The sequence below is a fragment of the Podarcis muralis genome, chromosome 16 (genome assembly GCF_964188315.1).
Source record: "Podarcis muralis chromosome 16, rPodMur119.hap1.1, whole genome shotgun sequence".
NCBI classification, from domain to species: Eukaryota; Metazoa; Chordata; class Lepidosauria; order Squamata; family Lacertidae; genus Podarcis; species Podarcis muralis.
Window position 1 is genome coordinate 25,928,994 of NC_135670.1, and position 69,805 is coordinate 25,998,798.

Consider the following 69,805-nt stretch of genomic DNA (forward strand, 5'->3'; position numbering starts at 1 on the left):
CCGAGCTGCGGCTTTCCTCATTCTGCAAGGGCGCCCCCAGCAGCACCGCCTCCTTTGCCCGTCTGGCTGACCAGGCCCCGTCGCCACGGCAACGGACGCCGGCGCGGTGCATGCCGGCCCGCAACAAAATGCAACAATAAAACTCTACGGGAGGCTCAAGAGAGGCGGCCAATAGTCTCAGAGGAGTATTGTTGTCGTGGCCAATGGCAGCTGGCGGCGAGCTGGGCTGGGCGTGGCCGCTGCCGGCGGGCGGAGGGCGTGGCCGGGGCATCCAGGCGGCACTCGAGGCTTGTTCGCGGGCGAAGGCAGAGGCGAGGCGCGCGCGGGTTTCCTCAGCTCGTTGCGCGACGGGGGCAGCCTCCGGAGGAGCGCCGAGGTGACAACTTGCTCGTCCGCTCCACCAACGTCCCTGCCCGCCGCCGCCGTCGTTCTCGGAGGAGGAAGCAGCCGCAGGAGCCGCCGCCAACCAGAAGCACACGGTGAGGGGCGGCGGCGAGGTTTTTAAGCGGGGAAATTATAATGGCGTCGGCAGAGGTGATGGGAGGGGGCGGTTGGGGACATTATTAATATGAGGAGGGTTATAGCGTGATTCCGGCCATGTGTCGGTTGGGTTCTGTGGGACCGTCCAGAGGCCGTTAGAAAATGATATATATAGTGACAGTACGGTTACTTGAACTGTCGAGGAGGAGACGATGGGGTTGTGAGGGGGAGACGACATTATTATTATCATTAGTAATACAATAGTAGTTTGGTATGTAATTCTGGCCTTTAAAAAGTTGGGTTCTGCGAGCTGCCCAGAAGCCGTTTGAAAATACAGATTACTATTAGTGCGGTACAAGGATTGTTGAGGTGGAGGAGGTGATGGGAGTGTGAGGGGCGTGGGGGGGGGAAAGAAACTGTATTATTAGTATAGCTTGCAATTCTGATCCTATAAAAGTTGGGTTCTCTGGAATGTTCACAGGCCGTTTGAATAATTCTAATACGGTACAAAATTTAAATGGCGTTTTAAAAACCCATTAAAGCAGGTCATGATTAATGTGGGATTATTATCAGTTGGTTATTTGATTTATTGAACGCGTTTGTGTTCTGCTTATATATAAGTTGGGCTCTCGGAATATGTAAAATGTAAACTAAAATTTTTGGTGGGGGGGAGAAACCCCTTGGGGGGAGTTATAAATAAATCTGCGCAACTGAATCTGAATCATGGGTAATTGTTGTTCCTCCATTTCATTTATTATAGATTTTGTTTTCTCGTAAAGTTGGGTTCTCTGGGCAGTTTTACAGACCATTAAAAAACATAATAATGCAAAACTTTAAAAAAGTTTTAAAATAAATGAATTCCTTAAGTTTGTGAAATCTAAATTAGAGGGGGAGGGTGGCATTAAATAGTTCTGTGCCATGTGGGGTCCAACTATTGAGATAAAAGAGAAACCACAGCCAGCTCCTATTTGGTTTGCAATGAATAACTAGGGAAGGGAATAAATAGGAGGTGAAGTAACAGGAGTACGTTTTCTGAATACGTTGTTGGGCGTATATTTTTCAAGATGGGTAGGATTTGTGGTGGATTGCACTGTATTGCTGTATTATCTAGTGTGCTAGGTATTGTGTAATTCCTACTCTCTCTAGACACTGACACTTAAGTCTGTAGTGTGTGTATGGGAGACACAAGGCTTACTTAAAAGGCATTGTGGGTGTGGCAAGGAATCTCTGAGGCCTTGTGGGTAAAATGGGCAAATGAGGGAGGGTGCTAAATGTCTAATGATATGCAAATGTTGTTGGGAGGGGTGATGGTGGGAAAGCTTCTGATGAAGACATTATCAAATTGTAACTTTGCAAAGCATTGTACAACTTCTTTAAACTAGTCCCCCTGTCCATCCCTGCAATTTTGTATTTTTTAAAAATAGAACAATTAAGTTCCTTAATTGCATCATTTAATCTCTAAAATAACCTTAAAATAATATACTAGATTATTATTGTGTGACTTGAAGCAATACAGAAAAAGAGTTTGGAGAAGAAAGGAATCAAAATAATGTAGGAGGAGTTGGGAATCCTGTTTGATGGGAGGGAGTCCTCTTGCAAGCTGTACAAAGGGTATCTTGTGGGCAAATAGTTCTAGGATGTAAGAAAATATGGAATTCCTGCTTGAGGGTGAAGACAGTTAAGTCTGGGTATAGTGATGAGAAAACCTTGGTCTGCATTCCCGGAGGTGGGTGGGGCAACTCAGACATCTGTGGCCAATTAGGTCCTCCTATAATAAGCCAAGCTCAGCAAAAGGTGTCTGCAACACACTGCATTTGTTCAGTCTAATTTAAGTAGTGTGTAGGTTGTTCAGCTCAACCCCCAAGGTGGGGTCTGTGTTTTACTGAAGTACATCTGGCACACAAAGTGTTGAGCATATTGGTCTCTTCTTGCAGAAATAATTTATATGTTTGATCTTACATGCTTGATTTGTTAAAACAGTGGGAGGAGATAAACTGCATGTATATTCATTAGCTCATCAGAAATATGAACAGATGGTTCAACTTTTTGACTCCAGAACAAATTCTGGAGTGTGTTTATGAGAGTGGCTGAATGGTTCTGGAAATTAAGCCATTATACAGTGCAGACTTTTAGCTGGTGTAGTGTACGGATCTACCAGCACAGGTTAACATTTTGAATTCTTGTCCATTGTGCTTTGTAGGTAACCATGAGTGATCGAAAGGCCGTGATAAAGAATGCAGATATGTCTGAGGAGATGCAGCAGGACTCCGTGGAGTGTGCTACACAGGCCTTGGAAAAATACAACATTGAGAAAGATATTGCTGCCCACATAAAGAAGGTAAAGCTTGATAGTTGTTGCATGCTGCTAGTTTAGAATTCTTAGAGGAAGAGGAAAATTCAGACTGAGGGAGGGAACAGTTAAAATTATTTCTAACTAAACATGTGTCCACAGATTTCTTAACTGGCAAAGCTGATTTTGTATGTGTAGGAGTGTTCTGGCCTGCCAGGGAATAGTTGGACATTTTCCTGCATTTCCTTCACAGCCTAGTCTATGTGGGTGTTCTAACTGCATGTCTGTGTTCCTAGAGGGTTGTCAAGCATCTGTGATCTTCTGACTTTGGCAGAGCTTGCAAGAAGCTTGCCAGATCTGCTGTGACGGTGGGCAAGCTTATATCTGCATAAGTAAGACAGTGTGGAAGCATACACATTTGTTCCATGAAGATGAGAAAAGTACAAACCCTTAAAACATTCCTTAGCATAGCTCTTAACAAGTTGTAGCAAGATACACCCTGTATTTGCAACAGTGCTATTCAACAATTCAGCACTACAAAGGCAGGCCACAGCAAGCCTCATGGTTGGTTGCTACCATCTTCTTCAGCATGACTTTGAAGAGTTTGGTAGCCCTTGCTTCTATTTTAACCTAGCCTCAATTTGGTATTGTGATCACTTGGAAATACTGTTTAGTTTTAGCTATAATTATGATTAGTGGAAACAAGTTGGTTTCAAATCAAAGCAGTCTTTTTTCATTAACCAGTTAAGATTAACCACAAGTCATGGTTTGAGTGCAACAGTAAATTGTAGTTAATTGAATCAGCTTGTGGTCACACTGGAAGAGGCGCTAACTTACAGTTTAATAGTGTGTAAACCTGGCCACTCAGACTGTTTTGCATATGGGCTGGGGGGGGGGAGAATGTGGTAGACACTCAAGACTTGCTGCATTAGCCACTATTTGTTTAGGATTGGTCTGATTCAGGGGTCGTTTAACTGGCCCATGGACCCCCACCGCCTGCTCAGGGACCCTCACTGCCCGCTCTCCTCCTGCTCCGCGTCAGAAGGAGCCCCGGAAATAGCGTTTGTGTGTGTGCGCACACACTCCGGCCCACCGCAGCATGTGCGGGACGTGAACCAGCCCAAGCCATAAAAACTTTGCCAATCCCTGGATTGAATCCTACTCCAGTACAGGGACACAAGTGATTTAATATTAATTGAAATAATAGTGTATTAAATGCATAGTCTTGTACAAGGATGGGATTAATACCTATAAAAATCAGCACCGTATTTTTCGCACCATAGGACGCACCGGACAATAGGACGCACCTTGTTTTAGAGGGGGGAGAACAAGAAAAAAAAAATTCCCCCTCTCTGCCCAGCGCCCCTTCAGCAAAGCGGCAGGAGGCGCTGCGCAGAGAGGGGGAGAATTTTTCCCCTCTTGTTTTCCCGCTCTAAAACAAGGTGCCGTTTAAGGTGCATTCAGGCGGCTACCTTGGAAGCCTGGAGAGCGAGAGGGGTCAGTGCGTACCGACCCCTCTCGCTCTCCAGGCTTCAGGTTCCTTTCGACCTGCTCTTTGGGGCTGGCGGGGGGAAGCCCACCACCAGCCCCAAAGAGCAGGTCAGGGAGCAGCGGAAAGGCGCAGCGGAGAGGCTGCTGCCATAGTCGTGCGCCACCTCTCCAGCTGGAAGAGGGTCCTGGGGCTATGGCTTCTTTAGCCCCGCACGCGCTCTCCCAGCTGGAGAGGTGGCGCGCGGCTAAAGAGGCTCCTGCCATAGCCATGCGTCACCTCTCCAGCCAGGAGAGGGTCGCGGGGCTATGGCGTCTTTGCTCCATAGGACGCACACACATTTCCCCTTCATTTTTGAAGGGGGAAAAGTGTCCTATAGAGCGAAAAATACAGTAGTTTGAAATTTGCTAAGCAATATATTGATATAAATTGGTTGAATATCAACTGCTCCAAGCCTCTATAAAAGAGAATTCATGTTTCCAAGTTTTAGTAAAACATTACCTTAATAAATCCTCAATTTCTTTCACAACATTTTTCAGAATAAATATAGATGAGAAATTACAGTGCTAACAATGCAAAACTGTCCCTTTTTAAGCACACCATACCCTGGTTGCACTGTCCCCCAAAAACTTTAGGATTGGCTGATACTGTCATAGTTGCTTTGGACGAGGTTTTCTGTACTGCATCTTCGTTTCAAGCCATTACTTGAATGCCATTACTTAAATAATTTCCAAAATGACTTACGTTATCATGAATAAAATGCTTATCAAATCTTGTGAAGTAGATTCTTTATTGTTCCATAGACATTACTCTCTTAAATCAGTTGAATTAAGAATCCACACTTAAATAGATAGCACAGAGGAGTATACTACTGATTACTAGTTGTATACATGCAGGTCCTGCTATCCGCATGCTTGCGATGCGAAAATTCACTTATCCTTCTGCCCAAACCTTGCTATGAGCACTGTAGACTCAGTTATCCAAAGAACTGACTTCCTTGCTGGTTTGTGCTTTGCTAGTTGGCAACAGCCATTTTTGGGAAGAAACCAGAGAGAGAGGAAGTGGGGAGCCAAGAACAAAGGAATTGGGGCAGGGGAGATAAGACATGGGTTTCCCAAACTTGGGTCTCCAGCTGGTTTTGGACTGCAACTCTCATCATTCCTACATAGTAGGACCACTGGTCAGGGATGATGGGAACTGTAGTCCAAGAGCAGCTGGACTAGGTTTGGGAAACCCTGCGTTAGGCAAATCTGTTTTTTCCTCTGTTCTCTTGCAGATTAGCTGCATACATTTCAGGAACTTTGGCCGGGGGGTGGGGGGGAGAGGTTGAACAAATCCCGAATTAGAAATTTTTCCATAGGAAATGATGAAATGGTGGACTTTGTTACCAAAGTAGGACCTATGCGTAACTTCTCTTCCTAAACCCAGACAGCCTGAACGTCTGTATGGGTTGCATAGAATATCCCTACAACACTTCTCAAGCTACTTGCTCCAAAATAGTCCAGTTAATGTCAGTATGTTATTATGGTTTCATTGTGATTTGTGGACTGCAGTCTTCCATTGTCTCATACATGGCAAGAACAAAAATTAAGTCACTGGGCTATGTTGTTGCATGTTTCTTGTATGTATAGCTCAAGAGGTTAGAAGACTGCATTGCATATTCTTTCCAAACCCATGAGTGAAGCTGTTCACTTGAGAAGCTAAGTTATTAAGTTATTCTCTTTCAGGAGTTTGACAAGAAATACAATCCTACTTGGCACTGCATTGTGGGAAGAAATTTTGGCAGCTATGTGACTCATGAGACCAAACACTTCATCTACTTCTACCTGGGTCAAGTTGCCATTCTCCTCTTCAAATCCGGTTAGAACATGGGACTGTTCCACCCCAAACATGCATTTGGTTACAGGACTGCACGCTAATTCCAAATAGACTGAAGTCTTCAGCCTTCCCCAGGGAACATACCTTGATCTTCAAGCCTTTTGTTGTTTTAATGGACAGGTACTCCTCTGTACCATTTTGTGTTTTTGTTGTGGCCATAAAAAAATAGCAAAAAAGTAATCTTGTATGTATTTTCTTTACAAAAAGCAACCCACAAGTCCTAATTTTCTAATAAAACCTTTGGGCATACATTCAATCTTTAAGAGCTTGTTCTAATACTTCCATATTTGGCAAACTCTCCTATGACTACCAGCTTTGCACTGAAACAGCAAATTATTTGCCTAAATCAGGGGTGACTAACTTGTGGCCTTCTGGATGTTTCAGATTACAACCCCCATTAGCCATTTTGCTTGAGATTGGTGTGAGTTCGAATCCAAAAACATCTGGAGACCATAGTTTTCTGTCTACTGAATGAACTGGATTTGCCTTTGGCAAAACAGCGCCAGCATTGGAGCCAATAGGACCTGTAAACTATTCCCTGTGTTGCATCTGATTCTTAAGCATATTTACTTGTAAAATGACATAACTGACTCATCCAGTGGCACTTTGAAGCAAGTATGTGCGAGGTTGCACAAGCTTATGCATAAATTGGAAGGGATCCCAGTGTGTTCATTGTCTTTACAAGTAATTTTGCATGAGACTGCAATCTAGGGTGTATCTAATGCCTGCAAAGATGTATCTAAGGATGATCTTTACTCACCAGTATGCATGCTTTGATGATTAATGCAGTGTACAAAAGGAACAACTGAATTTAAATTACATTCTGGTCTATGTGATTCTTTAGTTAGAAATATGTGCCAGACTTATTGTCGCCTCTGAAAATGTTCAGTGATGCCTGGTTATTTAAATTCCAATATGGAATATTTTAATACATAACATTCTAACAATGTAATCAAAAGCATTTACAATACTTGTTCCCAGTAGCATACTTGCACTGTTCTTTTGGCATCATAGTACTTATGGCAGGGTATCTTGATGTAAGGAACAGTGCTAGAATGCCTGTCTAAAGCCCAAGGAATAAAACATACCACTGCTTGGAAAAAGAATTATCACCTAGCTTAGCAGGATGTACAACTCCTGCTTGTTTCACTGACATATCCGATCTCCTTTTCCCACAATCCAAATCAAGCATTCTATGAAGACCTGTTGTTTTGTACACTGGAGTGCATGCTCAACTTTTCCATTGAAAATGTTTGCAACTTTGGAGAATGCAACATTAATTTGTAATGAGTTGGTAGCTCTTTGGTAGTTAAGAAATTTTTTTTGCAGTGGCTGCTACTACTTTCCATTGCAAATATATCACTTGATGGTAGTCGTGAAAGCTCATCTCCTCTTTTTAGGGGGTAGATGGGAGGTCAGTAGCATCCAGACTGGAAAATTATTTGCATCTTCTGGTGTTGAAGTAAAGGCCAGCCCAGAAAGTCATTTAACTGCAGAGTTAGAAGGGACACGGAGAATCATTTAGTCCAACCCTTTCAATGCAGGAATACGCAGCTGTCCTATATGGGGATTGAACCTGCAGCCTTGGTTTTATCAGCACCATGGTCTAACCAACTGAGCTATCCAGCTTTCACTGTAGGTGTAAGTACAGAGACCCAATGTGCATCTTCATCAAATTTTAAATACTGTATGTAGTTTGTGCAAATGCTTGCTCCTCTGTGCTAGTTACTCCTCTTTCTAATGAAGATACTCAATCCTGCCAAAAGTGGTGGTGATGGAGGGCAGGCAGTCCATGAAGACTTACTGCCACTCAACAGTATCCAGGGGCTTGGGTTCAGGAGATGCAGCACTACACCAAGAATGGCAGTGCCCAAGCTTTCTTCACATACGGGAACAACATTTATGTAACTCCTCACACTTGAATCTATTGTAATCATGCAGTACCACATACATGATGCTACTATTTAAAGGATGGGGGGGGGCAGCTCCTTAACCTCATGGTAGAGTTTTTTAAGAGAAGAAATAACATGGTAGTTACTGTAGTTACACATGCTTACATTACAGCAGGAGATGAGGATTGTGTGTGTGTTGCCATAGACCTGGGTATAGGGCAGTATATAAATTCAATAAATAATAGACTTTGTAGATGAGGACCTCCATCTTGGTAATTATAGAGTATGTACCTGTAGTTCTCCTCTACACAGAGGGAGGCTACATCCATTTTGAGGTTCAAACAAATTACAAGTCTTATTTCAATGAAACAAATTTGAAAATTAATATATATTTTTAATAAATACAGCAAGAAATCTGGTGCTTCAGTGACTTTTACCCAGTAAGTGCAGACCTCTTTGTTTTTAAGGCTAGTTGGTGCCACACATAGCTACACAAAAGGTGGTTGACATGATTGAAATAGGAAATTACTTGAGTCTTAAAATGCAGCTGCCCTCATGAACAGAACTGCCTAAACCCATCAGATTTTTAAAAAATTCTCACTGAAATAAAAGTCCCATCTTCCAGTGGTTCACGTGTTGTTCCCTAACAAGATGAGCTGATGCTTACCCAGCTGTCACATGAATACAGCAGCTGACTGATAACTGAAATTTGATCCCCCAAGGGATTAGTGTGCTTCGATGGCATGATGCCGAGTGTGTTGCAAGGCCATAACCATTTGAATTTGGCCATCAGAGTTCAGTCCACCCTTTCATTTTAAAACTTGTACGCAGTAAGATGAAAGTCATAACTTGAAGCCGGAGTGAATAGCCACAATGCCTGAGCCCAGGTTCTGATAGTCCACCTTCAGAAAGCCTGCATCTTCAATCATCTCCTTGAATTCTACCTGAAATGCAACAATGGTGATACTGTCAATAAGTGATGAAACACTGCGGGATTCCTGAACATTTCACAGTGCACCTCACCTGGGACACTTGCTGTGTACAATTCTAGGAAGTACAATTGCAGCCTCAATGTTTTTAGACTTAAAAGGGTTTTGTTTTGTTTTTTTACCTGGGACGGGAAGCGCCTGATGCTTTCTACGAGATACTGGTAGGATTTCCAGTCACCAGCAATAACCTCGCCCAGCACAGGGATAACCTGGAAGCTATACAGATCATACAGACTGCAAAGGGGGGGGGGGGGAGGAAACACCAGTAGGTTAATACAGATATTGCAGATCAATCTCCTTTCTTGCCATTTGAAACCTTTGATTCGAGCCCTACCCTCTGAAGCAGCATAAAGCAAGCTTGCTCCATCTTCCATGTGACAACCCTTTAGATATTTGAAGATGGCTATCATATCACCTCTCAATCTTCTCCAGGCTAAACATACCCAGCTCCCTCAAACCTTCCCCACAAGGCTTGGTTTCCAGACCCTTTATCTTATTGGTTGCCTTCTGCATATCTTCCAACTCGTCAATATCCATTTTATAAACTGTGCTGCCCAGAACTGTACAAAATACTCCAGGTGGGGTCTGACCAAGGCAGAACAGAGTGGGACTTCAAGGCTGGCCAGCCCTTCAAGGGCCACATGCCACCAAACGCACACATGCACATAGACCACACCACACTCATCCCCGTTACAGCGCTGGACTAAGAAGGTTTAAACCTCTCTTCCCAGCCCAGTGCTGCAATGGAGAGTGCACAGGAGAAAAGACTCCAGTGCTATGATAAGAAGAAGATGGGGGCTGGGGGGGGGGCCCTCATCTGCCAATCCTAACTCCCATCAGCCCCTGCCTGCACAGCCATCCTCCTGCAAGCCCCAGAATCCTATGTCCACACCAACTGGGGATGATGGGAGTTGTAATTCAAAACATCTGGAGGTAAACAACATTTGCTTAAGGGGTTGGAAAAGAGAGAATCTGTAACCCAACCTGGAAATGAAGGAGTTGTTGACATGACTGAATTCTAGGCAGAGGAATCTCCCTCCTGGTTTCAGGACTCGATAAGCCTCCTGAAGAGCCTGGAAAAAAAGGTGGGATGAAGAAGACATTAAGCATATTTATGATGCTTCACACAGTGCTATTCTGAGATCCAGAACATGGATTTGGCAAGGCAAGTTGTGTTCATGTTAATAAACACACTAAATATAAGAACCGTTGCAAACTCTCAATATATACCAGCTGCCTTTAGAGACAGTGACTGCCAGTTTTGAGCAAGTTAGAAGCAAGCTGCTGTGTGAGGGGTGACAGCAGCTGAATCCTAGGCTGCTATTCCTTTTGCCAGTCCCTGTTTTCCAGGCCTCCACTGCCTTCCCTCTCAATTTAATGATGTCCACCTAAAAGCTTTATTTTTGCAGCAAGAGAAATAAAATCAAGAGAAATGAATATAGTTAAACGGATTCTTCAGGTAGCAGCTGGAAGAAGCTAGCCGGAAATGTAAAAATAGGGTAAGCTATGGTGGAAACTCAATCTATGAGAAAGGGAGGGGGGAGCCCCACCTGACAAAGCATCAAGGTATTGAGCAAGTTAGGCACCTGTGCAAGTTTGGTAACAGGACAAGGAGACCCAGGGCAGACTACTCTCTCATTTAGCCTTTTTTTCCCTCCTGAAGCTGATCATAATCTCAGCATTATATTGACTCGTTCTCGTAAATCCCAAGTCCTCAAGTAAAGAAGCTCAATGAATAACAACTAGGATGATTTTAGAAGCTGACTAAGCAAATACATGGGCAGATAATGAGCATGTACTACTTCCAGCATTAGAGAGAGTATGCCTCTCAATACCAGTTGCTGGAGAGCATATGTGCTGTTGTGCTCAGGTTCTGCTTGCCGAATTCCCATAGGCATGTGGTTGGACACTATGAGGCCAGGATAGTAGGCTAGATTGTCTGATCCAGTAGGGCTCATGTGCTGTTACTCCTCTCAATAATAATAAACACAGGAAAGCAATACCCTTCTCTCCCAGAGGCAAATGAGTAAGCTAGCATTGGAAACAGAACGGTTGACTACACAGGGGTCAGCAAACTTTTTCAGCAGGGGGCCGGTCCACTGTCCCTCAAACCCCGGGGGGGCCAACTATATTTTTTTGGGGAGGGGGGAATGAACGAATTCCTATGCCCCACAAATAACCCAGAGATGCATTTTAAATAAAAGGACACATTCTACTCATGTAAAAACACGCTGATTCCCGGACCATCCGCGGGCCAGATTTAGAAGGCGATTGAGCTGGATCCAGCTCCTGGGCCTTAGTTTGCCTACCCATGGATTACATGGACCTCGCTCTAATCCAGCAGAGCAAGCTGTTGTGTTCTTCAAAGAGTAAAATCCAGCGAAATCTGACCAATGCTCACCTGGTCTATATGAGTGACATTCCGGATACCAAAGGCAATTGTGTATATGTCAAAACTGTCATTGTTGAAGGGCAACTCTTCAGCATCTCCGAGCACCCAGGATAATCCTTTGAAAGAATGTAAAGGGAAACTGCTCAGTGGCACACCCTAAGCAACTTTCAGGAAGGCTGTGTCATCAAAGGAAACCAGACTGCTAGGAGAGTATCTACCCTCATTTACAGGCAAAAGTCAACTTAAAGCAAACCAGAACAAGATGGCACACGTGTATGGAGTAAAGCTTAAAAAGACACTGCTGTAGCTGTAGTATTCCATACGAACATATGAAAAGCTTGCTGGATCTGGTCAACCAGATGCCTGTGGAAAACCAGCAAGCAGGATTCAAGCACACAAGCACTCTCCCCTTTTGTGGTTTCCAGGAACTGGTACTCAGAAGCATTGCTGCCTCCAACCGTAGAGCTGAGCACAGCCTTCATGGCTAGCTTCTCCTCCATGAATTTGTCTAATTCTCTTTTAAAGCCATCTAGTAGGTGGCTATCACTGCCTCCTGTAGGAGTGAGTTCCACAGTTTATGTGCTGTGTGAATAAGTCCTTTATCTGCCCTGAATCTTCCAATACACAGCTTCATTGGGTGCCCATTAAGCTCTAGTAATAAAATCATAGAGTTGGAAGCGACCCCAAGGGCCATCTACTCCCTGCAATGCAGGAATCTCAACTAAATGTGAGAGAGGGAGAAAACTATTTCTCAATCCACTTCCTTTATGCCATGCATAATTTTATAAACTATCATGTTGCCAGTCACTCACCTCCATACCTTCAAAGAATAACTCATTGTTGCTAATTATAGATAGACATGATTCAGGATGCTGAGTGCTTATGGGCAGGATGCTTAAGAGCAGCCTTTGCTGGCTGTGGCTGATGGGAATTGTAGTCCAACATAACTGAAGTGTACCAGGTTGACATATACAGTACTGTACAAGTAATGGGGTAATCTGAGTAATGTAAGTTAAACTTTTTTCTAGTCGAAAGGGTGGGGCTTAGATGTTGAACTAGGCTATCCATACACGTTTTCCATCCCTTTGCTGAAGTGCCAGTCTATTACCTTTAGAATAACCAAGGCGTTGTGATTTCTTCTTCCCAACCTTCAGCATCTCCTTGTTAATGTCACAAACCACCACATGGGATCCTCCCAGGGACTGATGATCCTCTTCATGGTAAAGCTTGGTAATCTCCTGCCACGATAAATTCTGATGGGATCTCAGCTGCTGCTGGATTCGTCGCTCCCGCTGGGAACGAACGTAATTGATAAACCGAAAGGCGATGTCTCCTGCATTAGTTTTGAAAGGAAGACTCACAATGTGGGATTCTTCCCTAGAATCCAATGCTTAAGCATTGTAAGGGCACTAACGTACTACGCTAGGAGTTTCTGTAGTCATTCATTCTCAAGCTGCGCTCATTTATTCAACCTAGGAAGAACATTCAGCTCCAAATGCCGACTGTCCTGAGACTGTCCAGAGGGAGGCACAGTCCAATTTCAGCAGCACTCAGGAAAGGTTGTGCATCGGAAGCTGCCTTATGCTGAATCAGCCCATTGGCCCATCTAGTTCAATGCTCCCTACACTGTTCTGGCAATGGCTCTCCAGAGTTTCAAGCAGGGAGTCTCTCCCAGTCCTACCTGGAACCTTTTGAATGCAAAGAAGATGCTTGAGCACTGAGTCAAGGCCCTTTCCCAAACAACCAGAGGACTAAATGTTGCAGGGTAAAGCATGCGTGTGTTCATTATCTTGTATTATTGCAACCTTGTGCAAAACCAAGTTGAGAACCACTTGATGGAAAGTATTCTAAATCATAAAAAGCACCATGTACACCCACTTTCCCAAGGGTCATTCCCTTTGAGATTGTGTCACTTGGTGCCAAATAGATCTGCAGAGGATGGTACTACTGTTAATTACTTGTTTCAGTCATTAACACCCCTTCATCAGAAGCTCCCAGGAATGTATACAGAAGTGTGAATAAACCAACTTTCCCAACCTGGTGCTCTTCAAGTGATTTGGACCACTGCTACTGTCATTCTTGACCATTGGTCATGCTGGCCACGGCTAATAGGTGTTGTAGTCCAATGAAATCTGGAGGCCAGCAGGTTTTGGAAGGCTAGAATAACCCTGATTCACACACAACATATAAATACAATTTAGAAACCAACAAATAACCTGAAAAACTAAAAAGTGAACAGGAAGGGTTGTAGCTCAGTGGTGGAGCATCTCTTTTTAATGCAGACAGTTCCAATTTCAATCCCTGACATCTCCTGGTAGGGCTGGGAGAGACGATACTTGAAACCCTGGAGAGCCATTACTGTTGGTCAGCACAGACAGTTTTGACTAGTGGTCTGACCTGGTAAAAGGCAGCTTCCTATAATCCTAATACATTGCTCACCCCCAACTCCAGAGCAACAAGTTGAATAGCATTAATCTCTTCACAATACAGATTGTTGGGGATTGCTCACTTCCCAGAGGCTGCTACCAGTCAGGGTTGACAAATCTGAGCTAGGTGGACCAAGGTAGCTTCTTAAGTTCCTAAAAAATAAATGACTGTACACATGGTCTCAAACATGGCGCTAAAGCTCCTTAAAAGATGCCTGTGAACAACATGAGTCTCACCTGTCCCTCCAGCAACATCAAGCAACTGGCTTCCAGGGTAAGGGTTCATTTGATGCAGCAGGTTGTCCTTCCAAAGACGATGGATTCCCAGACTCATTGAATCATTCATTAAATCATACTTCTTAGCCACATTTTCAAAAACTTGGTAAACTGAAAAAGATAGCTGCATCACTGATCATGATCAAATAATGTGTTGATTACATTGCAAGATACTTTTTTCTTTCTTTCAGGGAAGGGCTGTAGCTCAATGGTAGAGTATCTGCTCTGGCAGATGCCGTTTTCTCTTCAGTGATTCCTGTCACTGCTCTGTTATACATTATCTATATGGGGCTGCCCTTGAAAATGGGCTGGAAACTGTGGTTGCTTCCAAATGCTACTGTGAGAATGCTCAAGTAGGCTCACACAATTTCTGAAAGCTTTTCCCAGTTACCTTTCCTGCCCCAATTTAAGGTGTTGACTTTAACATATAAAGCCCTAAATGACTTGAGACCTGGATCTTTGAAAGAGACCTCTCCCAATATAAGTCTGCCTGTGCCCTTCTCATGGACCCACTTATAGGTGAGGTACACTGTGTGATGATCTAGGACAAGACCTTTTCTGTGTTGACACTCAAACCACAGCATTCCCTCCCTCCTGTCAACTGGAGCCATCATTGGCTATCCTCCTGGAAAACTCAGTTCCTGCATGGTGTAAAACCAATTTGTTAGTCTTTAGTTTGCCACAAGACTCTGTTGCATCACTGCATATTCAGTGTATGTTAAATCCCGATTAATTTTATACGTTTTGTTTTATGTCATTGAATGTTCAGGTAACTTAAATTTTTTATGCATTTGTTCTTCTAATCCTCCCAGGGTCACAAATGTGATAAAGGGCAAAATAAAACCATGGTGTTAATAGTTATACAGTAGTGTTAAACTAGGGCCTGGAATACCAGAGCTCAAATCCCCATTCAGCACTGGGTGACCCTTGGACCTCTCACAGGCTTGTATCCACAACTATATTTTACTCAGAGTAGGCCCACTGATTTTAGTGTAGTATAAATGTTATAATAATTTTTCTTAAAAAGGATATTTATTCTATTGTGGTTTCATGCTACCTTTAATGTATGTGTTATTTATTTACTGTTGTAAGTCGCTCTGAGTTACTTTTGTAAAAAAACACAAAAAAAAGATTGACAATTTTAAACAAAACAAATACGTAAATTAACCCTCCGCCTCCGCTCAGCCGAGGCCTGGCTACTCCCTTCCGCCTAGCTCACCCTTCTCGCTTTTCTCTGACTCAGACACCGTCTGGAACCCGAAATGCGTCTCTCCGTCGGTGGCCGGGCGCTGTCCCCCGCTGCACAGGCCCCGAAGGAGGCGAAGCACCCTCTGCCCGCGGCGGCAGCCGTCCCAAACCCTGCGGGAGCCAACAACCATGGAGGCCGCCATCTTGCTAGGTGTCGCAATGGTTCTGCGTCACCTTTCATCGTAGCTCCGCCCATTTTCAAGGGGAGGCGGAGAGGGCGTGAACCACTCGAACGGGCTCATTCCTCCCCAGACGCCGACGTCATGGGCATCGCCAACATCGGAGGGAATTGTTGGGGCGTTTTCAAGACTGGTCTAACCACCTCTGTGAATTGCCATAGCTGTATAATAATGATAGCCACTGTTCAGACGTAATTAAGGCGTGGTTGTAAAATTAGGTATCTCCTCTTATGCAAACGACATGTGAATTTGCTTAAGGCCAAAATCCCATGTGCAGTTTTTTTGGGCTAAATTCTGTGGCTGTCAGAGGAACTTACTTGCAAGTGTAAAGAATGGGGGGTAAAATATACAAAAGGCTGAATTCATTTGGGGTTGTTTCTGAATAGATACATATACGGTCACACTGAAAATGCTAAATTATGCCTACTTCGGACGATGCAAATGCATCGTGATCGTCTTGCCAACTTCTCATGATGAGACACAGTTTAATGTGGTACCTAGCTATACCACATCATGGAGGACTCTTCAGCACAACTGCGGGGTGAAATGAAAGTTTGTGCATGACGATCATAAGGACCGCAATGCAATCTAAAACAACTCTACCTGTACTGCAAGAACAGAAGAGCTCTGTGGCACAAATCTACTGTGGCACAAGCGTTTATGGGCTAGCGCTCACTGATAATTCTGTTTGTAAGAGGGAGACGGCTTCACTGTCCCCCATAAAACACCATATGTATCAGATTTATAGCAGTTTATAAATGCTTTTATATATCTACCTGTAATTCAGTATAACAGTTCATGTATCTGATGAGCTGTCTTAACAGTCCACGAAAGGTTATGCAACAATACTGTAAATTTGTTACTTTTCAAGACTCCACAAGACTATTGTGCTGGGTATCCTATCGCGGCATTGGCACCAAGAGACGGTAAAGGTACAGGACCCCTGACAGTTAAGTCCAGTCGCTACTACAAATCCCATGAGGCGATGCGGCAAGGTCCAGCTGCAAACCAGAAGCGTTGCTTTTATTTTTGTCCTCCTTGGTCCTCTCAATAAAAGGCGAGGCCCGACGCAGGGACGAAGAGAGCATGCCGGGAGCTGTAGTTTCCCCGCGTTCCGATTCTGTTCCGTCAGTAGAGGGAGAAACGACAAAGCCCAGCGTGCCTTGCGACGGGCCGAGGCTGGCCCCTCCCACCTCTCCCAAACAGCCTCATCCGGGCCCTTGGCCGTCACTGTGGTCGGCGATTCGTCGCCATTACAGGGCAGCGGCGGCAACGGTCGTGCGGAGAGAGAGAGAGGCTGAGGCGGCCCGGGGGGCTTCCCTTGGGCGGCGACACTGCGGCCTTCCCGACGCCCTCGAGCCAAGGCCGGGCCGGGCCTCGCGGGGCTCCGTCCCTCCTCGCCGCCTCCTCTCTCTCGGCCGCCGCCGCCGCTCCGTCCGCGGGGCCCCGCAGGCCCGGCCGGCTCCCCCGCCTCCCCCTCCGCCTCTGACTCGGCTCTTGAGGCCTACCTGTCTCCGTTTCCCTCTTCAGGGCGAAGCCGTGAGGAAAATGTCGCCATGAAGGTGGCCGAGACGACTGCGCTGCGCCGACCCCGCCGCCGGGCCATGAGCCTGGGCCTCGGCCCCAGCCGCCGCCTCCTCCTTCGCAGTATCCGCAAGAGCGCCTCCGCGGCGCCCGTGAATGCTCCAGAGCGCGCCCGTCGCAGCAACAGCAGCTCCGGCCCACGACGTGATGGACAAGAGCAACCCCTGCGGCTCCGGCCTCGGCGCCGGCTCCTCTTCCTCGGCGTCGGCAGGCAAAGGGCAGCAGCCCCGCTCTAACTCGGCCGGCCCGGCCGGGGGAGAGTCCAAGCCCAAAGGCGGTAAGGGAGTTAGTTGGGCAGGCTTCCAGTTTGTGTGTGTGCTAGGTGCCAGGGAGAGCCGGTGGTGCGGTGGTTAGAGTGCCAGGCTAGGACCTGGCAGACCAGGGTTCGAATCCCCACTCGGGTCAGGAAGCTCGCTGGGTGACCCTGGGACCAGACACAACCTGAACAAGCTAGCCGGGTTGTTCCGGGTACTGGAGGAAGAGAGCCCATGTGTGTTATCTTTAGCTTCTTGGAGGAAAAGGTGGGCTATAATGCAAGCCATCGTTAAAATACAGGGTAGCACACAAGTCTTGCTCTTAAGCACCCTATAGGAACTTCCTGCCACAAGAAGGTGGAGGGGCTGGTGGAAAGTCCTCTTCTTTCAGTGTTCCTGGTGTGTGACCAAACCTCACAGGTGCCTCATGCCCTGAAAGTGGCTTTTTGGGCAGGTATGAATTATTTTAAGTTCCACAACATCTTGCAGATTTTCTCCGTCTTGGTGTGTATAGGATTGCAGCCATAAACATAAGTTCAGGACAGATAAAATGCCAGGTATTCAGGACAGACAGAAGAAAGTACTTGTACGTGTAGCCCATAGTTAAACTCTGGAGTTCACTTCCATAGGGGGGTAGTGATGGCCACAAACTTGGATGGCTTTAGGGAAGAGTGCTCTTGTGTTCCAATCTTCTTGGGGGTTTCCCTTGGGAGCATCTGGATGGCTATTAGAGAATAGGATGTTGGACAACATGGGTCATTGGCCTGATCCTACAGGGCTTTTCTTATGTTCTCAATCTTAGGTTTAGATTATGTGGTCAAGATGCTAATCTAAAGCTGAATGCATCCAAGGATTCTTTTAATTCATCTGCAGCTGCTCTTTGGCTCCTGCCTGTGTCTCTCATCGTATTCTGCCTTTTCCATTAGTTCCCTCTCTGCAGGAATATGGTCTTTGAAGTCCAAAGGGTATTTGTTGTGACTTCTGGGTTCTTGCTTACACTGTATTTATGGCCAAAATTGGAAGCAGTGCTGTGTTTGGACTGATGATACACTGACTTAATGGTTGGTTGCTGCTGCTAAAGAATGTAGTGTGGAGATAGAAGGTTTGGGTGGAGCAAGTGCTACTTCTGACTTTCACAAACCATGTGTCCCGGCACTGATTATATTCTAATCTACATAGCTAGTTGTGCAAGTGGCTGATTCTGAGTACGTAATCCTCAAATACTGGTAAGGTCAGTGTAACAAGCAGTTGCACTATTATTGTGACCTTTTACTTGGCTGGCAGTTACCAAATGTCTTTCATGAAAAACACCCTTCTTCCATACGTGATTCAAGCTGCAGAAGTCACCTGTATTGCTTGTAAAGGAATCTAATTACTCCCTCCCTACTTGTAGTTAGCTGTTTAGCTATTTGACTCTTAAGGTTGTAATTAGCAAACTATGATTGTCCATTATTATTGTAGACTTAGAGGCAACTTTTGACATTTGTTGGATTCCAAGTCCTATTAGCATAAATCAGCATAGCCAAATGTCTGGGAGCTCCAGAGGTTCCCCATCCCTCATATATATAGACCCCTGAGTCTCACTTGTCAGTGGTCTGGAAATAATTAAGATATCACAACAGCTGGATGTTGGTAAAAGTCTTGATTATTAGTCTAAGATATGTTTATTGGGTGTATCTCCATTGCCTAGTTGAAATAATAAGAAAAAAGAAAGACGAGTTGCAGTAAGCTTTAGGTTTTTACGCTGCCCACTCCTCTCTGCACAGCCAGGAGAAAGTATGGAAGGTTTTTTTCTGTTTCCTATTGAATACAGGTTGCTGTGCTGTCTGGACTCAGAACTGTAGTTAATCTTCACTGTAGTTGGTTTAAACAAGCTGCAGTTTGAAGTTGGCTTGTTGAACCTAAACCATAGTTAATGTAAGTGCAGTTTATTGTTGCAGAAAGTATGACTGCTGTGGTTAACCCAATGCAAAAGCTTTCAACCTTTTTTCTCCTAGCTGCACAGAAAGGAGTCTAAAAACCCAGTGTACTGCTGAGGTTCCTTCAGTTTGTTTACATCACAGGAAACTAACCATAATTTAGCATAATGTGCATATTCAGCCAATTAATAGAGTGTTACCTAAAATCTCAATAAAATGGCATGGTAGTGCCTCTGCATGCTGAAAAATATCTATATGTAGATAACAGCAATACTGAAGTTCCATATGTGCATACTGTGGTAGCCAGCATGGTACTCTCCAGATGTTGTAAGCTAAAATTACCATCTTCCCTGACCATTAGCAGGGATCTGATGCAAGCTTTAGTCCATAACATCTGGACAGCATCACATTAGCTACCCCTGACGTAAGCTGTATTTGCTGAAGTTGTGTGACTAGCTGAAAATATGACTGACTAAAATGCTCTGGGCACAGGTAGGAGCATGAGGATATCAGACTTTTTGCCCTATTTTTATAGTATCAGCCATGTGGGCAAGCACTATCCTTTGCCCTAGCTGTAATTTCTTCTTTCGGATTATTCTGCATGAGTCACTACAGAACTAGTGGCAATAGAGGCAAAGGTTTATCTTCCTGGAACAAGTTTTTAACATGATACTGCAATATATGCAAGAGATATGATTTGTTCAACAAATGCCCACTATATGTTCAACTGGCTGCTCTTGAAGGGGAGAAAGCTTCAGCATACAAATAAACAATTCACATTTAAAAAGACAAAACGTTGCTCCTATATAACTGTTTACAAACAGAACTATTTACTATAGACAGGCTCAATCACATGGTCTAATGTCAACTATATGTTCGCTAGCAGTTTTCTCTTGGCATAATTTAAAACAATGAATAATACAAACCACTGAGACTGCAGTATTTTACCAAGTTAATTGGTAGTAAACCCCACTGAATTCAATGGGACTTTTCAGTGGACGTGTATAGAATAGCACTGTTAAAATAGACAAATATTCAAGTAGCTTTTTCTGGGGATGAGTAGTAACAAAGCCCATAAAACAATGTGGATGCATCCTTGCAATAACTAAACATGTATTTTGTTGCTTCTGTGACTTTTCGGGTTGCATGTGGTGTTCTGCTTCTTGATAAAGCTTCTCCTGGGTTATCCTACTGATTTTTTGTTGCTTTAACATGGTATATGCTGCATGTTGCAGTAGGGGTTACTTGAAGGTGATTAGCTTAGTTGTAGTCAAGATTCCATTTTCCAGCCCTGAGACTCTGAACTTGGATTGCTTTCTTAAAAAGCCACTGCTTTATCTCTTTTTCTAGATGGAAAAAATGCAAGTGGATCCAAACAGCGTTATAATCGTAAACGAGAAACTTCGTATCCCAAAAATGATAACTTCGCCAGCCAATCCCGTCGCTCCTCTTCACAGAAAAGCAAAGCTTTTAATAAGATGCCCCCTCAGAGGGGTGGGCATGGCAGTGGCAGCAAACCTTTTAGCTCTTCTTCTAATGGTGGAAGACGAGATGAGGTGAGAATCTGTCTCGCCGGACCAGCCATATTTCTTGGGACGGGATGATTGCATGGTGATGCTACATATCTTGTGTAGAATGTGCTTGTGCTCTTTTGCTGTGTTCTGAAAAATGGGAAAGGATTCTGTATAGTGATTTTTACCTCATCTTCAAATCTAAATTGGTGCCAACAGCTGTGGAGGAAGCTAGAACAGCAACTAGAAAGTGTTGTGCGATAAGTTCTTTCCTTTACCTGTTAGGAAGCTTATCTTCAATTGCTGCCCCTTATCCAGGGGTGGATAACATCCATTTTTAAAAACATCAAAACCCTTCTTTTATGCAGCCACAATGGGACATGCCATGCCTAAAGTACCACAAATAGTGTTTTGTTTTGTTTTGATGAGTCTGTAGTGTGTTAAGTTTTGCTTGTACAACTAGCAGAAAGATATGTAAGGAATGGATGAAACTGTTGAAAGATCTACATTTGTGTCTCCATATCTGACCTGGCCTCTTCTGCAGCTAAAATTTATCTGACAGACAGTGTAATCTGTTTATTTGAAATACCAGTTGTTAGCAATACCAATTGGTATTTCATGCTGTAAAATGTGCTCATCATAGGCCTTACAAGTAAGTTAGCAATTGAGTAGGAAGTAATGATCTCAGATGTTTGGCTTGTAATTTATCAAATTTGATGTAAAATTAATTTTCCTGTGTGTTGTGGAATAAGAGTTGTTTGAAACTGACTGATTTGAACATTGCTGTCTGAATTGAGCCTCCAAAACACTGAAGGTGTTACTCTCATTTGTGTACTAAATCTTACAGTGCAGCAGTCTTTTATAGTAAATGCTCTTTGTACATGTGTTGCCTACACTACACACCAGTGCAAAAAACCATGTTTATGGGGCACAGCTTTTGAAAACTGTTTTATTGGTGTATTCTAAGTGACTCATTGTCTTTTCAGGTAGCAGAGGCCCAGCGGGCAGAGTTCAGCCCTGCCCAGTTCTCTGGACCCAAGAAAATTAGCCTGAACCACTTGCTGAACTTCACCTTTGAACCTCGCGGCCAAGCAAGCTACGTTGGGAATGGCCGTGGCAGTTGGGGCAAGAGGAACAGATGGGAGAACAAGCCTTTCAGCAAGGAGCTTTTCCTACAGGCCAAGTGAGTGGGAGGTCAACACAAGGTTGTTGTTGCCTTTCATATGCCCAAGGGAGAATGATTCATTGTGCACTTTTAAATTTTATGCTCTGGTTTCTATAGACACTTTAGAAGCCTTTTGTAGTAGTAATTCCGAGAGTGAGTTGAGAGTAAGCCTTGAAAGGTAACAATTGAAGGAAATGAAGGCATTTTCAATATTTCTTCTTTGGTACCATGTTATTCTTTATTAAATATGTAAGTGTTGGATTGGCTTCCTGCATGAAGTTGATCCACATACTAGTAATACTGTAATAAGGCAGGGGTGACTAACCTGTTGTCCTTCAGATGTTGCCAGGCTACAATTGCCACCATTTTTGACCATTGGCCATGATTCCTGGGGATGATGGGAGATGGGAGTCAAACATCTGTAGGGCCATAGGCTACCCACCCCTGTACTAATGTGATCCTGCTATTATTTTTTATGTTGTCCTATGTAGTGACGTGAGGTGAGAATATTCTCTGCTAGAAAATTCTCTGGCGAATATTCTCCACAAACTGTAAATTCTAATGTAAGAACCAGTTTTACAAGCTACATTAAATTCTTTTAGTAAATAATAAGTCAAGCTTGATATTGTCAGTGTAAGTAATGAATAATGATTTTTAAAAATCTATTATACATACACAACATAATTAGAATTGTTGCTATGGTTAGTAGCAGGCTTAGTGATTAACGAGAGTCATTCAGGTTGAATTTTCAATTTCAGGTTTGGTGCAAAAAATCAAAGAATGTGAATTGACTGCATTGCCCCATTGAATAAAAGTATCTACAGTTTTTGGTTGCCATCTGAACAAGTTTACCCATGAATAAACATGTATATTAACTAATTATATCACTTTCAATGCATAAAATGACATCACAAGTCTTACATACCGTATTTTTCGCTCTATAACACGCACCTGACCATAACACGCACATCGTTTTTAGAGGAGGAAAACAAGGGAAAAAATATTCTGAATGAAACAGTGGACGTATCATTTTTGTGCTTCATGCTGTGGCCACAGACATGTGATCTGATGGTGAATTTGGGGTGACCCAATGCAAAAATCCTGAGAATCCCTGTGGATCCATGCTTTGTAACCACGTTTTTGCACCATTGCAGCCCCAGGCAACAGTGGGTGCGTGATTTTTTTGGGGGGGCAGGCTGTAGCCATGGACATGCTATGTGCTCTGATGGTGAATTTTGGCTGACCCAATGCAAAGATCCTGAGGATCCATGTGGACCCATACTTTTTAACCACGTTTTTGCACCATTGCAGCCCCAGGCAACAGTGGGTGCATGATTTTTTTGGGGGGGGACAGGCTGTAGCCATGGACATGCTATGTGCTCTGATGGTGAATTTTGGCTGACCCAATGCAAAGATCCTGAGGATCCATGTGGATCCATGCTTTGTAACCACGTTTTTGCACCATTGCAGCCCCAGGCAACAGTGGGTGCATGATTTTTTTTTGGGGGGGGGGGACAGGCTGTAGCCATGGACATGCTATGTGCTCTGATGGTGAATTTTGGCTGACCCAATGCAAAGATCCTGAGGATCCATGTGGATCCATGCTTTGTAACCACGTTTTTGCACCATTGCAGCCCCAGGCAACAGTGGGTGCATGATTTTTTTTTGGGGGGGGGACAGGCTGTAGCCATGGACATGCTATGTGCTCTGATGGTGAATTTTGGCTGACCCAATGCAAAGATCCTGAGGATCCATGTGGATCCATGCTTTGTAACCACGTTTTTGCACCATTGCAGCCCCAGGCAACAATGGGTGTGTGATTTTGGGGGGGCAGGCTGTAGCCATGGACATGCTGTGTGCTCTGATGGTGAATTTGGGGTGACCCAATGCAAAGATCCTGAGGATCCATGTGGATCCATGCTTTGTAACCACATTTTAAGTGGGGAGGGAAGGAAAAACACAGAAGGCTAAGAATGCAGGAGAGGGCTATAACGTGAGGAAAGGAAGGCAAAAGTTTTCCCCCACCCACCCACACAAGCCAGCCAGCCTGCGCTCTCTCTCTCTCCCTCTCCCTCCCACCAGCATGACAGAAGAAAGCATTTTAACTGCATTAAGAACTATTTAGCAGCGAAACCTAAGCTTTGCCATCCCTTAAGAGGTACAGACACTGTAATCTTCCAGATCGCATGAATTTACAGGCAAAACACTGTTTAAGGATTTCATCCTTTTAAATGGAAGAAAGCATATTTGAATGCTGTGTGTCTCCAAAAACAAAAAGCAGGAAGTCAAATCAGAATTTTAAGCCGAACCTGTAATCTCTCTTCCCTTCACAAACATTGTTCCCTCCGGAGCAGGGAGAGGATAGAACGAGGGACGCTCTGCTCTCCCCTCTACTTGCCTGGAGGGGAGGGGCTTTCCCTGCTCTTTGTTCCGTTTGAGCAAACACAGTAACGAAACAGAGCAGGGTGGGCAGTAAGACCCTGAGGCAGAATGCAGGAAAGCCACCACTTCCTCTCTCACGGAGCTCCCTTCTCCCTGAAGCGCGGTTTGATTTTTGCCTCATTTTTCGGCTCCAGGGACCACACATTCGCTGCATAACACGCACAGACATTTCCCCTTCCTTTTTAGGAGAAAAAATCTGCGTGTTATAGAGCGAAAAATACGGTAATTGTGATCCTGAATACCTGTATTTCTGGATTCTTTTCAGATAGCTTAGCCTCAGATAAGTATTCAATATTTTCTGTTTTTTCTGTGTTTGCTTTCCAGCTGCCAGTTTGTGGTGTGTGATGACCAGGACTACACAGTTCATTTCACTGACCCAGACACCTTGGTCAACTGGGACTTTGTGGAACAAGTGGTAAGTAGCAATGCACTTGCCTTGAAAGCTTTATTACACAAACTTACACTTACCACTTGAGTTTAGGCTCAGTTCTCCAGTCTATTAAAGTCATATTTTAGAGTGAAATGATAGCATAGTAAATGGTACTCTGTTGCACTTTCGCAGCGGATTTGCAGCCATGAAGTCCCCTCTTGCCCAATATGCTTATACCCGCCTACTGCTGCCAAGATCACTCGCTGTGGGCACATCTTCTGCTGGGCATGCATCCTGCATTATCTCTCTTTGAGTGAGAAGACTTGGAGTAAGTGCCCCATCTGTTATGGCTCGATTCACAAGAAAGACCTGAAAAGGTAAAAGAGGTTCTCTGAGCGATGCCTTATTTTTTATTGGCTCACAAGTCACCTATCGCTCATCACTTCCCTTTTGTTTTTGCAGCGTTGTTGCTTTGGAAACCCGTCAGTATGCAATTGGCGACACAATTACCATGCAACTGATGCGACGGGGGAAAGGTGTCTTGATACCGCAGCCCAAGTCAAAGCTGGTGAATGTGGAACAGCCTATTCATCTAGGAGGTGAGCGGCAAAGAGGGAAGTTGGGTAGACCTTGCTGCCATTTGTGCAGTATCTGGGGCATAATCTAGTACAAAGTTTTCTGGCTTGAGCTGCCTTGAAATGAATAGGAGCAGCACAAAAATCAGTCTTGGAGTGGAGCTATATCTTTCCAGCTGGGACTTCAAAAATCAGTGGAGCTATATCTTTCCACCTGGGACTTCAAAGGGGTCCGTTGGACCTTAATAGCAGATAGAGAATGAACAAAAGGTTTCAGGTGGTAAAGCAGGGAGTGCTGACAGTCCTTGCAATCCAGAGAGACTGTCACGGGCACCACACATCCCAGGCAGCCAAGCACTCGCTGCAGCCTAGTATATAGGCTGCAAGTGAAGGCTTCTTTCAAGCCTAATTTAATGGAGGGGAGCAACCCCTGTGGTTGCTAGGGAAGGCCTCTAGAGCCCCTAAACAGCTGGGAAAGCATTGCTGCACCTCTGGCATAAATGCAGGCTGTGGCTATCAAGACAGCAAGCAGATCACAAGAGTGTTAACTTGTAGGATGTCTTCCAACTGGATGGCTACGTTCATCTCAGTGTACCATTAACTTGGCATGTCTTTGTCCAGATGAGCAACATGGACAGTACTCCAAGCTGCTTCTGGCCTCCAAGGCTCAGGTGCTGCAGGAGGTTATCCTGGAGGAGAAGGTGGCACTCTTGCGCCAGTATGAGGAGGACAAGCACACACCTGAAGCATGTTTCATTGAGGCTGCCATTCAGGAGCTGAAGGTGAGGCATCGCCGGGTTTTGAGTAATGTGATGTAGGGAAATCCGTGGGTTTTACTAGTTGCTCATGGCACCTGTTCAATGTGAGTGACTCCGAGCATTTTTATTGTGTATTTCCCTATTTTGGCAGGTGGCCAAAGGGTGGGGGGTTTTTTGGGGGGGAGGGGTGTTGACAAGCACAAATACTGCTGAAGTTGTAGCTTGAGCAAATAGGAATATTTATTTTGTAAAAATTTATACACCATTTGATTGTAAAAACCCTCAAAGCAGTTTACAAAAAGGTCATGCCATAAAATCAGGGGAAATGTGCAATACATTAAAACATGCAAGAAATTAATATACTAAAAGAGATTAAAAACCACATCAGCATTTCTAAGTATCTGGGTAGGCTTGTCTTTATTTATTTATTTAGGAATAATGGTTTTTAAGGGTTTTTTTCCAGTTTACTCTTTCATCTTGACTCATCAGTTTACTCTTGCTTCCAGTTTTCTCTTTCATCTTCACAATAACCTTGCAAGATGGGTTTGACCTTAAGTCACACAGAACCCAGGTAGTTTGTTGCCACTGTCACCAGTGCCTGTTTCTTGTTCTCTGGAAGGGCGTAAGTGATGGTTAAACATCAAGAGGAGCAGTCTGAAACATCTGGAGAGCATCAGGCTGTTGATGTGATGCTGAAATTAACAATGTTTGGCTTGGCTTTTAGGATCGAGAGGGAAACTTGATGTCCGACAAAAGCAGAGAGAGTGATGTTGCAGGAACCACGGCAGCTGTGGAGGCTCTCATTGTGACGGAGTCATCTGACAAAGAAGCAGTAGCAGTAGTAGTAGCGACCCAGGAGAGGAAGGTGAGAGCTTGAGTGCTTTTGAAATATTGTTATCTCACTCTATTCAATAACTATTTTAAGGTCATTAGAATGGGGTGAACCTAGCTTCAGTCCTTGTGCCCCAGAGACCATTAAGCTAAACACTCCAGGGTGACTTCAGGAAAGAGATGGCAGAGATAACTTGCTTGCTTGAATGGGTTGAGAAAGATGGATATCAACAACTCTCTATTCTTAACAGCCTATTCTGGAGTATCTCTCTGCTTTTGAAGAAGAAATCCTGGAGCCACCTCCTGTAGATTCTGCGGCTGCTGTCCTGCCCCCTTTTGAGGTGGAAGAGGCAGTGGGAGTGGATGATGCCGAGGAATCTGGCAGGGACCTACCGGGCACAAGTGAGATGGAAGGAGCCAGTCTGCCTGAACCTGCCTGCGAGAAACCTGAAACAGCATTCAGCAGTGGGCACCCAAGCACCACCCCTTTCTACTACTTCTATCAAGGTTAGCTCAACAATGTCAAGGCAAGGGTAGGGAAGCCTTTCGCAGTTCAAGGTCTGCATTTCCTCGTGGGGAGCCTTCTGGGGGGCAGCATGTCAGTGGTGGACAGGCCAAAGGCAAAAAGTACATAGTGTGATGGATATGGCTACATGTTTGTGCAGTGGACACACAATGTCTCTCTACCTTTCATCCAAATGAGCAAGAGATACTATCATAATTCAAGGATCCATTCCAGCTAGGCAAATCTGCTCACAGAGGGTACAGAGGAGAGAGGCCTGGCATAGGGGAGGGTCCTGAGGGGCCAAACAGAGAAGCTTGGGGGGCTGCATTAGGACCCCAGGCCTGAGGTACCCCACCCCTGATGTAAGGCTTCAGAAGATCACTGTGTGACATGCTTCACCAACAATAACTTTCTTCAAGGGAAGCCAGCCTTTTGGGGGCGGGGAAAAGGCCTTAAGAGCTTTGGTTGAGGCAGAGACACATAGCAGAACAAAAAATGAGGGGTTGTCAGTGCCCTGTGGAGCGATGCCCTCCCTGTTTTGTGCTACCTGGGTGTAGGTGGGTGCTACACACAAAGGGGGCTCTTAGGTTATTGGTTCCCAAGGATGGATTGAGAGCTACTTCCCTGAAGAAAACAGGAGATTCTTTGGTACTCTGCTCTCAGAAATAAGGAGAATCTGCTATGTTCTAGTTTTGGAGGCAGTGGTAGTGATGCTGGGAGAGGGGAAAGCGAAACATCAATATGGACTCTCAGAAGTGCAAATAAAGGCTTAATGACCCACTGCATTTCCGGGGATGCCATAATTAAGCGAAACACTATTGAACAGCAGTCCCTGCTAGAGTCTCAAAGGTGGTTTGCAATTGACGTTTGGAACTGGAGTGAGGTGGCTATTCAAGGCAGAATCAAATACCCTACTGGATTATTCCTCTTATTAATTATTATTAATTTATATGCTGCTTAAGTGGCATTTGGCAATTAAAAACCTATGTGCAGCAGCCCCAGGTGCATACAGAGGAGCACTGTGTAGACTTGGGGCTGCTGTGTCTCGTAAGTGGGTCAAGAGAGCAGGGCGCGTTGCCCTGTTTCCCCTGCTTTCCATAACTGTCCTGCAACTTCTCTTCCAATGCTGTAGCTGAGGACGGGCAGTGCCTGTACCTTCACCCAGTGAATGTCCGCTGTCTTGTGCACGAGTACGGCAGCCTGGAGAAGAGCCCAGAGAAAATCACAGCCACCGTGGTGGAGATATCTGGCCACTCCATGACAGAGGTAACGACACCCAGGATTGCCCTGAGTGTGTATTTTGACTGTGGCTGAGCTATTGTCTGAGGTATAGGTACCTTCATAGATTTTGCCTTTGCAAGAATTTATTATGTCCTGGAATGATTTTCTGGCTGTGTGCCGGGAGGCGGGTTTAGGTGCACTTGAGTGTTTCTCACACTTGGAAATACTCATAACTGGCACTGGCTTGGCTTTATTTGGTAAAAATAAGGCATTTTTTATTTACATTGACCAGCATTCTCTTTACACAACATGACTTCAGGGAATGGGTATGGGGTAGGGTTACCATATTTCAAAAATTGAAAATCCAGACACAAAAGTTTAGTTTTTCTTTCAAAATCTCCCCCAAAAATCTTCATTTTTTGAGCTATTTCTAAGTAAATTCGCCAAAAAAATCAACATTTCTGTTATGCGTTGTCATATGCCCAGGCAGGGAGGTGTGTTTGAAGGTTGCACAACCAGCTCTCTTCTTTCTAAACCCCCAACCCCACCTGCAGGACGTGCGGCAGCGTCATCGTTACCTGTGTCATTTGCCACTCACCTGTGAGTTCAGTATCTGTGAACTAGCTTTGAAGCCTCCTATCATTTCGAAGGAAACACTGCAGATGTTCTCAGGTGAGCATTGGGAAGTTCTGTTTTTCTGTTGCAATTCCCAGTTGTAGCTGAAGAGTTGCTTTCCACATAACATAAAATGGGAGTAGCCGGTATGGTGTCCTCCCAATGTTGTTGTTGGACTCCCAAATCCCATCAATCCCATGCCAGCTTGGCCAGTTGTCAGGAATGATGGGGGTTGCCGTCCAACAGTATCTAGAGGGCACCATGTTAGCCACCCTGATTTAAGGCTCAGTGCTGAGAAGAGAGGGGGGCATGTAATGGATGTGGGTGTGCTTGGGTTTGGAAACAAATATTGGAAAACTGTGAAGTCTAATCCTGCAACAGAAAATGGAAACTGAAACCCCATCATTGTTGGGCTTCTAAAGGAGGTGCCACTGGTGACTACTACCAAAGGGGGACAGGGAAGGAACAGGGAAGGTGCTTTTTCTTTGCTGTTCTGAGCAGTCTGTCTCACCTGGGAACTCTCCCAATGGCTCTTAGATGACATTGAGAAAAGGAAGCGTCTGAGACAGAAGAAAGCTCGTGATGAGCGACGTCGGGAGCGCAGGATTGAGATGGAGGAGAACAAGAAGCAAGGCAGATGTAAGTGGTAACCTTGCCCTCCTCTTCTATAAAGAACTGCTTGGTCTGACGATTGGTGTAGATGGAAGCACCTTAGTAAGTGGGAGGAGAGGGGGCGGTTGTGACTCACGTTGGCCTTTTGTGACCGGGGTTGTGGTGGTATAATTTGAAACAGGCCAGTGAGTATGTAGAAATGGCAGGTGGTGGGAATGCCATATTTTAAGCATTGAAGCTAATGAATTTCTCAATGGCAATATGGCTTTAACACCCCTCTGAAAAGGAAGAAGATGCACGAGGGAGTAGATGTCACTTGAATTGATCTGAATCATTGGCATAGGAGTGAATAACTTTTCTCACAGAGATAAAACTTTTGGTTTTCTGTCTAGATCCAGAAGTTCATATTGCTTTAGAGAACTTGCAGCAGTTCCCTGCCTTCAGCGCATGCTCAGGAGAGTATGCAGGCACTGAGAACCAGAGTGATGCTCTGCTCTCTCCTGTTGGTTCAAGTCCCATTTCTCAATCAGGTGAGCAGCTGAAAAAGACCTGGGTACCTAGCTACTGTGATCACTCTCTAAAGGTTTACTTCCACTTCCTTAGCAGAATCATCCATGGGTGGGATAATGCAGACAAAAGACGGGAACACCTGAATAGCAGCTACTGGAAGGAAGGTGTTCCTGAATTTAAAATAGCATCAAACATGAAACTAATGAGACTTGGAAGACCAGTGCCTGAGAAAGAAGGATGCACAGGTGCATGAGAGGCCCATACCTGTTCTCATGCCTCTTAGTTTGTATAGTAAATGTGTGATTTTTCTCCTTGCAGAGTCCATGTATACTCCACTGTCTCCCGCAGGCAGTCTTGGCAGCCCTTCACTCTTTGTTGGAAATCTGGAGGAGGAATCTACCCTCCCCTCCTTTGCCCAGGTGTGTGCTTTGTGCAGGACTTTCCGCTGCACCCAATCAGTTCTTCATTATGAGAATTGTTTAAGGAATCTGCTTGTGATTCAAGCATAAATGAAGCCTGAACCCAGAACTACAAAATTGTCCACACTGCTTTATCACTTCTGAGTAAACAACGAAAAGGTGTTTGCTATCAATAACTGTCATGGGCTGGTTGGATGCAGAGTGGTGGGCGACATCAGCTGTGACCACTAGGACAGAGCTGTTCTTGTTTCTTTGAATAATGAGTTAACTTCACTGACATCAGGTGCTTTATTCCTGACCTATTCCTTACTCCAGCTCCTGACGTTAACCTTTAAAGTAGCTTTAGCTGTCCTGTTGAAATGCCCTCCATTGATCTCAAGCCACCTTTAGTCACAGATTGGTAGCGTGAGGCTGATCTGACTCTTGTACTTGTTTTTGGTAGATGCTGAGGGCTGGAAAAGCTAAACCAGAAACATGGAATAGTTTTCAGCCAAAGAAGAAAGGTAAGCAAAGTGATTCTTCTTAGCTTAGTGTCTCCAAGAGGCAGCACCTTTGTAGAGTTGAGTCTATCTCAATTTATAGCCAACCTTTCTATATATGGCACCCAAGATGGTTAACACCAATCATAAAAAATTACGATAAAATGGTTAAAGATGTTTGTCACATTTTTAAATAAAAAATAAAGTCGCTAGCAATGAAACACCAAATAGTGACTACATTAGAGCAAGTTACAAGGATCCATAAATAAAGTCAGCCAAGCCAAAGGCCTGTCTCAATTTATAAAAGCCTTTGTCTTACAATGGAAGGATATCAGAGGTGTCTATGTGTGTTTCTTTTCAGTGGTGCCTCAGAGCACTTATGACAGAGGCCTGTTCAGACTCCCCAGTGATTTAAAAACAGCCGCTTTTATTTCAGAGGAAAACTCCACCCTGGCTCCGCCCGCTCCAGGAGACAGTGATGGGGAGAGCGATAACTCGGACCGTGTACCTGTGCCTAGTTTCCAGAACTCCTTCAGCCAAGCTATCGAGGCAGCCTTCCTGAAACTGGACAAGCCGTCCACTTCTGACCATCTCTTGGGTAAGAGAAGAGATGGGAAATAGCCCAGTAGTGTGGGTGGGGGCGCTCAGTTGTTCAGCTCCTTAACGCTGATGTAGGGGGAGACTTGCACAACCGCTTGTCTATGGTACATTTGCAATGTCCCTCTTGGGTGATGCCTGACATGGCCATCTCCAATTCAGGTGCTTCTGATAGTCGTACATAATATTGGAGCACAGTGAAGGGCAAACCTAGCTAGATATGTTGAACAATGCTTATACAGTCTCACAGTCATCTTTGCTCTGATGCTGTGGGAGTTTACTGGGCCAGCTTGACTCTCTGAGATGTGCAGGGTTCGTCATGGGACCTACTGCCACTGACTATGTCCCCACCCTTGCTCTGGCCAGTGACCAGCCAGGCATCCATGTTTCAAAGGCTTGAATGTGAAGCCGAAAGTTTTTGATCCAAAGGATAGGGGGCTTGAGAATGAGCTTGCCAGTGGACGCCTTCCCACAGGAAGCCTGCCCTGGTTCTATATTTCCAGGGATGAGTTTTTATTTAGCCCAGGGACAGTGAACCTGTGGCCCTGCAGAAGTTGCTGGACTATATATTTTCCATCATCCTGGGCCATGCAGGCTGCTGTGGCTGATGGGAGCTGGAGTCCAGCAACAAGTCAAAGGCCTAAATGGGCTCCTGTAGTTGCAGGATGATCCCTTATTGCAGGGTGTGTGTGCATATATAAAAGGAAATTGCTTCTTTGGAGTAAGTCATTAGTTTAGCATCTCTGATATGGAACATGTTGCTTCTGGTGACTCAGGCTGTTGTTTCTTTTACAGAGGAAAAAAGAGGCAGGAAAAAGAAGCAGAAGCAAAAGTTGCTGTTCAGCACTTCAGTGGTTCATACCAAGTGATCATACTAACGGACAGATTTCTTCACCTGGTTCTCTTTTGTTTGCTTTTGTGTTTTTGCTGCTATAGAAAAAAAAGTATTTAAGTTTGAGCAGAATAAGTCTGTTTCTGGGACTTGGGAAGGTGCATAGGAATTAAAAAGGATTACTTGTCCAGTTAATACCAAAACAAAGTATTGCATCGCAGAAGCCAAAGTGCCAGGGCTGTGCCAAGTATAACTCCTTTGACCTGGGAATAATACTGTGGTCAGGACGGCACACTTGCTTGTCACTTGAAGCAGGCAGGGAGCTCCTGATGCTTCCGGCCTGTGTGAAAAGGAGTCTACTGACTGCAGTGGGCTGGGTGATAACATCTGCTCCTGGCAAATTGGTAACTAAAGGAACCTGGCTATAGAGCATACACTGATTGTTGTGTCGTTTTGATTAGCGCTGCTTATAAAGAATTGGGGGGGGGGGGTAGTGGAGGAGGAAATAATTCAACTTATACCTGCTATTTTTAATCTTTTCCCCAAAGGGCAAAAGCTGGGGAAAGGTACTTTGGGAAGGCTTTCCTGAGTAATCTGATGGGTTCTGGAGGCCAATTGTATTCAGCTAGGCAAGAGAGAGTAATGCCCTTTCTGCTGCTCTTGGGTGTTAATGGTGCTAAGGTTACTTGGAGAGAAATTAGAAGCCCCCCCCCCCCCCCCCCGCAGAGCAGGTAGCTTGTATGCACATGCAGGTCAAACCCCTAAGGATCTGGAGGTCATGGTCTTCCGTTTGCTTGGTTCTGGGATTTAGTTTGGGTTTGTATAATGTACATTTTAGCCTTCCATTCTTTTTCTCTCCTCACTCTTCCAGCCCCTACTTTGTTTTGAGAAGTGGTCTCATTCTGCACTGCTTGTGGCTTGATCTGAAACTAATTACTACTAAGAATAAAAGTGTCAGTTCCGTTGAATACAATGAACTTCAGTGTACCATACCAGCAAGGGTGAAATTAGTTGCAATAAACCATATGCACAAGGTGTTTCCCTGAGCTGTACCTTACTCTCTTTTTAACAGACTATTCTGCATCAAGCCCTTTTCATTTAGGTTCATTTCTGTGACCAGGAAAAAAATGTCTTCCAACCAAACCTGGCTTCCCGTTTATTTAAGGGAAGACACCAAAGACAGTTTTAGTATCTGAGGGTCCTATAAAAGCTGTAATGTACAAAAGCTGACCTTGGTGCCAGTTTTTATTTTGGCTGAATTAGCTTAGACTTAATGTGGCTTTAGCAGCTGAGCCTTTACAATTTTTGTACTTTGGACAAAAGCCTAAAGCAGGCTTTGCCAACCTGGAACCATGCAAATGCTTTGGACTACAGCTCTCATCTAGTGAGTCATAGGTCTTAAGAACATAAGATCCTGTATCAGGCCAGTGGCCAATCTAGTCCAATATCCTGTTCTCGCTGTGGCCAACCAGATGCCTATGAGAAACCAGCAAGCAAGACCCAAGCACAAGAGCACTCTCCTCCTGTGGCTTCCAGCACCTAGTATTCAGCAGCATTGTTGCCTCTAGATGTGAAGTCAGAGCATATAGCCTCTATCATGGCCAGTAGCAATCAATAGCACTCTCCTCCAAAACATGGAAGGGGCACCACATTAGCACAAAGCCTGGCCAAGACTAAAAACAACAAAGCAGAGGATATTTTCCTTCCCGCTTGGCTGCAGGTTCTATTGACACAGCAATTGTTTCACTGGAGAAGGCCAAGCTGTTACCACCAAACATATTTTCAGTAGGTAGGTGGCAGGCACATGATGCCTCTTCCTCCCCATTGCAGTTGCGTTATTCTCGGTTGTTTGGCAAATTGTGCCTCATCATTCTCAGTGCCAATATGGTCTCTACCCATCGAACCATGCAGTCAATTACCTCTTCCCAGTGCCAAGGGGTATGTGCCAAGATTCACGGGGGGGGGGGGGCATGTGTAGCCCACCACAAATGTGACCTTCAAGGATTTAGAGCAGCCTTCCCCAGCCTGAGAAATGTTGGGACTACAACTGCTGGCTGATGGGAGTCCAAAACCTCTCTGGGGCACCAGGTTGGGAAAGACTGCTTTAGAGGAAGAACTGGATGAAAATGGAATGTCTGACTGCTCTGTTTCAGCTAGCTTGTGATAGTTAGACATCCCATTTTAAGAGATCAGGGGGTTATCAAACTTACAACACGCTCTGCGTGCAAGCAACAGGTGGGCTGCTCTCCCAAGAAAGTATTAAGCTCAGCAGGGGGACAGATGCAGATGTATAGTTCTGTGGATACTAGCAGTAGCATCATAGCACAAGCCTTCACTATGAACAGGCTGCAAACCAGGTGACAGTACATGGACATAACTATTTGCTTTTATCTATTTTATTACCATATACATTAACTGCTTTAAAAAGAACTGGGGGAGAGAAATATTGATCCTTGCCAGCAAGAATCCCTCATATAAATGGCCTTGTCCTACAAGAGTCCACAGACTACTGCTTTGTTCAGGCCATCTCTGTGCTAACATCGCTGTCTTCATCGTGACTCTGAAACTGCTGCTCTCCCACAAGTGCACAGCTCTGCATCGACTTCTGGATGGCTTGTCTGTCTGCTGTGTAAAAAAAAAAAAGTTAAACTCAAAGGACATTGTGATATACAAGGCAGTCTAGGGTGGTGCTTTTCTACCTTTGCGTTAGCCCTCTTCTACTGTTGCAAAGGATTCTGGGCAGCCTATCAGCTGTAAAGGCTAGAAACTTTTTTAAAAAACAAGAGATTGCCTGGAAGCAATCTGCACTGCTACCCTATCCAGTAGGTATGGGTGCAAAACTGGTTATGGCCTCACCCTACATGGGTCACTTTTGAGAAAAATGGCTAGTCTCCCTGTGCTAATCAGCCACCAGGTATCATATGATTCAAAAGGAGAATTAAGGGCACACTGTGTATGCTGCAGATTCTTCATTTGCAGGCTTTTCTTGAATTCGAAGCAGCAGGCTACAAAAGTCCCTGCCAAAAGCAAGACTTGCACTTCAGCTCCCAAATGCAGCCAGTCCTCGCAAGGGTTGCAATTGATGCTGAATGCCCCACCTGCCTGAGAAATAATCTGGAGTGCACTGTAAGGCTTCTAGATGTCCCTTTATAGCTGTGGCTTGGCCCACAACCCTGTTGTTGTTGTTATTTAATGCTCCCACAAAACTATAACAGGCAGCCCTTCACTAGGTAAATACTCACATGGCGGCAGCATGCTACCCACCACAACCAGATCAATGGAAACTCAGTAGACCCCACAACCTGTTCAGAGGGAGAGGCAGTGCCCCACCTGAACCCACTAGGAGAGAAGCAGCCTCCACATTCCACTCTGCCTCAAGCTCAACAATTACCGTATTTTTTGCTCTGTAAGACTCACTTTTTCCCTCCTAAAAAGTAAGGGGAAATGTGTGTGCGTCTTATGGAGCGAATGCAGGCTGCGCAGCTATGCCAGAAGCCAGAACAGCAAGAGGGATCGCTGTGCAGCAAAAGCAGAGACCCCTCTTGCTGTTCTGGCTTTTGGGATTCAGAATATTTTTTTTCTTGTTTTCCTCCTCCAAAAACTAGGTGCGTCTTATGGTCTGGTGCGTCCTATAGAGAGAAAAATGCGGTAATTGTTTTAATGTTTCTTCTCACAGAGGCTCTAGCGGCTAGAGCTCTAGGCTCTAGTCTAGCCTTTCTCCATTTTAACATTGCAAGCCAAGCAGTTTGTTACCTTCATTGGAGCAATTGCGTAGCAGCAGGAGCAGCTGGTCCTTGTTGTACTGGATTAGGAATTTCTGACACCTCCGTATTGTAGCTGATGGAGGAAAAGGTGAGCATATGCATCAACAACGCCGGAAACAAAGGCAACTGTGCTTACACGCTACAGCAGTGGTGTCCAAACTCTATACCTGAAGGAGCGTCTCCACCTCGATCGTTCAGCCCGGACACTGAGACCCAGCGCCGAGGGCCTTCTGGCGGTTCCCTCATTGTGAGAAGTGAGGTTACAGGGAACCAGACAGGGCCTTCTCGGTAGTGGCGCCCGCCCTGTGGAACGCCCTCCCTTCAGATGTGAAGGAAATAAGCAGCTATTTTATCTTTAAAAGACATCCGAAGGCAGCCCTGTTTAGGGAAGTTTTTAATATTTAATGCTGTATTGTTTTTAACACTTGATTGGAAGCCGCCCAGAGTGGCTGGGGAAACCCAGCCAGATGGGCGGGGTATAAATAATAAATTTATTATTATTATTATTATTATTATTATTATTATTATTATTATTATTTCAAAGAGGGCCAGATTTGATGAAGTGAAGGGCCGTGAGGGCCGACCAAAGGGCCAACAAAAGTTGTTGAGGTTTTAGGATTGAAGTTGTTGAGGTTTTTTAAGGATTTTACCCCAGGAAATAAACTGCCACAGGGGCCAGATTAAACCAACCGGCGGGCTGGATTAGGCCCCTGAAACGGACTTTGGACATGCCTGTCCTACAGCAATCCTCTTGAAATCCTCTAGCGCAGTGGATTTCAACTAGTGTGCTGTGGCACCCTGGGGTGCCTTGAAGGAGTCAGGGGTGCCTCTTTCCTTCCCTCCCTCTTCTGATGCCCTCTCATGTCTCTGCCTCCCAAAGGCTTACATGGCTGTTAGTTGCAGCAGCCCTGGCTACAAGCTCCCCAAATGGTGCCTCTGTGGTGGCCAGGGGGTGCTGGTTGCCAGGAGCTGAGGTGGCTTCAGAATAAGCAAGCAAGCACTCCAGGGAGCCCAGCCAGATAGTCCACTAGCCCTTGCTGTTGGGAATGGACAGACAAGTGGGAGGCCAGGTAGGCAGGTGTTGCACTGGCCTTTTTTGTGCAAGGTCTGCCTGGGAGCTGAGTGCCTGGTGCTGAAGTGCGCATACAGGCCCGGCAGCTGCCACTGCTGTCTCTCAAGGTAAGGTGCTGGCCTCACCTTCACCTTTGGCCAGTCTCCATTGGGCCACTAAGGCTGGGGGCATCCTCTTCCCAGGCCCTTGTGGGGCAGTGGGCATCAGGGTTTGGAGTTCAGAGTCCAGGGGCGGCAACAGTGGCTACCTGGAGGACGGAACACCACAAGGGTGAAAAAGGGTGAGAGGCTGCCAGCTCTGCAGGCAAGGGGTGACATAGCTGGGCTCCTGAGCCCCACAGGGATGCTGCAGAAAGAATGCAATTGGTCAAGGGAACCATTGACTCCAAGAGGTTGACAACCTCTACTCTAGCAGGAAACCCAGAGGAGGAGTGAACTAATGGGTAAGAACATAAGAGCCCTGATGAATCAGGCCAATGGCCCATCTAGTCCAGCATCCTGATCTCAAAGCAGCCACACAGATGCCTGTAGGAAACTAGCAAACAGTATTCAGAAGCACCGTTGCCTTCGACTTTGGAGACAGAGCATAGCCCTCTCCCCCATGACTTTGTCCAATCCCCTTTTTAAAAAGTCATTTAGGTTGGTGGCCATCACAAACAAGAATTCTTTCTCAGCGTTAATTCTATCACTCTGCTTTGGAACACATTTTAAAAAGAAAAGCTTGGCTAGCTTTTCAGATGCATGTTAAGTGAATAACTTTCTAAGGAAATGCCTGAAGTAACTGATATTATAGTTTGAAGTCTTGTTTATTCTGTTATATTTTACTCCGAGAAGACCAATTTATCCTAAATAGAACCCAATAAGGCAGACATGTATGTACAAAATATTTTTTGGTACTGTGATCCCATTTAGATCCCAATATGAAATTTTGCAGGTAGCTCTTAGAAATATTAAATAAATACATTTTGGGGGGAAATTGTAATTGTATTTTTTTAAATCACTTTTAAAAATTTAACTTACATTTTTAAAGTAAGCCCATCATGTGACATATATTAAGGCCCATAAAGTTCTGAAGAGATCAGTATTTTTAGTTTTGAAGTATCCCAATTCTGGGCTGTCATCATTACATTTGTGATATTGTTGGTGCTCAGTATACTGAATATTAGATAAGACTGAATGGCCCTGACATTGTTCACTTTCAGCAAATAATTACCACAGAAATAAAAAATCCAGGCGTCCCCATTTAAGAGACCTCAGCACACAAGAGGAGACCACTGAGCAAATTAAACTGCTGAAAAACAAGAATCCTAAAGAGCTGAGCTCACCTCCAACATATAGCGTGTTAAAGGAACAGGGATAACACTGATTCTTGTTCTCCAAGTGACTGATGAAGGGAAGAGATGAACCAAGTAGACGATAAAAGTCCTTCCGGCAACACAACAGAACAACTCCTGTGTAAGCATTGAGGTACTTTACTGGAACAAAACAGAGAAGAGACCCTTCAAAGTTTAGCACAGGCTTTCAACGGGACAGGAGCAAAATGTAATTGTACCCAAAAAGAAACCCATGTTTCCTTAGCTGCTTTTAGCAGCAAGTTCGAAAACACGATGGCAAAGATATGGAAGCAGCCTATCTGTGCAGTGACTAATCATATTTAAATCCCAGTCTCAGACATGAAACTCAGTGACTGGTCTAAAGCCACCCAATATCTATAAGCAGCCCAACAACCCAGCTTGTGAGAATAAAATAAACTTCAAACACCTAACTTTTGGCACCTGCAAAGAATGAAGTCATAGGAAAAACTGCTTTTTGATTGGCTGAGGATTTTTTTTTTTAATGTTCACCAAACTTAAATCTCAAGAGCAAGTGTGATGTTGAAGTGCAAGTGATATTTTCAACTTGTGTTGTAGCCTGTTCAGCTTCAGAGTAGTTTCTGCTCAGGGATATTCTGCCTCTGCCTCATCCATGCCTACCCGACAAATTACAAATGTTATCAGGCCCTCCCTATACAGATTTTCTACAAAGAGCCCCCTGATTTTTTGTAATTCATATCTTAAGACTGCTATACAAAATCATGGAGCCAGGTTAGCACTTAAGACACCAACACACCTCTGACACCAGGTATGCATAAACAGTCCCAAAACGCTAAATATATCCTGAATCTGCAGCCTTCCTGGGACTCCAGAAACAGGAGAATTGCCAGGTATTTGGGGGACCATAATATGTGGCTGGTGTGCTAGCAGGTCTGAAATTACTAGAATGGTCAATAGTTCTCAATAGAATAAAAATATGTGTATCTTCCAAAGCACAGGACAGACAGAGAGCTAAAGGGAGATTGTAGAGGAACCCAAACTGCACAGATTTCCTTAAACAGGGGAGGTTGACACACTGGGCTGCAAGAAAGCTCTAGAAGCCAGACCTGAAAAAGCGATGGAGCAGCAGGCTAGTCCAAAGTCTCCGTGAATTCGTGCAACAGCATTTTTCACTGCGTTGTGAACCGTGCGCTCCTCGATAAGGTGCAGACAATGAGGGTCCTCGGAGATGATCTCGCAAACGAAGTATCTGCAGAGACGGGAGAGAAATGGGCATTATGGCAGAGCAAAAGGTTAAGGGCCCATGAAACATTCACTCTGTCAGGCTCCTTTCCCAGCTATCACCTGCAGCAGCCATTCCAGTCAGGCTTACAGGAGAGGAAGAGATGGGGATTAAGGGCCTCTCAATTACAGTGGTACCTCGGGTTAAGTACTTAATTCGTTCTGGAGGTCCGTTCTTAACCTGAAACTGTTCTTAACCTGAAGCACCATTTTAGCTAATGGGGCCTCCTGCTGCTGCCGCACCGCCGGAGCATGATTTCTGTTCTCAACCTGAAGCAAAGTTCTTAACCCGAGGTAATATTTCTGGGTTAGCGGAGTCTGTAACCTGAAGCGTCTGTAACCCGAGGTACCACTGTAGTTCTGCTAAAACACCAGCAACCTTGGGGGTTCCTATCCTCAAAGTCATTTCATTCCAGCTGGTCTTTGCTGGAATTCTGTAACCACGAAAATGTGACTGAGCTTGCTTTCCTCCTCCCCATCCCTTTCCCCCTCCGTGCCTGTAATGTTTATTACGGGACCGCCTCTCCTGGTATGTCCCACAGAGGACCTTACAGTCTTCAAACAAAAACATCTTGGAGGTCCCGGGCCATAGGGAGGTTAGGCTGGCCTCAACCAGAGCCAGGGCTTTTTTGGCTGTGGCCCTAATCTGGTGGAACGCTGTCACAAGAGACTAGGGCCCTGCGGGACTTGACATCTTTCCACAGGGCCTGCAAGACAGAGCTGTTCCACCAGGCCTTTGGCCAAGGCACAGCCTGACTCCCTCCTTTGGCAATCTTCACAGAACTCTAGCCCAATGGTTGCCATTAATCTGATTTGAACTGATTTTATAATGAAATGATTCTAGAATGTTGTATCATTTTACTGTTGTTAGCTATATTATTATTATTATTATTATTATTATTATTATTATTATTATTATGACGGACATTTTAAACCACTTTGGGAGCCTTTTTAGGCGAAGAATTTTTTTTAAAAGCAGGTTTCAAATAACTAATAAAGCAGGCAAGGCGGGGAGCAGCTAACCACAAAAGTGAATCGACCATTAGCCGCCTCAGAAAAGCGATAAGAGTTTTTTTAAAAGGAAAGAAAAGAGCCTCACCTGTTCTTAAACCTCACCATCTCTACAGTGAAAACCCAGCTATGGTTGGACTTCAGGCGACAGTGAGGTCATAGAGTGGCAAAAGGCCCGAACTTCCGGCACCAGTTGAGAGCCCCCATTGGCTATGTATGGGCTTCGTGAGTGGCTTCGCTCTAGCCCTTGTAATCTCTATGGCGGAAGCCCTTAACACCAGAGAGATAGGAAAAGGAAGAGTGACAACATCGCTAGGCGAATCCGGGAGCTTCTTCGTTGGTTTCTCTCAGCAGTTAAACTCTGTATTCTGCATCAACCGCCCGATACAAGGGGCGCTTCTGTTCATATCAGCCAATAATAGTTCAGAAGAGGCGGGCTTAATAGGGAAGGGAAAAAAATCACATTCCCATTGGTCACGCCTCCTCCTGCCCCCCCCCCGCACTATTAGCGTACTAACCGTCATTACCTTTCAAAGTTCCCTCCCTCGGAGTTCAGCCGTCAGCCGACCAATCAGCGCTCATGCACTCCCTCTTTCGCCCGCCTTTTTTCAAGTTTAAATGAGATTGGTTCCCTCCGAGAGGGAAGGAGCCACGGAGGAGTTTGTTAACTTTTTCGCCGCTTGGTGGCGTGCGAGCGCTTTGCTAGGCTTTTTCCCGCCTAAAGTGCAGAGCGCTGAGGTGGGCAAACCCGTTTTTTGTTTCTCACCTCATGAAATACAGTACTCGTGTACGGGTCACATAAAATGAACAGAATTTTACCTTTTAAAAAATAAGCGTGGAGGGGGAGAAGACAGGCCACGAGTATAGTGTTTCACAAAAAATTAATATATATTTTAATTTAGCAGAATTCTATATACCACTTCTTTTTTTAAAGCAACAACAACCACCTCACGGCGGTTAACAAAAAGAATAAAAAAAATAGTTTAAAAACAACTATGTCAAGCCTTCGATGAATAATTAAAATAAATAATAAGCTAAGACTGGGACTAAAATAACTATTGTAAACAAAACAAAAAAGAAAAAGTTAAAATCGACACTAAGCTAAAAAACACATGAAAACATGACAATGTGTCTGGATAGGTTTTGTGTAATCAGAAATGTCAGGCATGGAAAAGAGTACAGTGAAGGTCCGTGCATGATGTCGGGAGGGAGCTCCAAAGTATGGAAGCTGCTAAACTGAAATATTGATTTATTACAAAAGCAGACGGTATTAATTACATGGTGCCTGTAACAGCACCAGTTCCTCAGACCAAAGCAGTCATATATGGGGGTAAGCAGTGCTTTTTTTCTGGGGGGATGCAGAGGTACGCATACCCCTAAACATTTTGTGAATCTTTGTACTTTTGTCCATTTACTGTATTCCCCCCCCCCCCAATTTGAACTATAAAATGGTGGTTTTCTTGAGTCAAAATGAGAGTACCCCTAAACATTTTTTAAGAAAAAAAAAAAAGCACTGGGGGTAAGGCAATCCGGCAGGTCAACTTCATGTGAAACAAACACATATACATAGACACATGTACGTGTAGGTATTTGACATGGTGCTTTTCTATTGTTCAAAGAACTGCAGATAATGTCCAATTAATGTCTTGTTATTTAGAAGGGAGCTTTGTGTTAAGTTGTGGGTGAACATATCAGACGACACACCGATTCTTCAAACAGCTCTTGTTTATTCACAGGCCAGAACTGAACTGAAGTGTTCAGCCAGCCTGCTTATATAGTGCTCCAGTACAACGTAAGTGTAACAACTTTCTGAAACTATCCAATCACTGAACGTCACTTTCAATCCCTTATTTGCATATGTGGACCTGAGTGAAAACTATCTACAGTATCCCCCTGCTGGCCCAGGGTGAGAACTTCAGTACATAACACTTTGATTGCAACCGTGATCACTGAAGCTGTGGACCAAGGAATGAGGTAAGAGAGCCCATATATTGCTTCACTCACTTTTTGCCTCTGGCTCCACACACTACTGTCATGCTGGAAAGGTCTCCCTGGCTTTGGTGAGAAGGAAGGGAGTGGAAAATGGTGCTGGAATGTCAAATTGCTGGGTATCACGTGGGGAGAGTTCTGCAGCACCCATGTCCTGCTTATGGGCTTCCCTTTGAGGCAGCTATTCTGCCACTGAGAGGATGCTGGGCTAAATCAGTCTGCTTTGCCCTGAATCAGCCACTGGGCTCTTTTTATGGTCTTAATGCTTGGCTATTTTTTACTCTATATCCATAAACTTACCATCTGAAGTTCCCACCTCATGCACCTGACCAAATGGACTCTGGTGGATCAAAAGGAGTCTTTTGACTCCTGCTTCGTCCCCTGGAACTACTTTGTTTTGGGGGTGCCTTTTCAATATTTTCCAAATGCAAATTGTCAAGTCACTGTTCTTCATCTTTCATCTCCAGGTCACTGGAAGTTAAAACTCAGCAAAATTTATCTTGCATTCATTGTACATATATGTAACAGCAGGCACATTTGGATCTGGAATAATAATATTTGGATTTGATATCCTGCTTTTATCACTACCCAAAGGAGTCTCTAAGTGGCTAACATTCTCCTTTCCCTTCCTTCCCCAGAGGTTAGAGAAGAGGAGGTTAAGGGGTGATATGATAGCCATGTTCAAATATATAAAAGGATGTCACATAGAGGAGGGAGAAAGGTTGTTTTCTGCTGCTCCAGAGAAGCGGACACGGAGCAATGGATCCAAACTACAAGAAAGAAGATTCCACCTAAGCATTAGGAAGAACTTCCTGACAGTAAGAGCTGTTCGACAGTGGAATTTGCTGCCAAGGAGTGTAGTGGAGTCTCCTTCTTTGGAGGTCTTTAAGCAGAGGCTTGACAACCATATGTCAGGAGTGCTCTGATGGTGTTTCCTGCTTGGCAGGGGGTTGGACTCGATGGCCCTTGTGGTCTCTTCCAACTCTATGATTCTATGATTCTAACAAACACTCTGTGAGGTGAGTGGGGCTGAGAGACTTCAGAGAAGTGTGACGGGCCCAAGGTCACCCAGCAGCTGCATGTGGAGGAGCGGAGACGCGAACCCGGTTCCCCAGATTACGAGACTACCGCTCCTAACCACCACACCACACTGGCTCTCAGTAAGGAACCCCTGTATCATCTGTAAATTCATATGCTGTAGCATAGGTGGTGATAACCTATTAAATACCAATTCTGATTCCCCCATCCTCTCCAAATTGATCTCATGCAGCAGGGATTAATGTCTACTCTACATGGCTCTGCTGGCTGGGGCTGATGGGAGTTGTAGTCCAAAACATTTCATGGACTGCAAATTGAGGAAGGCTAACCTATTACTTCAAATAATCTCCCTCTAACCCATGCTTCCCATGGCATCTCCCTCTAATCCAGTGCTTCCCATGGCAGGTGGTACCAACTTCTGGGAGGCTGTGGGATTATCTAGGGTGGCGCTAAGAGCCAAGGGGGCAGCAGTGGGACGCTGGAGGTGTAAACGACTAACAGGCTTTGAAAACCTGATATCATTGGATCAAGTTCATAAGTTTTGTTTGATTGATTCAACTAAATAGTTTTAACTGGCTTTTATATAAATGTGAAATCAATTGTTACAGCTTTGAATTGTGTTATTTTCTTCCTTAGTGGGTTGTGTAAAGTGCTAATATGAATGATGCTTTTTATAGGGTATGGGGCACTGGGGATGAGTTTATGGAACCAAGAGAATGATGGCTTAAAAAGGACTGGGAACCACTGCTCATTGGTCTTCAGATGGTGGGTGGGCCTAACCAAAGATTAGCAGCGCTTCTGCCTTGAAAACATATATTGGAAAATGAATAATTGGTTCCCTGAATGCATGCTTAGGCTAAAGGGTGGCTCCTTGGTCTCAAAAGGGTGAGGACTATTGCTCTTTTCAATGCAGGCCAGGTCACAAATCCAAAATACAGTACTGCAGGCAAAAAAAGGGTGAGTTGCTCTTTTCGGTGTTGCTCTATAGTATTCATTAACATAAGGTTTAAACTGGTTTGATGCTATTTAGTTGTTTCTTATTGTCAGGCAGACTGAGGAGGGCAAACATGTTATATAAATAAATAAAACCCTCTTGCTGTTCATTAAGTGCAATTGCATCTCCCTAGTTAACGACTCGTTTTTCCTCCTTGTATTCCTCCACAGTCCTCTGGGGCTTTTCAGTTTGAAATGCTTTGCCTTATGTATATAAATGAAGGCTACCAACACAGCAGTAGGTGCAAGGATTCTTCCTTGTTGCAAACCACAGCCAGCCTGAATTTATTCAAATTCTTAAAAAAATTAACATTTCATCCCCAGTAAAGCTGAGTATGTGTGGTGGCAGCAGCAGCAGGGGGTGGGGGATATTTCCACTCTGAGCCCCTGCTGGTTTGCCTGCTGGGTGCTCTGGTGGCCCCCCCCCCCTGATGTTGTGCAAGATGTTTATGGCATCCTTGAGAAAATTGGTGACATTATAGGAATGGGATGAGAGTGGCATCCTGTAGCTTCAAATGTTCCCTTTCTGCTCCCATCTGCCTCATTTGCACTTCAAACCTTGGCCTGCCTGGGCTTGAAGCAGGAAGCAGCAGACAGCCACAAAATTATATCCCCCTGGTTTTCACCCCCACTCGACTCCTCTGCTGTTGCAGTCCAGCTGGGCTCGCATAAATGCTCTTGATGAGTTCACAAAGGACTCTATGGAACAGTTATCCACCTCCCTGCCCCCACTGCCTGCCTAGTGATGGGGTGGATGTGCCTGTGGATTTCACCCCTGCACCCCCTGCATGTTCACAAATATACCCCAATTCAATTCTGTTTACTTCTCTTTCCAGAAAATTGCTTCAAGCATCACAGAACAGGGAGATCAGATGAAGAGGTGGCAGGTTTCACTCTTGTCTGCTGCACGCTCCCTTAGCAGACTGATATGGCCAACACGGTGCCCATGGGCACTAATGACCCCACCCATGCCTCTCTATGGTTCCTGCAAAAAGTCTCTGTATACATTCCCTGTAAAATGCACAATTTGCTACTCCTGTTCAGTGGCCGCCAACCCTGATGGCTATGTACCACCTCCACTGTTGGAGGCAGTGTGCTCCAGAAAACCACAGGAGGGGGAGAACACTGTTGCACTCAAGCCTGCCTGCCTGAACTATTCATGGCCTTGCACTGCTACGGTTAAATCAGCATGCATCATAGAATCATACCTGAAAGCCACCTCAAAAGCTAACTCTGTGCCAGCACTGGACGTTTTATTTTGGGGTGGGTTTTTTTTGTATCTGTTTATTGTCGTTATTGCTGCTGCTGTTATCTCACCTTTCCTGCAAGGAGCTCAAGGTGACACATGGCTCTCTCCATCCCCATTTCATTACAACATGACAGAAGTTAATAAAATCATGCATGGCCTAGAGAAAGTAGATAGAAATTGATGTAGGTACCACCTTTTGGTGTCCTTCTCCCTTTTCTTTCATTCAGATGTGACAGCCATTTAGTGTTAAGCCACACCCTTATGGCAACCATTTTGTGACTGACACCCGTAGCACTTTTTCAGAATTTACTATGTGATCATCCACTGGTTGATGACAGCTAGAGTAGATCCTACATCCCTATTTAGATGTGAACAGGGCAAAAACATGTCTAAGGGACACATGGTTAGCCTGCCTGGGGTCACTAGCCTTACAAGAAGGAAATGCATGGCTGTGTACATACCATCCTTTTAAAGCACATTTGAATCACATTCTTTCCCTTGAAGAATTATGGGCACTGTAGTTTACCGCTCACAGAGTTACAATTCCCAGCAGCAACCCTTAACAAACTGCAGTGTCTAGAATTCTTGGAAGGAAAGTCTGTGCTTCGAACATGCTTTAAAGGCATAGTGTGTATACAGTTATCCATTCCCTCACACACCACACACTGCAACCCAAAAACCCGATTCCATCCTCTCATAAAAAGGGTTTGTCTTGGGACTGTTGCCTGGTATGGTCTTTATAAGCTTCTCTGATTTTCCTGGCATTTATTATTTCTGACGCATATCCCTCTTTAAGTTGAGCAGCCTGTACATCTTTTCATTGCAGTTTCAATGTTCCCTGCCATTCCTGCCAGCCAGTGTGGACAATACTGAGCTGGATGGGCTACTGGTCTGATTCAATAACCAGGTAGATTCCTGTGATCCTAACCTCACAACATTTGGGGGTCTGGAAAAACTTCTCTGTGTGGTGACTTAGACAGAAATGTGGACACATAGAAAGCTGTCATGCTGAATTGTGACTTTTGGTCCATTTAGCCTCTGTATTGTCTACCTTGATAGGCAGCCACTTTCCAGAGTGTCAGCCAGGGTTGTGCCCAGCCTGCCCTTGATCCTAGAGGCATCCTTCCTACTCCCTAACCATAGATCACCTGGGCTGCTTACACAAAGCCCTAGTGGGCAGTCCTTGGAAAGGGCTCCAGTGACACCCCCTAGTGACACCTTCTGTCCTCTAACTGTATGGGCTCAGGTTGCTGCCACCCAGGCCCCCTAATTCCCCTTCCCCATTGAACAAAGGCGCAGCTGGGTCTCCAGCAAAGCGGGCCGCGTGAGTGCGGTCTCCCCTGTAATCTGATAGGACGTGTGCACAGTGCGTGGCGGTGAGCTGGGCTCTGTGCGCAGCAAAAGGAATCTATTTTCAGCCCAAGAGCCTGATTAGGAGAGACACAGAAGCCAAAGCAATGGAATCTTCAGTGAGAGAGAGAGAGAGAAATCCTTCTTCCTTCATTTCCCCCAAGATACCACTGTAGCTACTATTATATGGTTTATAGCGAGACAATTATTGCCCATGACAGTAAGAGTTGGATAGATGCCAATATGATGTAGAAAAAGGAAGCTTGCGGCATTAGATAACAAGTAATTAAGGTTGTTGTTGTTTATCAGACTTCTTCAACTAACAAGCACTTACCTCAAAGAATCCTCAGAATTGTTTGTTCAGGGTGATGGGAATTGCAGTTCTGTGAGGGGTTAAACTACAGTTCCTGGGGGGTGTATTTTACACTTATTATGCATATGCAGTCTTAATCCACTTTTCTCCCAACCCCTAATAGTGTGACTACTATTTATTTAGAAACCCCATCATGAGTGGGCTAATGATGCGACTAACATCCATTCTGGTTTGGCCCTGGGAGGTCCGTGAGCCAGGTGTGATGGAAACAGGCGACACTGAAGTTGGTTCCTTCTCTGTGTGCATGTTCAAAATGCAGCTCCATCAGCCAGAGGTTTGCTGCAGCAGCTATTCTTCAGAGCAGGTGAGGGACTTGGACCCACTCCCATTTCTGTTGGACTACAACTCCCAGAATCCTTGACCATGCTGCAAAAAGTTCCTTACTACAAAAGGTCTGGGTTTGGGGGAGATGGCAGTGCAGGCTTTTTCTGCATGAGCCGTAATCAGTGTTAACTGTGCAACCTGGATTTCTAGGTAACTTCTACAAAGGGAAGACAAAAGGGTATAGAAAAGAGCCTCTGTACCATAAGTGTACCTGGGCAATTCCTGCTTGAGACACCAAGGGTGTCCCTTTGTGATCTGCCACGGAGTTTCAGGTGCCACATAACTCCTCTTCTGAACCTGTAAGTAAAAAAATATTTTGCTGTGGCAGCACCCAGCCTTTGAGACTCCCTGCCTCTTGACATCAGGCAGGCACCTTCTCTGTTTTCTTTTCAGCACCTATTTAAAATATATTTGCATGGGCACTCCTATCCAAAACATATTTGCATAGGCACCCCTATCCAGATACGTAGAATGCTGAAATGTGTTAATCTATTTTTGCTTACTGTTGATTTCAATAATCTCTTGAATATTTATCAATACCCATTTTAAAATGTTGTCTATTGAGAATTTTAATGTGTGTTTTTTTTGTAAACCACTTTGAGGGGTTTTTCTCCCTATCAAGTGGTGTATATATATATTGCCATGAATTTTCTAAAATATACAATTCTTAGCTCCCATGGAGAACTCCCATCCACCTTAATTCCCTAAAACCAGCTTACCTGGAAAGGAGTGGGGAGGTGGTCACCTGAGAAGGGATTTTGATTACTTTCCTGTAAAGTGTTTAGTCATCATTACCACTCAGTGAGGCACAAGCAGAGGCAGAATGCCAAACATCTCAGGCCTCCCAAAGTACTTAACACCACTTAACTCCTGGGATAAGAGCAGAAATGGGGAGGGGGAGGAAAAGAGGAACTGGCACGTAGCTCCCACCTAGCAGGTGGTGAAGCAGGAAAGCAGATCTGCTGCCAACAAGTAGGCTAGTTAGGAACACATCTCACAAGATGGAAGAAAAAGGAATTGAGGCAATATATGCCAGGGTGACAGATTCCCAATTCACACACAGGATGGATCTGTGATAGTTCCTACACTGTCCAAGCAAGTGGCAATCTTGAAATGAAACTTAAGTCCTCAAAATACAGGAACTTGCCTTGTACTGAGTCAGACCCTTGGTCTATCTAGTTCAGTATTGTCCACGTGGACTGGCATCAGCTTTCCAGCATTTCAGGCAGGGAAAATTCCCTGGCCCCACTTGGAGATACTGCTGGGGATTAAACCTGGGACCTTCTGTATGCAAAGCAGCTGCTTTTCTACTAAGCTATTACTCTTCCTCAGACTGTTAAAGATGCAGCTGTTTTCATCGCATTTCCCTCTTAAACAAATACGTTTAATACTTTTTTCCTGAAAGCCTTCATCCTCTTGTGGTGGTGAGTTTCATCAGTTAATTAAGCATTCTATGAAGAAACTTTTCTCAGCCCTTCATGACACATTGCACCTGCCCAAATTCCTTCTTCTACACAACTGTTCAGGTGCCCTTTTGCCATCCTTCACAATCAATTGCTTTGCCTTGCACAGGATTTGCTTTAACTGGAGTGGAAGGGAGCGGTTGAGGCTGCATCACAAATAATGCACAGATTATTGTCATTTCTACCAGGCTCCCAGTAAATGGCAACAGTCTGTTGTATTAAATATATGAATCTCCCTTCCTACAAGTCTCAAGGGAATTTACACTCATACAATAAAAACAATTAAAAATGGGTTTAAAACAATAGAAAAAGACAACTAAGGATTTTAAAAGCTAATACAAACCAAAGCAAAGACCCCCAAAAGAACAAATAAAATCTCCAAAGCTTATAAAACTGGAAAAGCTTATTGAAACAAAAATGTCTTCAATTCTTTCTGAAAAAACAGGTGAAAAAAGTACTAAGGAAGGGGTAAAAAATGTCTGGAGAGACCATCCTGAGTCAGTTGCACTTCAGTTGGCCTTCATAGAACAAAAGGGAAGCCTAGCTGCTGAATCGGGCCAAAGGGGGCCCATCTAGTCCAGCTATTCCCTCGGCCCAATTTATTTTCAAGCCCTCCAAGGTGGTGGACATTGCTTCATCTTGTGGGAGTGAAGCCTACAGTTTTATCTATGTGCAGTGTAATAGAGTCATAGAACTGTAAATTGCTTTATTTTGTTCATCTGGAATCTTCTAACATTCAGATTCATTGGATGACCCCATTAGGTTCTAGGGAGAGAAAAAGCTCTCTGTAGAAATTCATATGGGAAGCAAGACCAAGACCATTTCAGAACAGTTCTCCTTCAGCCAGATTAAGACCGAGTCTTATCCGCGGAGCAGAGTGTTGTAACTACTCTCCTGGGACCCTTTGAAAGCCTTTCTTTTTGTCTGCGACCATCTATATTCTGCCCTGCGGGGATTTTCTCAGTGCTCCTGTTTGCACTGCTAGATGTGACCTTTTCATGCAGCATATATCACAAATCATAACATCCACACTTTGTTCCATGTTTTCACAAAGCCTGTGGCCCTTTTAGCAAATGCCAACAGTAACACAGTTATTTGGTTGAGGACGCTGGTGGGAGAATGAGATTGGGACAAAATCTGCTAGGTGCGTAAGGCATGCCCCTGGGAGTAAGGCAGTGTAAACATGCTGCCCAGAGGGTGTAAAGGTAAAGGTAAAGGTACCCCTGCCCGTACGGGCCAGTCTTGACAGACTCTAGGGTTGTGCGCCCATCTCACTCAAGAGGCCGGGGGCCAGCGCTGTCCGCAGACACTTCCGGGTCACGTGGCCAGCGTGACAAGCTGCATCTGGCAAGCCAGCGCAGCACACGGAACGCTGTTTACCTTCCCGCTAGTAAGCGGTCCCTATTTATCTACTTGCACCCGGGGGTGCTTTCGAACTGCTAGGTTGGCAGGCACTGGGACCGAGCAACGGGAGCGCACCCCGCCGCGGGGATTCGAACCGCTGACCTTTCGATCGGCAAGTCCTAGGCGCTGAGGCTTTAACCCACAGCGCCACCCACAAACGGAGGAGCATCCTTCTGGCAACACCTGTACATGATACCATCACCTGGTCAGCCAAAGTGTGGTCAAATTGGCTGTTGTTGTTGCTGGCGTTTACATAAGTCTTTGTGATTATGGGAAGGCAACCAATACCCTTTCTGCATGGCTGTTCCACCAAAAGCATATTTTTTCATCCTAAAATAACCTCGACTGAACACACAAAACAATCTGGCTAAAATTAAAACAGCCATTTGAAGCCTCCGTCTGCTGTTGCCTGAAGCATTTTGTCATCCTCCCCACCACCCTCTTTCCTCATTCTCCAAGGTCACTGAAACAGAAATGAACATCCACATTTGGGCACATTGTCCTGGAGCCTAATGGACTAAGAAGGATTCCATGTGAGCCCCTGCGGCCCTGTCACCCCACACACTTGCTTTGTCTCAGACCCATGGCCTCAAACAAACCCCATCTCTGACCCTTTGTCGCTAAAGATAAAAGCCTTTTTCTAGAGTTCTCATTCAACCTCTAGCCTTACAAGCCAGGTGATAATTAGGTAATTCAAAAACCTGCATTTTTCAAAGCCATTTTGTACACGCACGCACGCACGAACATCCCAGCCCTCTGGACACCCCTTCTGAAAGAGCATCTGTTCCTTCTGCTCAGTGGACCGGTCGGTGGGTGGGGGCACACACACGATAAGCCCGTCATCCCATCTGCTTAAAAAGGTCCACAGATGTAACTGAACTCTCCAGTGCTTTCGGTCACATGGGTAGCATTTAGAGCCTGAGGTCATAGGACGAAATTCCACTTGGGTCCTCTTCTGTGTTCTTAGCATGGTTGATGTTTAGTTGAGCCACTTGCATGCAGCAGCTGGCCTGACCTAGCTGGGACTCAGTCATGCTTTGTGCAAAAAAAAGAAGAACGTATTTGCACAAAAAAATGGCACGTGTAGATTTATATGTGCAGGTGGAAATTTAGAAACAATTGCTATAATTTAAAAGTGAAAACTGGGGGACGCGGGTGGCGCTGTGGATAAAACCTCAGCGCCTAGGACTTGCCAATCGCATGGTCGGCAGTTCGAATCCCCGCGGCGGGGTGCGCTCCCGTTGCTCGGTCCCAGCGCCTGCCAACCTAGCAGTTCAAAAGCACCCTCAGGTGCAAGTAGATAAATAGGGACCGCTTACCAGCGGGAAGGTAAACAGTGTTCCGTGTGCTGCGCTGGCTCGCCAGAGCAGCTTCGTCACCCTGGCCACGTGACCCGGAAGTGTCTGCGGACAGCGCTGGCTCCCGGCCTATAGAGTGAGACGAGCGCACAACCCTAGAGTCTGGCAAGACTGGCCCGTACGGGCAGGGGTACCCTTAAAAGTAAAAACTAAAAAGTTCCATAGACTTCACAAATCTGAAAATGCCTTTGAGATAGAAAGGTGCCATAGACTGAGTCAGACCATTGGTCCACCTAGCTCAGTACTGCCTACACTGACTGGCAGAGGCTCTTCAGAGTTTCAGAGAGGAGCCATTCCCAGCCCTACCTGGAGATGCCCTTGGGGACTGGACCTGGGACCTTCTGCACACAAGACGGATACTCTACTACTGAGCTATGGCCTTTTCCTATCCTTCTCAAAGCCATTGGTCCATAAATCTATTATTCACACAGCTCAGAGGGATATGGCAGGAAGACAGGCAGCCTGGCATGACCTTATCTAATCCATTCCTCCCAACATGGGCTTCCAGCAGGGCAGAAGTAACCTTTGGAGAGATGAAGCACAGTAGCCGCGGATTGGCTCCATACTGGGCTGAGGCTCTGATTGGTAGCCAGAGGGCCCTCAGCTTGTGCTGGTGTCAGCTTAGTGCCCAAAAGATGCCAATCACTGACAAGCCAGGGTGCACAAATCTAAAATGTGTGTTTGAGCAACCTCGACAAAGACCTAGCCATCTGTCTCTTCGAGCCTCAATCAAATCCCAGCCATTACATACCACCAACAAACTAGAGGTTTTTTGGGGGGGGTTAGACTGCAAAGGGGATGCAGCTAACAAGTATTGGTTGAAAGGGGGGGAACCCACATACCCACCTTTTCATTCTGCCTCTGAGTCGATTTGGCAGTTCAGGATTTGCACATTAGAACCCATTCGGAATCTGGTTCAGAGGGAGGAAATGTATTGAAGGAGCATCCTCTAAAATTAGGCCAAAGCAGACATTGAGCCTCAGAGGCACCCAATCCACTTTGGGGGGGGTGGGAGGTTTGCTTTAAAAAATATGTTTAATATTCTCAGCTCTTTCAAGACATGTTTGCACTTGAGTCAAAGGAGCTGGAAAGAGCTGTCACTTTTTCTAAGTCAGCTCTTCATCCAGGAAAAAGCAATGGCATCGGACAAAGAAATATATATTTTATTTTTAAAAAACCCAAATCTATCTTGTAGCCTTCGGTTGATGGACTCCACCAGCAGCCCTAGAGGGATGGGAGCTTGCAATGGCATCAAGGATGATTTGTGCTTGCTATCGGCAGGTCACACGCTAAGGCTGCTGGGCCCCTTGAGGAGCTGGATGTAGTTCATCACTCTAGTACTTAACTCAGGCACTGGACTGGAGGTGCCGACCTGCTGCCCCTTGGATGGCACCCTCTAGAATAGCTGGCTCTGCATCCAAGCAGTTGATGTTATATCGCATGAACTCCTGATACCCAACCAGTGGGGATGCCCTAGAAGCGAGCACTGCGTTCCTTCTTGGAATGAACCCAGCTATTTTAATGGGAGATGATTTGGGCCCTGCGTTCTCCAACATCTTCTAGGTTGCCTGAAGCACAAGTTCTGTCTTCTGCTTCCAACACTATCTGTACTGTCTGGGTTTACCTTCCATCCGTCTCAAATCATCCCCCTTTCCTGCTGTATTTTGCCCTCTGCCCATCATGTGCTGATAACTAGAGATGTCATTCTGGCATTAGAGAAGCCAAAGAATCAATTTATTTGTTCACCTTAAATCAGTTGTATGTCTCAGCATTCCCAAACCCAGTGCCTTTCAGAGTTTTAGACCGGAACTAAGGATGGGGAGAACACCTTGGCTCAATTCACATTTAGATGTGACTCTATCAAATTTACACTTAAATCCACATTTCTCCGAATTTTGAGAGGCAGTTCTCCAACCAAATTCCTACACCTGCAATTCCTGCATTGCAGGGGACTCGACTAGGTGGCCCTTTGGATTCTTCCAGCTCTACAATTCCTTGATTCTGTGATTCGATTAATGTATACAAAAATGCATATATCAGAAAGGAAGTGTGCAAGAGAGAGAACATATAGGTTGTAGACTTATAAGAAAGGACATGTAAGTTGCTTTAAACTGTTTTTAATATTGTGTTTTAATGTTGCAGCCTGCCTTGGGACCTTCGGGTGAATGGTGGGTGATAAGAATAATAATTAAAAAATGTATTGGTGAAAATAGCACACACAAAAATGTGTGTATTAGGAGAAACTTGCACTAAAATGCTGTTGAATCATTGTGAAGGCTTTTGAAAAATAATAATTGCAAACTGATATAGAAATGTTAAAAACTAAATTTGAAAATGAGATATTGGAGTGAAACTGACAATTTCACCCATCCCTAACTATAATTCCCATCAGCCCAAGCCAACATAGACCACTCCCATAGCACACTGTATCATTTCTGGGATGCTATTACCCTCCTGTCTCTGATGTGGGGCAGGGTATGGCCTCCATCTAGATGGGTTGCAGAGAAGAGCAAAGGGAGTCACACCAGAGACCTTGCAGCATCCTGGTGCTCTCTCCATTCCCCCCCACTTGGTAAAGTTGGTCACTTTGCAAGTAAATAAGGTAAAGGGAAAGATAAAAGTGAATATCAAGGAGAGGCAGGGAATCTCTCTTATGAGCAGCCTTGCAGGGGTCGCATGCCAGAGGTAGGTGTGACCAGAAGCAAAAGTGGGAGGGGCAAGGGATGCGATTATTACCTTCTGTACAGATAGGTAAAAGTAAAGGACCCCTGACAGTTAAGTCCAGTCACAGACGACTCTGGGATACGGCGCTCATCTCGCTTTACAGGCTGAGGGAGCTGGCGCTTGTCCGCAAACAGTTTTTCCAGGTCATGTGGCCAACATGGCTAAGCTGCTTCTGGCACAACGGAACACCGAAACCAGAGCAGCGCACGGAAACACCGTTTACCTTCCCGCTGGAGCGGTCCCGCTGGAGCGGTCCCTATTTATCTACTTGCACTTTGGGGCGTGCTTTTGAACTGCTAGGTTGGCAGGAGCTGGGACAGAGCAACGGGAGCTCACCCAGTCACGGGGATTCAAACCACCAACCTTCTGATTGGCAAGCCCAAGAGGCTCAGTGCTTTAGACCACAGTGCCACCTTTGTCCCTGGCCACCCGCATCCCTGATATGTTCCCAATAAAGTCAGTTTTCTATACCTCCCACCCTCATCTCTCCATCTTCCATCCAGACAAGCAGGAGGCATATAAGAGTTCAAGGATGCACTCCAATGACAAAAGCACTCGAGAATGCCAGAGCAGGGCCAGTGAGAAGTGTTGCTTGGGGAGACGTCAAGGGTCAGATAGAAAGGCCTGGAGGAGCACATTAGGTCCATGGGCCTAAGGTTCCCCACCCCAGGCCCAGATATAAATGTTGGAATAAGCATTGCTCTGGATATCTAGTAACAACTTGCACTCTTTCCCCTGGCTGATGATGTTATAACACCATTACTTCCCAAATCCAGTCTGATGTGCTCTTTCCTATGACTCATAAGCTTCTCTTCTTAATAGCAATCAACCTCTTCACGGTTTTTCATCGGGGGGGGGGGGGGGGGAGAGGATTATCAAACTTTCTAAGTAGCTGAAGTAATTTTGCCTTGAGCCTTTGGTCTCCAGAAAAGCACTTGTGCCTAATTACCCCAAAATGGGACACCTTGTCTGTCATGTCTTCTAGTCAGCTCAAGGATGTAAGGCCGCCCTGTCAGAAGCTTTTGCGCCTCTCAGGACACGCTAATCCTCCTCCTCTTCCTGGCGCATTAAGGTTCCTGCATAAGTAACGGCAAGAGCGCCTTTCAGCCTTGCTTTTGCATAATTCCCACAATGCAAAGCAGATTTGTTTCCCAAAATCATTAATAAGCAATAAGGAAGGGACATTATATAAGCTGTGCACTTGCTCCCCCCCCCCTGCTTTTTTTTATTAAAAAAAAGGAACCTCAAATCAAGTCCCTGGACAGCTAAGATGAAAGAAAATGCTGTCCAGGGAGGGACAGAGAAGAAGCAGATGAAGGATTAAGCTAAATGCCACCATGGCTGAATTTGCATGTGATGCTTGGATAATACAACAAAGGGCACATCAAAATTCCCAGCAGGGAGGCCTGCAGGAAGGAGCCTGCGTGGTGGTGGTGCAGAGCAGTGGCGTAGCGTGGGAGGTGCAGGGGGTCTGGCCGCACCGGGCGCAACATCTGGGTTTAGGGCAAATCCACAGGTTAGGGGGCGCAAATCCACGGGTTAGGGGGCGCAAATCCACGGGTTAGGGGGCGCAAATTACTTGCCTTGCCCCGGGTGCTGACAACCCACGCTACGCCACTGGTGCAGAGACAGACTTGTGCCAATTTGGCTATAGAGCAGGGGTAGCCACCAGGGTGACCTCCAGATGTTGATGGACAGCAGCTATGTACACTTTACCGACTTAAACCGCAGCTAGTCTGTTCCTTTGCTGCTCGTTTGCTGGGGAAATGCATCAAAACACAGTATTCCATAAGAAATGGCAAGATGGATCTATATTGTTGCTAATGTGGTGTCTATACCATTTCCCAAACCAACGGTGGGAGTGCACTAGATTCAGCATAAATGTGAGTCTGTATACAGCCTAATGCTCCCACCAGCATGGTCATGCTGGAGTAGAAATAACACTGGTCTGGTGGGAGCTATACATCTGTCCAACACATCTGGAGGGCACCAGGTTGGCAAAGGCTCAGTTAGAGAGTGGTGTGCCGCCACCAATTCCTGTTGCCACATTCCCCTGCATTGCCTTTTGGTGTGGTGGCCAATGTAATAATGTAGCACCACATTGTTGTGATACAGTGTGCCTCTGGCCAGAGCAGCTGTCTTTTAAACTCTGCCACCACCAACAAAAATATTACAGTTGCTGGTGCAGTGGCTGAAAGGATTTCAGCATCGTGTATGTGCTGCCATTTCATGCCATTGCCAGCTGAAACCCTTTTTGGACAGACAGAGGTAATCAGAGTTATGTGATATGGCAACCTGCCCAGGCTAGATTGCTGTAACGGCTGTCCTTGATGACTGCCCAGAAACTGTCATAATTGCTGAAATGGGACAGGTCTTTGGGACCACCATGCCACTTACAGAGCTCCGTGGGTGACTCCTGGTCAGTTTCCAAGCACATTTTAAACTATCGGTGCTTATTTTTGAAGACCTTTACAGTCTGTTTGTTTGTTTGTTTGTTTGTGTACCACTTACATGCCCAAATGCCATCTAAGACCACTGTAGCTCAGTATTCTCAAACAATGCCTGGCAGCAGGGTTTCAGGACACTCCCAGCCCAACCTGGGTTTCAGTGGAAAAGGCCTAATTGCTTCCCATTTCAATCTCACCAGTACTCGATAGTAGCTCCTTGTTTAGTTCAGAGTTTTTGAAAGGTTGCAGAAATATTTTGCATTTAAATTGTACATACCTTGTCCATGCCCCTAACATAAAAGATGCACTTTTAAAAATATTAAATGCACTATCTGCAGTGCTTTTCAGCATATCCATCACTAAAGTAAATGTTTGCATGCATCTCTTATGTAATCTGTTTTTGTGCACCAGAATGTCTCCAGGATTTCAGGCAAGGTGCATTCCCCGCCTTACCTGAAGATACCACTGGGGATTGAATCTGGGACCTTCTGCATGCAGAGCAGATGCTCAGCCACTGAGCTATGGTCCTTCCCTTAAAAACAAAGTAAGATTCTAGCACTCAAGCTTCTGAATAAAGGGGTGATTTAAAGAGGAAGCTGTCTTATACACAGAGCAGAAGTGGCTCTCCAGGATTTCAGGCCTGGAGTCTCTCCCAGGCGTTCCTGAAGGTGCTGGGGATTGAACATGGGACCCTCTGCATGTAAAGCAGAAGCTCCACCACCAAGCTATGGCCCTTTCCCCATAGATGTTGGAGAGATAGGGCGATCCCTTCCTGTGGGTCAGCAACTGGGTGCAAAGGAGCAAGACCTGCTAGCGTTCTGAATGAATGACAGCCGTGGCAAGTAGCATTAATGGGCCGCTGGCTTGTTCCTAAATGGAAGATATGGGGGAAGGGAGTCACCTGTCAAGACTAATTTCCCTCCTAGTTTGCAGCAGCCCAGTGGGATGAGCATTTCCTTGCTATTTTGCTCTCCCTCACATGTCTGAGCATGAGGAGGCCGCTAGGGAGGAGGAGGAGGAGGAGCAGGCAGCAGCAGCATAGAGGCTCTGGGGGCCATCAGGAATAGGAGGGCAATTTAGCAAAATGATTAAATTACTGCAAACATTTATTAATAGTACCACCACTGCCACCCCCAGCTTCAGTTTCTCTCGGCTGCTCTTTGTCAGGGAGGGGGCAGCTCACACATAAGAGCATAATAGGAGCTTGCTGAATCAGGCCAATGATCCATCTGGTTCGGTATCCTGTTCTCACAGTGGCCAACCAGATGCCTGCAGGAAACCCGCAAACGGGACCTGAGCACAAGAACTCCCTCCCTCCCTGTGGTTTCCAGCAACTGGTATTCAGAAGATTTACTGCATCTGACTAGGCATGGTAGCAGAATGCTTATCACTCTGGAAACTGGAAGTTCCCTTTAAAATGGGGTGGGATTGTCATGCAAAGTAAAAGATCCAATCACAGGGAGCACAAACTCCCATCAAATCCTGCCAACTCCAAAGCCTGGGTGAATTGTGTATAGGTCTCAATTCCTTAGTTGAAAAATGGGGGAGTCATCTCAAAGCCCCAAATTCAGACAGATTCCAGGTCCTTTGCAACCTCCTATAGGTGGTAATTGGACCTCATTCCAGAGCTCACTTTGGAACTGAGTATTTTCTACACTGGCTCCAAGGCAGGGGACATCCCCAGTTCAATCTGAAGATGCTACCAGGGATTGAACCTGGCACCTTATATGTGCAAAGTGGATGCTCTTCTCCTGAGCTGCAGCCCTTCCAGTAACTTGGGTTCCCTCAGGCCCCTTTAGTTGTTTACACACTTTAGCACTGGGGCATTGCTTTGCCACAATAGCTGGAAATGGAATTGCAACAGAAATTCCAAAGACACAGAAGTTTAATGTCATGCCATAATGCTGCTGCAGCAGCAGCAATGCCTTTCCCTGTGGCCACATCCTCTTACAATGTTTACTTATAGATAAAACCTGTTTAGCAAAGGTCCAGGGCAACTTTAATTAAAAGCTTGTTGTTTGCAGGTTCGGTCTGCTTTATTTCTCCCTATTTATCCCTGCTAGGGGATTAGTGATTATTTGCCCCCCTGGAACAGCCTCTCTCTCATAATTGTCCCCAATGTCAGTTTGTGTTCCTGCATGTGAGGAGGTTTTAATGAAATAGTCACTTTTTATATTGAAATTGTGCTATTAAAAAGAAAAGAAAAGAAATGGGAGGAAATAAATAATTAAAGCCCGCTTACACGCAGGAAGAGAAACTGAAGCTAAGGCAATTCAGAGAGAGGTAGTTCCAGCAGGCAATTCATAAGCTGTTTACTTGCAATCACACTGATGTTCTCAATAAGAAGCAAGTAGGATAATTTTCTTTGAAGGCCCTGAAAAGCCTCAATAACATTTTGTGCAGCTGGAACGTTTTTGCCAGTTTGGACTGTGTAGAAAGTGATAATGCCTCTTGCTTGCATGGGTGAAGAACAGAGGTGTGTGAGAGTGTCTTTAGAATTTTTCATTCTGTAAAAAGGTAAGAATTGCATCCATTGCTCCACCCACTTTTGCCTCTGGCCCTGCCCACCACTTGCATGTGGCCCCCAGAAGGTTGCCCAGAAAGCAATGTGGCCCTCAGGCTGAAAAAAGTTCCGTACCCTGACCTAAAGCCTTCTGCAACCAATGTCATGAATATATTCTGAATCCATTTTGGGTTTCACCTTGTGGACAGAGGGTGTCTTATTAATGGAGCTCCCCCCCCCACACACACCTTGTTGGGCCAGGCCACTGGTATTGGGAGAAGAGCCACATTTTTGGCCCAGTGGTTTGGGGAGTGCCACGGAGTTGGCAAAACTGACTCATTCTATCTCAACGACTCATATGCGAGCTGCAGGAAGAATCTATTTATAATCAGGCCTTTCAGGTTCGACGCTTAAAATGAAGGGCAGCTTCCGGTCCCACCTGCCTTAATGGAGGCAGCCCCCACGACTGCGGGGGATTGTCGGTGAACAAAAACAAGGATGACAGAGGGTAAATCATTCTTGCAAATTCCCTCCAGGGACAGGAGGAATGGGCTTCACTCGCAGTTCATCTCAATACCTGGCTCTCACTATGGTATGGAATGGAATGTGGGAGGCAGGGAGACGCTGAGTGCAAAAGCACTTCGCCTGGTGAAAACCCTCCCATACCACCATTAAGAAGCAGAGGTTCTCCATTTAACTGGATCTTTAATTGGTTTTAAAGTACCGGCACATGATGGAAAAGGGTTGCAACAACATGCTACTGAATATACCAGCTACATGTATCAAAGTTTTGAATTGAGATAAGATTTTATTCAGCATGAGAGTCAGTTGGGGAGAGGGAAGCTCACAGTTTGTTTATTCTAGGCTTCTTTTTTATATTTATGATTCGGCAACCCTTTCCGGAATATAAGATAAAAAGATATTTACAAGTGTGGAAGGGATGTTGGAGTAATATTGATATTAACAAGCAAAAATGAAAACTGTGTGATCTGAAATGAATAAAGAAGGGGGAGGGGAAGCTCAAGTATGACTGTGTTGGAAAGACAGAGTAATTCCCCTCAACTGCGTTTAAAAACAACAGACAAGGAAAAAGAGATTGAGAGTTGTGGCAGAATGTAATCTAAGATAAAGTTTAATTGGGCCATAAATCTCCTGCTGGAAGGAAAAGAATTTTGGGGCTGTGATAAGTATGCTGCAGAGATTCTGGGAGTTGGAAAGGAGTATTAAATCTTCAGTGCGCTCGAAAACTGCCCAGCTTTTTCTAGGCTGAGGGAAGATCTGCAACATGTTTTACTAGTGAGACAGAATGGTTTCTAGCAGACTGTCGCCTGTTCCGAGACACTGAAGCAAGGGACGGAGAGATAAGACCTCTGAGAAACTTTGAGATTCATTTCCGCCCCCAGCCACGATGGGAGAAAACAGCAGCTGGGAAGTGAAAGAGACAACACCATATATGGACAGTAGGAATCTCCATGGATATAACAGTTTTCACATACAGGGCAGAATAAAGATAATAGTTTGAGTTCCTCACTTAAAGTTTTATAAATTTATATATTGTAACATCACGAATGGAAATCTTTAATTATGTAGCTGTTGACTAACGGATTATTATTATAACTGAAATGTAACTGACATTAATTAAGATGATGGAACGCAGTGATATAAGATCAGAAATGCACCCAAACCATTGTGTGGGGAGCCATTTTAACAAAAATGTATTAATTGGAAGTTGATTGGCACTTTGATAATTGTATAATTTGGGAATTAATTGTTATTGTTATAATTTGGCTATTATTAGGGGCGTATTTGAAAACTAAATTATAAAAAAGAAGGAGTGTTTTCATCTCCAGAAGATTTGCTTTGCAGCCAAAAATAATAAGAAGGTGGAATATTCAGCCCCTTCGCCATACCAGATGGGCAAACATACAGCCAACTCAGTGTCAGTTCCCACCCATTCCACCCTGGCAATATGAGGAATAATAATTCTGGCTTAATTTACTGGGGTGTGACTAGCCTTTGGGCCTCCATATGTTGCTACACTACAACTCCCATCATCCCTGATCATTGGCTGCACTGGCTGGGGCTGATGGGAGTTGAAGTCCAAAAAAATTCTTGGAGGGCTACCCCTCTTGTAAAGGAGCACAGCCAGATAACACATGTGAAGTCCTTTGAACACTTGAAAGCCCTGTACAAATGCTAAGTAATGTTACAGGTAGTTTGTTTTCCATCAAAGATCAAACAAAAGAGCAAGGCATCTGCATGTATTCTTGTAACAGGAACTTCTGTCCTTGAATCCTTTGCGCATAAAATGATTGTCTATTTGAGGAAGCAACTATTTAGCTATGATCTCACAGTGCTTGTGTTCCTCTGGGCAATCAGCTCCCTTGTCCCCTCCATCCTTCTTCTCTAATACCTCCTAGATTCAGAAGCAAGAACAGGAGGAGGCTATATCAGCATCTGGCCATCAGCACACTTTATGACAGCAGATTCCTTAAATTAATTAAGCATTGTGTGAAGGAGGGCTCCCTTTTGTTACTTGGGAACATCTTGCCAGTCAGCTGGATGACTCATCTGAGCAGGACCCACTAAAGGTTTTTATTTTCTTTTTTAGATGCCCTGAGCAAATTATAATCTTTCCTCCCTCCTATCTTATCCTATGCTAATGAGCAGGATGATAGCAGCTGATCAAGAGTTGCCTGCGATGTGATTGTCACAATTCCATTTATGATATCCCTTGCTTCTTCACCTCCTCTTTGAATTGCATCAGTGTGCCAGGTGGCAAGTGGAGATGAGGCCAGGAAAACTCTTCTCACTCCAGTCCCCTGGAATTCTGGGTTTCACCCACAAGCTGTCATCATGATGCCCCAGGGTACCACCTCTAAAAGTACAGGCAGTGCTCGTCTGCAGGGTATTTTCCAGACAGCAGAGGCAGGCCCCAGAAATCTTGGCACACAGGCAGCTCCCTAATTTACTTGAGTGCTATGTAATGTTCATAGGAATATATTGCCTACTGAAGGAATGCAGGAGGAGATCCTGATTGGTTTTCTCTTCACTCTTCACACCTGCAACTCTAAGAGCACTTCCAGGCTTGTTTATTGGGCACTCATCCTGATTGGTTTGCAGGTAAAATAGGCTAGCCTGAGTACATAAAGAGCATTCATCTGATTTGTTTGCAGAGGGATTAGGGGGTCACATCCACACCCTAGATTTTATGCACAAGGCTTCCCTAAAATAATATTGGGAACTGTAGTTTACTCTTCCTGGAGTCGCAATTACCAGCACCCTTGAAAAACTACAGTTCCCATGATTCTTTGGTGGGGGGAGCCATGTGTTTTACATGTATGGTGTGTGATTGCATCAAAACAAGTGTTACTCCATACTTTCCAGGGTATCTTCTCATCACTCTCTTTGGCACAAAAAGGGACGTTTTTACTAAGAAAGCAAGTTTGTTGTGCAAGGGCTCCCAACAAACTGATTTGTCCAGTATATGACAGTATGTCTAGTATGGTGGCAGCCTGGGAACACCCTGAGCTAGCTGAACCATGCTCTAATTTTGTGTAAGGCAGTGACATCACTATGATGCTCCTTTCATTCCTCTTTGGTAGGCAGTTGCATGGAAAATATCCCCAAAGATGGTGTCTTGTCTATTTGCCCCACTCAGCTGCCCAAAAGTTGCCTTCAGAAAATGTCTCAATGTGAAGCCCACAAGCAGGACCTGAGTGAAATAGCAGCACTCTCTCCCCCTGTGATTCCCAGAATCTGGAATTCAGAGGTGTTCACTGATGGTGGAAGTAGAACCTAGCCATTGATAACCTCCTCCTCCTCCATGAGTTTGTCTAATCCTCTTTTAAAGCTGGTCATGTTGGTGGCCATCACTACGTTTGCTTTTCATTCCTCTCTTTGGGGGGTTCTAGAGGTGGGAGGGGGATTTGCAGCCTACCCAATTTGCACTTCTTAAACCAATAAAAGAACTGAAATGTACTTCTCATTGCGGTTCTGCAACCCAAAAAAATAATGATACATACCAGACTGCAGATGTCTGGGGCAAATGGAGATAAAACTGCATCTACCCATGAAAACAACTTTCAAATGCATTAAGTGAGAGAATAGACAGATTTGTCCATTCCACTCGTGGATGCATTGAGGTTCATGCCAACAGTTCCTCTGCGTTGAGCAAACGAGACTCTTGTGTTGAGCGACCTGCACAATTTGGCTGGGGATTGAATCCCCAGTCAGGGCCACCACCATAACCTGGAGCCTGAAGGAGCTTCTGAACCCTATCAGAGACTCAGGAAGGATTTGCTCCCTGCCATTCCAGCCTTGCTCCTTTTTTTCCTCTGTCACTGGGGGGAAATCCCTTTTGACAGCCCAGGCAGAGAACTTCTAATTCCTGTCTACAGCTCATTTTTTCACTTGAATCCCTCAGCTAAAGGATTTTAATGCTTGATGGATTCAACCTAAATTATTTCCGTTCCATGGCTTTGCAAAAGCCGTGTGTGCGCGTGTGTGCATGCATGCAAGGGTCAGGCAGCCGGGAGGAGGGAGGTCTTGTTTGCATGACATTCTCTGATAATCTCCCCTCTCCAAGGGAATTGCACTCTGTGCCTTCTCTCCAGAGCTCCTTGTTGATGACAGTCCCCCTTTCTTACTCCCGCCTTGGGGTCCCAGGACTTCTCAGGATCTCTCCATCAGTTTGGACAGCTTTAAAAGAGGATCAGACTAATTCATGGAAGAGGAGGCTATCAACAGCTAGTAGCCACAGTGACTATGTTCTGCCTTTGCTCTCAGAGCCAGTAAATGGCTCTGAAAACCAGTTGATGGAAGTGGAAGCCACAGGGCTGGGGGGGGGGGGATGTTGTGCACAAATTCTGCTTGCCAGTTTCCCACAGGCATCAGTTGACCACTGGACTAGATGGGCCACTGGCCTGATCCAGCAAGCTTATATTTTGTTCTCATTTTGAACACAGAGGCTACTTGTGCTGCTCTCTGCATTTCAGGTTTGGATGGTTTGCCCCAGAAAATGGCTAGGAAGCCAGATATATCAATGCCCTGAGCATTGGTGGCTGGTGCTTATAGGGTTTGGTGGTGAGGAAGGCAGGGAGACTGACAGTAGGCAGAGCCATAACCGGTGGCAGGCAGACAACTACGGTAATTCTGGTGTTGCCCCATCCTAGCCCTCCTCCCTACTGAGTTCAACAAGGGCAAACACTGATAAAAAGAAGGAAGCTGTATCCCCTGGACTGGTTGTTAGAAGGCAGGCAGGTCTAGGCTAGTTGAGGGCAGCCTGAGGCTGGTGTGGAGCAGTGCTGCTTTAACCCTAATGGAGCAGCCTGCACCAGCTGAGCTAGGCCTGGACCTAGGTGACACATGAAGCTGAGTGTGCCTCCCAGCAGTCATGTATGGTGACTTTCTTTAAAGGTTGATTAGCCACATTTGTGGGGCATGCTAGCACAGCCTTCTTTACCAATCTGGTGCCCTCCAGGTATGTTGGACTACAATTCCCACTAGCCCTAGCCTGCTAACTGGGGTTAATGAGAGTTGTGGTTCAACACATCTAGAGAGTACCAGGCTGGGGAGAATTGGTCCAGGAACAGCTCTTTGTCATTAGATCCCAATGGAGCCTTCAGGTTCAGAGGAGTGGATCTGGGAAGCAGATGTGTACCTAGGCTCCCTTGCGCCCTTAGCAAAGAACTGTGTCAGCACGTCCGAAGCCAGGAGAGACCATGGACCAGAAAATCAAAAAGTTTGCTTTTTGTTTCCTTTTGCACTCTGCCAGTGACTTTCTTCGCAGCCATCAGGGTTGGGTCTGCTCTGTTCTGCCTCCCCTCTTCCTCCACCTCCATTGGTGCATCTTTCTGCCCTTTTGCCTTCCTCCTTCCCTCCCTCCACTGCAGAGTTTCCCGAACTGTGGGTCGTAACACGTTAGTGTGTCGGCTGCAGTATGTAGGTGTGTTGTGCAAACGCTCCTTGCGCTCCTCCCGGGGCTGGAAAGGGGTTAATTTAACCTCCGGTTTGCTAATAAAACTGAATTACTGTGTCACGAAATGATGCATGTCTAAAAAGTGTTTTACTAACAAGAACAGTTTGGAAAGCTCTGCTCCACTGGCTGTTTTCCCTTCTGCCTCCTCCCTCCCTCCCTTCCTTTTTCTTCTTCCATCAACTCATGCTACGTCCAAGCCCCACTTTTTCTAGAAAAAGAGGTGCAGGAACTTCTTGACCTTTTCTTTGGGGAGCACCTAGCCTAAGTTCTTGAGCTTCTCTTTTGGTGCTGCTGCCCTCCACCGCACCAATCATGCCAGCAATTAGATTCTTCCACTGAGGCAACCATAGGAGCCTGTGTCTCACCCAGCTGCCCAGAGGAGCATGCAGGTTGGCTTCTAGCCACTCCAAGCCAGAGTGGAGAGACACAATTTTTGTGGCACCCCCCCCCCACCCAGGCCTATGCTCTTGGTGAGGGCCAACCTGGACAATCCCTAGGTATGCCCCTGCTGGGGAGTCTCACTATTGTGGATGAACAAACACATAGATGCTCTGCTTGCAAGTTTTCCCAGATTGTTACCTCCACTGCTAAGAAGTGCTGACTTAGGGCTCATCCACACTTCCCTTTGTCACATGATTTCTAGGTGTGGGTCCGAGAGGTTTTTCTTTTGTCCTGCCACTTTCCCCTGGAAAACCCACAATTTACTGCTGAAACAGAACAAACATCAATGCACAAAAAAACTGATTGATGAGTCCTCAGATGAACTCTTGGTCTGACCTAGCAGGGCTTTCCTTGTGTTCCTGTCCTGGGGGGGGGGGGCATCTATGATGTCACAAGTACCCTTAAAAACCTGTTGGGTTCCTCACACTCTCGGGGCTAGTCCCAGGATCACATACCTCATCTTTAGTCAGATAATATTGGCTGTGTCTGTCTTCCTGCTTTTGCTCAGAAACAAGAAAACAATTCTGACACTCAGCCTCAAACCCTGCCACCAATGCCAAAGTTTAATCCATTTAATAGCTGGAAGGATTTCTCTCCCTCTCATGCGTAAGACATTTATTAACATTCTGTTTTAATTGTCTTAGATTTCAGTGATATCCAGAAAGGGGTGTCTTATATAACCTCCTTATGCACACTCAGCTTGACAGATCTGAAGTGCCCAGGAATGGTTTTTGAGTTTGTGCATCCTGGCTTGCTCTTTCGCATAAAGCCATGAAAAGTGTGCAAGTGTTAAGTGCTTGAGCCTGTTTCAATTTGTATTTAAAGGCCAAATCCCTTCCTCTGATGCAGAGTCTGGTTTTGGCCATCTCATTTGCATTGCAAATGCAACCGTAGCTCATTGAGGAACAGAAGATTGCCCCAGTTTCCATGCTGCCTAGTGGTTTTGCATACCATCCCCAAGGGTGCCTCTGACTGTGAATAAGCATGGAGGGACAATCAGTCCATGCAGCCGAATCAGAGCCCAATGAAATGTGGAGTTTTGTGAACTGGAGCCCATCCATAGCAAAGGGGGGATTATTTTTTCAGAATATGGTACCCCTTTATAAAATACTCAAATGAATACTCTGATGACTGGCACCACAGGCTTAAGGCAAATGATGTATTAATATTCTGCTCTGTGGAGGGGGGGGGGTAGAACTGGGGGAAACTTAATGTTTTGTTTGTATTTTGTTGGAAACCAATAAAATTTTTTATTTAAAAAATACAGCCCAGGGGCAGCTAACATAGTGCCCTCCAGATGTTAAGAAAATCAGAAGAGCCTGCTGGATCAGGCCAAGAGGGCCCATCTAGTCCAGCATCCTGTTCTCACAGTAGCTACCCAGATGCTTGCAAGCATGACCCAAACACAAGAGCATTTTCTCTTCCTGTGGTTTCCAGCAACTGGTATTCAGAAGCATTTACTGCCTCCGATGGTAGAGGCAGAGCATAGCCATTGTGGCTAGCAGCCCTTGAGAGCCTTCTCCATGAATTCTTCCAATCCTCTTTTAAAGCCATCCAATTGGTGCCTGTCATTGCCTCCCGTAGGAGCAAGTTGCTAGACTGCATCTGCCATCAGCCTCAGCCAGCAATGCTCGCAGACTGAGACAACGGGAGTTGTAATCCAACAGCATCAGAAGGGCACCATATTGCTTACCTCTGAGACCGCAGAGCAGCGCCTGGTCATCAGGCTGAGCAGGCACACAAGTCACTCACCTGGTTTCTTCCCCGCTATGTTGAGATGCATCATATTTCTATTTAAATTAGAGCAACTGGGTTGTATCCAAATGTTAGTCGTACTCAGAGGAGACCCATTGGAATGAATGGACCTGAGTAGGTCTAGCCCACAACACAATCCTTTATTTCTCTCCTTTTTTTTAAATAAATTTTTATTGATTTTCCAACACAAAATAAAAACAATACACAATACATACACAAACAAACATATAAACACGTATAATTTCATAACCTCTTTTTCATAAATCTTACTTTCCGGACTTCACCCATGCCTCCCCTTTCCTGCATCCCTATTTTATAATTTCTTCAGCAACCCCTCACTTCAATTAACTAATTGCTTATTTTCTTTTCCCCCCCCTTTCTTCTCTTACTTAAACAATTACAGCTGAAATTCTATATTTTTCTTTTCCCTTGACATTTTAGCACTCATTAATTTTACAACAGTTCTTAAGATAAACTTTAAATTTCTTCCAGTCTTCTTCCACCGTCTCTTTTCCTTGGTCACAATCCTTTATTTCTCAATGTGCCTCTATGGATATAAACTACCACGGGCACTTTTTATGCAAACTGGTCTCTTTTTTTCTGTAATGCATAACAGGCCTTACTAATTCCATGCTATCACTGGCTCTTGGCCATAGACCAAGATGATATCCCTTCTTTTAAACCACATGGCTTCTTCCAAAAGGATCCTGTGAACTGTGGTTTATTAAAGGTGCTGGGAACAGTAGCTCCATGAAAGGTAAACTACAGTTCCTAGGATTCTTTGGGGGGAGCCATGTAATAAAAAGTATGTTGTGGGGAGTCCGGTTTCATCGCCTCCCAAGATGGGTGTGCTTTGTGGAGGCTCCACAGTAAATGCAGCTGCTTGAGGGGTTCGGGGGGGGACGCAGTGGCTACGCAACCCCCTCAAAAGGTATCTGAAAGGTATCTGGCAGCATCAGTGGCAGACCTATATTTTGGGGAGCTCTGAAACTTGAACTGATGTGGGGGCCCTTTCGCAACCAGCAATCCTATGCCTTTAGGAAAATATAAATGCATGATGCCTTTTTAAAAGCAATTTTTAAGAAAGCAATGTGGACTAAAGTCTCTTCTGGGGTCCCTCCTGGATTAGGGGCCCTGAAGCTTAAACTTCATTAGTTTCATGGTAGATCTGCCCCAGATCAGAATTGTAGAGGGAAGGGACCCAAAGGGTCCTCTAGTCCAACCACCTGCAATGCA

General features: G+C 45.2%; 4 protein-coding genes and 1 long non-coding RNA gene across 6 annotated transcripts; 3 read left to right on the forward strand and 2 right to left on the reverse strand.

Annotated features, from left to right (window-relative positions):
- Positions 1–275: 275 nt before the first annotated feature.
- DYNLL1 (dynein light chain LC8-type 1) lies at positions 276–6,400 on the forward strand. The gene is made up of 3 exons (XM_028711133.2): positions 276–479; positions 2,681–2,818; positions 5,987–6,400. The coding sequence occupies exons 2-3, from the start codon at positions 2,687–2,689 to the stop codon at positions 6,122–6,124; spliced, it is 270 nt and encodes an 89-aa protein (XP_028566966.1). The 5' UTR covers positions 276–479; positions 2,681–2,686; the 3' UTR covers positions 6,125–6,400.
- A 2,002-nt stretch (positions 6,401–8,402) lies between these two features.
- On the reverse strand, positions 8,403–15,531 carry COQ5 (coenzyme Q5, methyltransferase). Its single transcript, XM_028711132.2, has 7 exons — positions 15,332–15,531; positions 14,074–14,223; positions 12,519–12,743; positions 11,420–11,526; positions 10,003–10,091; positions 9,141–9,252; positions 8,403–8,973 (listed from the first exon to the last, which is right to left on the reverse strand). Exons 1-7 carry the CDS (start codon positions 15,501–15,503, stop codon positions 8,872–8,874), a joined length of 957 nt encoding a protein of 318 aa, XP_028566965.1. The 5' UTR covers positions 15,504–15,531; the 3' UTR covers positions 8,403–8,871.
- Positions 15,532–16,757: 1,226 nt separating this feature from the next.
- Positions 16,758–33,775, forward strand: RNF10 (ring finger protein 10). The gene is made up of 17 exons (XM_028711131.2): positions 16,758–17,400; positions 20,647–20,852; positions 21,794–21,990; positions 24,739–24,829; positions 24,977–25,161; positions 25,247–25,383; positions 25,981–26,141; positions 26,842–26,982; positions 27,200–27,455; positions 28,586–28,719; positions 29,229–29,346; positions 29,827–29,928; positions 30,294–30,431; positions 30,730–30,830; positions 31,273–31,333; positions 31,746–31,907; positions 32,702–33,775. The coding sequence occupies exons 1-17, from the start codon at positions 17,220–17,222 to the stop codon at positions 32,773–32,775; spliced, it is 2,445 nt and encodes an 814-aa protein (XP_028566964.2). The 5' UTR covers positions 16,758–17,219; the 3' UTR covers positions 32,776–33,775.
- Positions 33,776–35,118: 1,343 nt separating this feature from the next.
- Positions 35,119–41,666, reverse strand: POP5 (POP5 ribonuclease P/MRP subunit). 2 transcript variants are annotated; one of them, XM_028710558.2, is made up of 5 exons: positions 41,267–41,666; positions 39,993–40,135; positions 38,899–39,048; positions 36,492–36,575; positions 35,119–35,360 (listed from the first exon to the last, which is right to left on the reverse strand). In XM_028710558.2, the coding sequence occupies exons 1-5, from the start codon at positions 41,284–41,286 to the stop codon at positions 35,257–35,259; spliced, it is 501 nt and encodes a 166-aa protein (XP_028566391.2). In that variant the 5' UTR covers positions 41,287–41,666; the 3' UTR covers positions 35,119–35,256. The 2 variants fall into 2 exon arrangements, with proteins under 2 accessions (XP_028566391.2, XP_028566390.2); XM_028710557.2 differs by having other exon boundaries at positions 35,119–35,363; positions 41,267–41,663.
- Positions 41,667–47,287: 5,621 nt separating this feature from the next.
- On the forward strand, positions 47,288–49,067 carry LOC114587137 (uncharacterized). Its single transcript, XR_003704224.2, has 2 exons — positions 47,288–47,354; positions 48,294–49,067. It is a non-coding gene; the product is annotated as an uncharacterized LOC114587137 (long non-coding RNA).
- Positions 49,068–69,805: the final 20,738 nt, after the last annotated feature.

Bases quoted from the DNA above. Each gene is read 5' to 3' on its own strand.
- DYNLL1 (XM_028711133.2), top strand. From the start codon at position 2,687: ATGAGTGATCGAAAGGCCGTGATAAAGAATGCAGATATGTCTGAGGAG. The intron at 2,819-5,986 runs GTAAAGCTTGAT...ATTCTCTTTCAG, and splicing joins TTGCTGCCCACATAAAGAAG to GAGTTTGACAAGAAATACAA.
- COQ5 (XM_028711132.2), bottom strand. From the start codon at position 15,503: ATGGCGGCCTCCATGGTTGTTGGCTCCCGCAGGGTTTGGGACGGCTGC. The intron at 12,744-14,073 runs GTGAGACTCATG...AAACTAATGCAG, and splicing joins TGATGTTGCTGGAGGGACAG to GAGACATCGCCTTTCGGTTT. The intron at 10,092-11,419 runs GTGAGCATTGGT...CTTTTTTTCCAG, and splicing joins ATGTCACTCATATAGACCAG to GCTCTTCAGGAGGCTTATCG.
- RNF10 (XM_028711131.2), top strand. From the start codon at position 17,220: ATGCTCCAGAGCGCGCCCGTCGCAGCAACAGCAGCTCCGGCCCACGAC. The intron at 25,384-25,980 runs GTGAGCGGCAAA...GTCTTTGTCCAG, and splicing joins ACAGCCTATTCATCTAGGAG to ATGAGCAACATGGACAGTAC. The intron at 29,929-30,293 runs GTAAGTGGTAAC...TTTTCTGTCTAG, and splicing joins GAACAAGAAGCAAGGCAGAT to ATCCAGAAGTTCATATTGCT.
- POP5 (XM_028710557.2), bottom strand. From the start codon at position 41,286: ATGGTGAGGTTTAAGAACAG. The intron at 40,136-41,266 runs GTGAGGCTCTTT...CCGTCTCTGCAG, and splicing joins ATGGTGAGGTTTAAGAACAG to ATACTTCGTTTGCGAGATCA. The intron at 36,576-38,898 runs GTGAGCTCAGCT...TTCCTCCATCAG, and splicing joins TAACACGCTATATGTTGGAG to CTACAATACGGAGGTGTCAG.